Here is a 72,089-nt window from a genome sequence, read left to right on the forward strand (position 1 = left end):
AACTGTAGCAATTTGTAATATTGGGACTCAAATCCAATATCTCAGCTCACGTACTTACTAAACCTTGGTTTCAAATTTTAATTGCCCTTAAGTCCATGCGTTGCAGAAGGGCCAGTTTACAGCTCATAATGGCAGGATTCAAATCCTATATCCCAACTGGCATATTTGCCAAGACCCCGTTTCAAATTTTAATAGAAATCCCATCGCCGTTGTTATTAGTGGGAGTGGGATTCAGTTTCTATTAAAATGTTGTTAATCCCACTAGCTTCAAAAAGGGTTCAGAGAGACGCAATTTACCGAAAGATGGAGAGTTCAAAACTCAGCCAGTCGAAAAGAAATTTGAAGTTAACAAGAATAGCAAAATCAACAAATTCCAACCTCCTCCTTCCCACTCTCTCCTCCCACTTTAAGAACATATTGTTTGTTCGTAATATTCAGATCAAAATCGAACAAATCACATCACATATTTACCAAAACTCGGTTCTAAATTTTAATTGCCCACTGACCCATGCGATCGGCTGCATTGAAAATCCGATTTCAATCGTTACTGATTCCATTTAAATTCACCTTTCATGGAGCCTTTCTCCTAACGTAAGCAATTATCAGGAAAAAATAATCAATTCGGACTTTTTTCATACAATGACTGCTCAAAATAAACATTCCCACCTCTCCCCTTTCACTTTGAGAACACATGGTTAGGTCAAACAGGGGATATCTTGTTTATTACACTTCAATCATTTACAAACAGTATATTGTCAAAACAAAGGTTCTCTTCTTTGCGCAAGTTTGAGCTGTGTATTTATAAAAAATTAATTTTTTTGGAGCTGCCGATGTAAAATTAAAGAAAGACATGATCCTTGCAGGTAAGCTGCAATTTTACCAATTGCAGGAAAGGAAGACTAAGAAAAATTCAGGCTCGGACGAACTGAGCTACGGAAGTAAATGTCAACTCTTCCGCCCTTATGCCTATTTACTTTTATAGGACGCTTCATAGCCCTTTAATATTTGCCTCAGTTATATTCTGGTCATTGTCCTTCAAATGTTTTTTCTTAAGTGCGTATAACAAAACATTTAGAAACATTTTATTGTCGAAACGAAGGCTCATTTTACTGCGCGACTTTTCGATATGATGTATTTGCGATGAAATGAGTTTCTTTTGACTTGCGGATTAAAATCAAATAAATACACGATCCTCGCAGGTGAGCTGCAATTTTACCAATTGCAGAAAAGTTGACTAAAAAAAATTCAGGCTCGGACGGGATTCGAGATACTAATTGGGCGATGCTGCAAACTGAGCTACAAAGCCACACGTTATGAGTGAGGTAAATTTTGGAAGATACATCTTTTCTTGGAGAAAACTTATGCTCTTTGCAAAGAGGTAAATCAAATAGCGCCATGACAAACGCAGGTGAGCTGAAATTTTAGCAATTACAGAACAGTCCGGAAAAAAGGAGAAAAAGGCTCGTTCTTTGACTTTAGGGGTTACCTCGCTCCAACTTGGAAGGAGTAGAAGAATCTAGAAACAATTTTGCTTTAATTTTTTATTTTGTTTTTTCAACACTTTAGGTGTATTGAAAATTGTTTGAGTTTAATTATTTGCTCCATTTTTTTCGGTTTGGTATACACAATAATTTTTAAATATTGTTGAGACTCCTTCCCAATTTTAGTTTATCCAACTAAATTAAAAAAAACAACAAAACAAAACAAAAGTAAAAAAACAACAACAACAAAAAGGTGAAATGAACGACGTGAAATTATGTGTTGTTTAGAATGCTCATAAAAAGTATTGGAAAAATTTGGCTTAAGATACTCCCTGAAATCTTTCTCATTAGAGCCTGTTGATTTCCGAGGGTAAAGGTCAGAATTCAGATTTCGAGATTTTGAAAACGACCAAAAAGTGTAAGCCAGCATCTTGAGTAGGATTTGATTTCAAAATTTGTAGAAATCAACTACAGCGTTGCGTGAACATTGTGAAAACGTGAATGAAAGCGATCTTCAAATTTAGGCCTGTACGGAATTTGAACCCGTGACCTCTGCGATACCGGTGTAGTGCTCTACCAACTGAGCTAACAAGCCAACTGGGAGCTGGTTCAAATATATGACTTCCATATATTCACAACCGTTTATTCACCACTTCACTGGTTTATTTGGGACCAACACATTGACCGGCTCCCAGTTGGCTTGTTAGCTCAGTTGGTAGAGCACTGCACCGGTATCGCAGAAGTCATGGGTTCAAATTCCGTAGAGGCCTGAATTTTTTTCAGGCCTTCTTTTCACTACTACTTAAGTAGTGTTCAATACTGCTAAGATCGCTTTCATTCATGTCATTAACCGCAGTACAAATATATGACTTCCATATATTCACAACCGTTTCTTGTGAAAACGCCAAGGAAAGAAAAGCCCATGTTGATAAAATTGCCCTATGGAGCTATGATCTGCGTTCTCAGTTTTACTTTTTATCTGCCGAAGTCGCTTGGTTATTTTGGAAACCAATAAAGCAAAAAAGTGAGAGATCAGAGATGTCTTTAACGTACTGTACGACAACTATACGTATCCTTTAGAACTTTTAATAATGAAAAGCCGATTGAGGTAGCCATATCTCGAGTAAGAACTTTGCGCCTTTTATGCCACCTCGTCTCTGGTGATATGATGTACGTTTTCTTTGCGGAGACCGATTTTTAGCTTTTATCACGAAAAGTATTAACGTGCGGTGTAAAATAATTCTATCCTTTAAAATAAAAAAATAAAATAAAATTAAAAAAAAAACAGCTTGGTTTAAAAAGAGTTAGTAGTCACCTCTTGTAAATCTGGTTTATATTTGGTGGTAATTCCATATTCGAGTAAAACACGATGAAAGATTGACACGTTCAGCGTGCTCTACTAGCTCCACGACAAAATAATTAGTTGAAAATGCATGCAGATGAAAGACTGCATGCGCACAACACGCAAACTGCGTGTCCTACACGCAGTTGCAAGTCTGACTGTGAGAAGCGTGTAAATTAAACGATTAGTGTAGCCAAGTTGGGTGAGAACTTTACATATCATTCTATCTTGTCTCCAAATTTGTCCCTTTTTTGGTTTGTTTCATTCTCATGCATTCGTTTTAGTCGTTAGTGATGTGACGTGCGTTCTCTCAGGGTAGACCGATATTTGAGCGTTTAGCGCAAAAACCAGTTGTCTAATAATTTGTTTGCTGACTTATTCAACCTGCAACCCTGTGACCTATTAACTTTACACAGAAATATGAAGTACAGTATACGGAAAATATGCCTCGTTCTTAAAGCCCTGAAGCAAAACAGCCCATTTTAAGCGTGGATGACTTGATTTATGTTGTGTTCTTCCAGCCATTTAGTCAAAACGGCGCTTAACGCAGAAACATTGGATGCAGCTTACGTAAAATATGCCTCGTTTTTAAAGCCATGAAGCAAAACGACTCATTTCAGGGACGGATCAGGTGAAACATATCGTGTTCTTCGACCCATTAAGGGAAACCGCGTTTTGCGCTGGCATTTGCAGTGACACACTCGACTAATTAATAGATCCACGAATAACTTTTATGGCAATCGAAAATAGTTTATAACCCAAGAATCTTTTCAAAATCTAGAAAATTTTCGCAAAATTGCATCAGTAGTCAGCCTAAAGCGTTAGAAACTGGCAAACGTGAAGATAAAGAATCTTGCACATTCCCGTCCTTAGCCACTTCACCAGTCCAGCGGCCATGACGCTTAAAAAAGATGGTCTGGCAAACCAGTATTTGCGGCAGGAGTAATGAGCCCCGCCAATCCTAAGACTACTCCTAAGTCTGTCTTCTGTTTTCCAACACTCTGCAATTTGAACTTGATAAAGTGAAACATGAACGGAACAGCCATTTCACAAGACAGTCCAGGCATTGTAAAGTGCCTGGTATTCCAGATGAACTTTACTGCTTGCCCCACATTCATGGATTTGATCATTGTGGATTAACTTTATCAGCAAACGACAAAGAGAATGTGCTTGATCAGAGAGACATTTATAACGAAGCAGAAATTGCTAAGAAGATTGATGATGAGCCCCACGATTTCGCCTCATATAAGGTAATCCGGATTCCAGAATCCAGGAAATTTTTTCTTGTGGAATCCGGTCTACCGGGCATTGGAATCCAGATTTTGATATGCAGAATCCCGCTAAATAATGAATCAAGTCATTCATTCACATCTGTAATTAAATTTTGGGTATCAAAGGCCATAGCAAGTCAGAAAGGGGTAGGAGAGCCTTGTTGGGTTAAGGCACACTTGATATTTCCTCATCTGATATATCTGGAATTTCAATGGCTAGAGAGGTTTTCATAAGCCCCAAAAATGAAAACCTCTGAACATTTTCAGTGCATAAATCAGCATGTACTGCAATTTCATCAACAAAGAAGAGGCCATAGCAGGTTGGACACTGTTTTCTTGGTATATTGTTGACCATGCGTTCATCTAGTTTTGTGGTAGTATTAATAGTATTGGATGTAACTTGCGGCTTGGTAATCGATGGACCGGTTTCAGAAGGAGAAAAGTGAAAGTCACCTGCATGTGAAGGGTGTGCAATATCAAACATTGATTGATCAAATATGCTGTCATCGTCTGAGGGTACTTCGATTAAAGGCTTTTCCTGTACGAAGTCCGCGATCATTCGTTTCCCCGTCTGCCTTGAAGTCTTCTTCTTTATAAATTTACAGATCAACATTAGAGTGCGGTTTTGCTGGTTCCTGCTTGTATCTAGCGAGTGCGAAGTTCTCTTGACTGCCTGGTATTTTGTCTACCACCTTCTGATCTGGGAATAATAGAATATAATTCTCCTCTACATGGAAAATTGATCGTGAGCGGAGTGCTTCTTAACAGCATCCTTGCATACTTTTGCAGCTACCTCGTCTTTTCAAAATTTTAAAGCCTCTTTGCTTCCCCTCTTTACAACCAGTTTGCAGTCTTCATCTTCGATCATCATGCCTACATTTATCACAACCCTATTTTCTGCAGTCTTTTTTGAATTCGCTGTTGTGTTCTTGCCTTTCCATTTTAATCCATTGTGCGGCTTACCAAAGCCTCTTCGTTCTTCGCCTTTACTTGCAGTGAACCGCGATAATGACATCGTTGGCGAAGCCTTTTCTCACTCTTCTCCTCCTCTTTCATGTAATGATGGTAATGTTATTTTTGAGCCACATCTTAAACAAAACCTGTCGCCAGGATTGAGCCTATGACCTCACGCTGCGTAGAAATCCGCCATGTCTGACCAAAGCCTTCCACGGCCGGGCACAAATGTTACGTGACAAAACATTTTTCTCAATTTGGGAAATTTTTGGACTTAGGAAAGATTATTGGATTGTAGACTATTTTCGACTTTCGTGAAATTTATCAGTGGATCTATGAATTAAACCAGGATTTGAAATTGCTTTTTCGATTTGACAAACTTTTAAAAGCGATTTTTCTGTAAGATATTGATTCTAAATATTTTTTTTTAGATTTGCACAATATTATTTTTTGGATTGTCCCTTTTCGGCTTCCGTAATAAACTGTTTATAATATTTCGTTTTCACGCTTCATCAGTTTGAATGAAAACGCTAATTTTCCTTCTGGGATACCTTAAGGTTGCCGTATCTTGTTCTTTAGATGTGCTTATTTATTAAAATGACAATTAGTCAAAGTTCTTTAAAACACTTATTTTGTAGATGGCTTGGCAGAAATAAGATTAAGAAGTTGCGTGGTGATTTGTTTACTCCATTGGTGAAGCTACAGTCCCTGTAAGTCAGGAAGCTCACTTTTATATCGATCTACTTTAACTTGACAGGATTTTAACTTTTGCTTTAAATTTTTCCAAGCAAGCTTTTTTTTGTTTTGTTTCATATCTTTGGTCCCTGGGGAGTTAAGTGCTCTACAGGAAATATGTTCACATATATCAAAATTAATTACATCCATTTTGAAATCCATTTTTATCCTTGCAATCTGGTTGGCTCTTATCGGTGCGATTTATTTACGAATCGCACCATTTTTTGCTCTAAGTCGCAACTTTTTCCCAGTTCACGGGAAATTTTCTAAAAAAAATAATTATCAATTCTATTTCAAGGCTTGATTTAAGAATTGAATTAGAAGAAAATGAAAGACAAAAAAAAAAAAAAAGAAAAAAGGGCTGAAACGAAAGTATTGAAGAGTACAAACCGAGGCCCTGAAAATAAAAATCGCGACAGTTCATAAGATCAGTTCAGAAGATTACGAGCGTGACAGCCTTCGTGTACTGGTTACTGCAATTAAGCGATACTTAACCGAGAAAGTAAGTAAACGCTCGATTGTCACAACAGAAAGTTAATCAGCTGCTTAGTCTTTAAGGAACTCTTTGCCTTTAAGGACCACTACTGCTTCAAGATGTTTGAACAAATTTAAACGGAACCTGGAAACCCATTTATTTAGGACAGCTTTTTGCTAACTTCGATTGTTCCCATTTTTTTACAAGAGTTTTTGTTTCTAACTTTTTAACTGTAGAGATGTATAAAATGTGTCTTATGTACAGAGTAGGTCAAATATTTCTCTCTTTCATATTTTATAGCGCTTAGAGGCGTTCAATAACTGCTACATGTATTGTATATATTATTAACCAGCAAGCCATAACACGAAATAAACACGACTTAGAGGAAACAGAGTCAAATTTTGCATGTATATTAATAGCAAGTAAATTAATGATTTTTCGCATAATTCGCAAATTCTCGTAAATTTTTGTAAGACATTAAATGGTACTCACCCTACAGGCTAGTGCAATTTGGCTAGCCTTCGAAACATTTACTCGGGTTGATTTATCCCAAATTTCACTTGGAATCATGTAATAAGCTAATCCACTCATTTAGATTTATAGAATATGTAAATCCAAGAGAGGAATACATCAAATTGCTTAACAGCAACAGATCACAAGACAAAAAAATTTAAATTCAAATCCAGAGAAAATCATCTCATAGGGACTTGGGTAACAACCAGATAGAGGAGCTACCGCCAGGAGTCTTCAATAAAAACACAGAGTTGACTGAGCTGTAAGTAACACATTTAAAGGTCCATATTCGATACCATCGATTCTTATTTATTCTAATTAATAGTAACTATCATTACGCGTTTCGACATATTCATAAGCAGCTAGCTTTATAATTGGCTGCGTGAATCAGAGAATAGTAAACTGCAATAGTATATTGAGAGAGAAACCTCTCCCTGCTAGGGTTATGCGTCAAACCTTAAGATGATTGAGACAAAAAAAATTAAATTAAACAAAAAAATATATTTAACCCGTAAGACAGTGCTCGAGCTAATAAAGGGCGAAGTCAACCATGAAAAGGAATTGTTTGTGGATGGACAGAGTTAAACAAACAAAAGTAAATATACTCATTAAAGAATGCTTTCAGTTTCATTGTCAGTGCTCCTCGTTCTGTAAATCCCATTTCTGCCCCCCCCCCCCTCCCCCCTTCCTCTGATAGACGTGTTTTATTTTAATGCGCGTAGCCAGTATGCAGCCCTTTGCAAGTGTAGGGAAGGGTTCTTGGTTCTCGTAAGCTGGTTCCCTCTTAGACCAGTGCCTCAGTCAAAGGGAACGGGATTTAAATACCTCCCCATTTAATGACAAAATTTTCAACACGCATAGGTTTTTAGAAGGTAACAAGATCAAGAAGTTCCCTGACGATTTGTTTTCCCAATCAGTCAAGCTGCAGGAGCTGTAAGTGAAAGTGGTCCTCCATATCAACTATTGACAAGTGGCACAACACACATTTTAATGCAAATAATGCATATTCCATTTTCATCAAACAGATCCCTGAACCTCTAAATATCTGCGTAGCACATAAACCGATTGAAAACGCCCACAATCAGTGACTGATTGAAAAGATGAATGACTAAATCTTAGGGGAGACAAGAAGTGGTTTACAACATCAGATGCTCCAAAGACCAAGCCAAATGTGTTATGCAGTAAAATTTAAACAAGGGTCGCATTGAAGTCCAATGAACTGAATTAGAAGTACTTTCGAGGTCACTGAGTACTTGTTAATTCCTAAATTATAAGCTTTAGACAGACAATCGGTTCAAACGATTTTGTTCCAACCGATTCAAATTAGAGTAATTGTAACACTTTTTTTTTAACTCTTCTGTTCATACAGCCTACTTAACAACAACAACCTGGAAAAGATACAGAAGGGTTTGTTTGACAGTTTAACAGCATTGACGCGCCTGTGAGTTTAGGAAGGAAACTTTCAATACAAAAAAAAATAGTAGCTAAAATTATTTTTTGAAATAAGCAGAACCTTTGCAATGAAGGTGGAAAATTATGTGTTTTTGAGTAAAGAGGGAAAGCATGAAAACATATCGCTAAAGATGGCCATACGCTATGGTGTAGGCCTCTTTCATAATGGCGGGCGTGATTGTAATTCATTTGAGTTATGCAAATAAGCCATCCCGGCTCCACTTTGGATAAAAGCTTTTATTGATAGTGAACTTGTGGCGAAGGCCAGAAAAGCTCATTTACATTTATGCGTATTCTTATAGGATGAATGAGCGAGTTAATGCGCAGGGTGGTTGTTCCAAACACTAAAACAATTAATAAAAGCAGTGTTGCACAAACAAAACACAGTAGGAAAACGAGGTTGCCAGCCTCAAACTTATCGAAAGCTATCAGAAATCAACTTAAAAAAAAGTCAGGATGTTGATTAGTATTATACAATACTAAAGTAAGTATTGGAAGCACACCAAAACCAGACGATGCAATGACAATTAAACTAAATAAAATGGATTGTCGCACATCATTCCAACTTTTATTCAGATGGCTGCAAGACAACAGAATTGAAACGCCACACAAGCAAGTTTTCAAAGATTTGACTAATTTGACCGAGCTGTGAGTTTAGTAGATACAATACAATGTGTTTATAAAAGTGTTGGCTCTTTATCACTTTTTTGTAACTTATATCAGAGATGATAAAAGAGGCCAAGTGACCATGTCACAATCAAGTGCAACATAGCAATCCTAGGACGACTGTACATAATAAAAGGCAGGTTTACCGAAAGCTTATAGCATCGAAATTCACTGGTCTCGGGTTCTGACCTGTAGGCGTTCCTCGGTAGTCTTGGGTTGCACTACTTTCCACCATTTCCCTCCCATCAGTTGGTGTTACTTGAGTAAAGAGCATGAAAACTATCCACAGTAGCTTAGTGCACTTTCATCATAATTGTAATGTAACAGCAACATAGCATGTTACAAGTGCCTGTGAAACGCAGCGAAATAATTCAGAGTGTTTTCGCATACTGTTTCACTTTTTATGGGATTTACATTTCGGCTGGCATTATTTTTTCTGAAAGACTAATGCATTTAACCTTGAAACTTTCAGGGATCTGTCTAATAATGAAGTTGAGGATCTCCCTCAAGAAATCTTCAGCAATCTGGCAAAACTCAAAATACTGTAAGTCAACAAGAAAAACAAATAAAAGAAAATTAAAAGCACGACGAGAAAGGGAATTTTCTCTCTAAAATTTTATCGAGTTGCAAAACTTTCCCCATTTCTGTCTGAATTTCAACACACACATACACAAAAATAGAAGTTTTGAACTTAAAATCGAGTTTTCATCAAATGTTATCACTCCATATGTCTTTCGAATTGATCTTATTAAACCTGTTCATTAAAACGTGTCTCACCGAATGAATGCAAAACACCTATATTTATACTACACAGATATGTAAGCATATCGTTATTGGGATCTTATCGGTTGCCATCATTATATACGGGAAACCAGTTCTGCTTTGCAGTTAAAGGTGGTGTGTGTTTAACTGTTTTAATGTCGCAGGCTTTTATCCAACAACCAACTAAGAGATTTACGGCCAACGATATTTGCTAACCTAACCAAGCTAAAGACAATGTGAGTAGCGATGGATAGTTTAAAGGACTGAATAATTGTAAAGGAGGATTATCCTCTCTTGTTAATTAGTAGTCGATTGATAGATTGATGGAATGATGAATTTTTGGAGGAAAAAAAAGGAAACGAAAACATTTACAGCACCTTTCAGAAGATACCCAATGTAAAGTACGAATATGTAGTTGTCTAGGGGGACATTCTAAGAATTGCTTTTGAATTCGATAATTCTCGAATTTTCCGGCGCGTGAGGCTTTGTGCTTGAATTGTTTGTAATTTTAATGTAGACTGGCTCCTTAGCCTCCCTTTGCTTTGACTGGTTATTGTATTACTCCGGCTCTTGCTTTTGGACTCTCATTTAAAAGGTACTCTGAGTACCGACCACTGATATAACATCCAACGCTTAAATTAAAAGAAAACTGGATAAGAACATATCCATGATTTGCAATTCAACAGAAAAATTGAAAATAATGAGATAAAGGAGCTGCATCCTCAACAGTTTCGGGGACTGGTAAAGCTGTATGACCTGTGAGTAGTTCATTAACATTTATGTATTCCACAAGTTTTGAATCCAGACATCTATCAATAGTGAATATATACTATCTACTATATACTATATTTATTAATGCAAGCGGAATAATGCCTACTCCGATCCACACTTTCATGTTTTTTAAGAAATCCTTTCATTTCCTGGAATTTCTGATTTTAAGTCATGATGAGGGTCTATGTAGGACCTTTTTCTTGGCGCTAACGGTTCTTGTATAGGATGGGCCTGTTTGGACATCACGCACGTGGCTTTTCAGTACCAAGTTTATTTTGTCATACATCCTTGGAAATTTTGCAGTTCATGCGCTGACGATACTCCATAAAAGAAATCTCCTGATTCCCAAACTTTCTCCAAAAATTTCTCGTTATAATATTGCAAAACGTTAGTGAGCATTCTCATGATCCCTTTGATTCCTTTGAAAACGATTACAAATGCCCCGTTCTTTTATCCATTATGTCCGACTTTCGTTTCATTTTCTTCCTTTCTTCACTAGCTATCTATCGGGAAACAAACTTAGATACTTCCCACAAGGAATTTTTAAAGGCTTAAAGCGGCTATTGATTATGTAAGTAGACTTTGAAATTTCGTTTCGTGAGTAACATAACCACAAATCCCATACAAGATGGCTGCTAAATGGCCGCGAGCATGCGCTAAGCGCGAAAGTGCAGATTAAATATCGATGCAAAGTATAAAGGAAATAAGGGGGATATAAAAATATATTGCATTTTGTGCATTTTTGGTTTAAGGCGGTGCGTTTTTATTTTAATAACCTCATACAATAGCCGTACTTTCCTCTTTCTCTCATCCCTTAAAGTAGGGCTTACCTCCATGGTTTCTTTAGTCTGCTACGAGGAAACGGTAACACCGATTTGGTTCCCTGTCATCATATCCGAAAGATAAGAAGTTTAACTCGCAAAGAAAACGTTTTTTTTTTTTTTATCCAAAAACTTCGCTTAACAGGGTGCCTTTTCAATTTGTAAAGTGGCGTTTTCCAGAAATGCGAGGTGCGAGGAAATGAACTCATTACTCAGGCAAAAATGCTCCTTCGAGCGGTTTGCTTTCTTTTCACTTTGCCTACCATTTTGTTTTAACACATTTTAAGAGCTAATGTCAGCATGCATCAAACAAACAGCGGCAAGTCACCCAAATTTGTTTTCTCTCCTACTTTAATATTTTGTAGCCCAATATGTTCTAATAATTATGGTAGAGTTTTTTTGCAAAAATTTATTTTAGTTTTCGAGAAATAATTTTAGACTTTTTTACAAACTGTAGTGATTTCTGCCAATTATCGGTGGCGACAAGTAGGCGCACCATGTACATTTCATAGTCGCTATAAAGTAAATTTTGCCGGACTTTGAGTTCGTCTCAAGATAGAATAACTCAAATATACAAAGAAATTTTTACAGTATCTTTATAACCATTCTTTGCTCTTTTAAAAGCTTGAAGCTCAGTAGATTCTGTCATATCGGTCATTGTTAAACTGTCTTTGTTTTGATGCTACTTTTCAACATAGGAAAACTATGTCGGACAAAAATATTCACCAAAAAATTAATATTTCTTTTCCAGCTTCAATAACGACAAGGGATTAAGTTTAGATGATAAAACAAAGGGTTATGTTCACAGAAATACCGTAGGTCTAGTACATTCGTTACATGAGGCCACACAACTCGTGTAATATTCACAAAAAACTACACCACAATTATTAGAACATATTGGGCTACAAAATATGATAGTAGGAGAGAAAACGAATTTTGGGCGACTTGCCACAATATTTCAAATTTGTTCGATGGATGCTGGCATCCTCTCTTAATTACCATTTATGAGGTACCTAAAGATAAAAAAGTCGCCATGCAAAATAATCGGCTAAAGATCGTAAAAAAAGCGAGAATTTTGAAGGAAAATATAGCTAATATTAAATGCTATGTCTGATATTCCCCAAGAACTTCCTTTCAACCTAATAAAAATATTTTAGTGGACACATCATGGAAATATGTTAGAGATTACTTAAAGTAGCAAATGTGGCCTAAACCATCTACAAGAATTGAAAACAGACAATGGTTTCTAAGAGAAAGAGAAAGAACGAACCCAAAGGAGAAGGAGCACGAAGGAGCACGATCGAGACATTCGACTCGCCTGTACCGAGACCTCCGCCGTTTCAGAGTATGCCCACAACACCGGACACAAGCCGCTCTGGAACGAAGCAAAGTTTATTGATCGTGACCCTTATTACTACACCCGCAGGGTCAGAAAGGCAATTCATATATAAGACTTCATCCTAACAACATCAACAGGTATAGTGGAATAGAAATTCCAGAAGCGTGGATACCCACGATCAAAAATCACAACAACAGGAGACAGGATGCTTTATGAGATCACGCATGCCCAGTCGACCTCATCGCCTGAAGAAGACTAGCAGTATGCAGTCGAAACGTCGCGATATACATTACACTTGACTACATCGTGAGACAAACGAAAAACGTAGCTTTTATTGTTGTTCACCACGATGAATAACCTCAACCTTTTCTACGAAACGAGCTCAAAGTACACCAAACATAATTGTCAATACTGGGAGCAAGAAATCAGTGTCAAGCGTGCTGGTAAAAAGAGACAATCTGAAGCAAATGTAAAATGAATAAAGGGGTAAGTTTCTAAAGAAACTGTGGCGCTGCGTTGGTGGGAAAGTATAGCAGGTAATTCAGTGTTAACAACTGGGTTGAAAACGTAAATTAGCCACTGTAAAGAGTAAAAAAGCTGACGTTTCGAGCGTTAGCCCTTCGTCAGAGCGATTGGAGGAATTGTGGGTTGTGTGTGGGTTTATATGCAGAAAGTGGAGCTACGCCATTGGTGGGAATATGGTGACGTCGCGAAGGTGTTCTCGGAATGGGTCACTTAGTCGTCTTCCTGTTTCGCCGATGTATAACTTATTGCAATAAGTGCAAGTTATGCAGTAAATAACATTGGCGGAGGTACACGTAAAGTGATCAATGATCTAATGGATCTCTTGGGTCCCGATATTTTCTCTACGTTATGAATGAAAGGACAAGTTTTGCATCGTGAGCGAGCGCATTTAAAAGTTCCAGATTGGTCATTGGTTTGAAATGAACTCATGACTAAAAAGTTGCCTATGTTTTTGTCACGTTTGAATGAAATAAGTGGGGGTTGCGAAAAGATAGTGCCAGTCTCTGAATCGTTTTGGAGTAATTTAAAATTTTTAAGAATGATAGATTTAACTGCGCGGTTGTGAGGGTGAAATGTGAGAGTAAATGGAATGCGGTCAGTGTTTTCCTTCTCAGCCGTTTGTAGTGCTGACTGTCGATCGATTTGTTGGGCACGGTGGTGGCCCGCTTGAACGACAGAAACAGGATAGCCACGTTTATCGAAAAACTGGCACATTGTCTCTGATTTTTCGGAAAAATCAGAGTCGTCACTACATAAACGACGAAGTCTGAGAAACTGTGAAAAAGGTATGGAGTTCTTGACGTGTGATGGATGTGAAGATGAATACAACAAGTAATTATGTGAATCTGTAGGTTTGTAGTAAACACTAGTACATAAACCGTTGCCTTCAATTGAAATTTTGATGTCTAGAAAAGCCAAAGAAGTGTCGGAAATTTCCCAGGTATATTTAATAGCCGGATGAAAGGAATTGACGGCGGTTATAAATTGAGTGAGGTCCTCTTTGGTAGAGGAGGTAGGACCGATGCAATCGTCAATGTAGCGGCCGTAGAGTTCAGGTTTTGGGCCGTGGTATTGCCTAAAAAATTGATGTTCGATAAAACTTACAAAAAGATTGGCGTAGCTGGGTCCCATTTTAGTACCCATGGCCACGCCATTAGTTTGTTTGTAGTAGTTACCACCGAATGAAAAGCAATTGAGTGTGAGTACTAGTTCGGCCAGACGGAGTAGTGTTTCAGTGCTAGGTTCCTTAACAGTGCGTTGATCGAAAAAATGTTTGAGGGCCCGGAGACCTTCGTCATTGGGAATGACAGTGTAAAGAGATGTTATATCCATGGTGAAAATAAGTTTGTTTTGGTCGAGGAAACTAAAGTCACGAAAAATTTCAATTGCGTGTTGGCTGTCCTTAATGTAAGACGGTAAAGTTTTGACGATAGGTGCCATAATTTTGTCTAATTAGCTGGAAATAAGTTCGGTGGGACAACTGCAGGCAGAAACGATGGGTCGACCTGAGTTGTTAGGTTTGTGGATTTTAGGTAAAAAGTAAATACACGAAGTTCTAGGAGTGGCAATGATGAGATTTTTAGCAGTGGCCGGCAGTTCTTGTTTAGCTATAAGATCGTTAATCGTATTTTTGACGCATCCAAACCAGTCGTATTTAGCCGTTAGGTTTGTGGATTTTAGATAAAAAGTAAATACACGAAGTTTTAGGAGTGGTAATGATGAGATTTTTAGCGGTGGCCGGCAATTCTTGTTTAGCTATGAGGTCGTTAATCGTATTTTTGGACGCATCCAAACCAGTAGCTAGACACTTTAATCTTCCTAATCATTCTAAACAGCATATGGCAGTTTGCGGCCTTTCCTTACATCTAGGCAGTTCGGAAAGCTGTAAAACACTAGAACAAAAATTTATCTTCCAAATCGGCAATGAATAGCAGTTTTTGGTTGAGTAGTGAAAGTAATTTCATAATTTATTGGTCTTGCATTGCCACGCTATGTTATTGGCTAAAAAAATACGTGCCACTTTTTCACCACGGGTTACATGTATTTGCCTCGAACTCTGATTGGTTCATTGGATTGTTTACGACTGTCGTGATTAGTCAGAGTAATTACTTTGGTTTTACTCAAGTGCAAACTGCTCTAAAAGCATGTATTGACATTCTGTAATTCAATTACAATATTGTAATTAAAAACTTGTTAAAACTTAAACTTACTTTTTCAAGATGTTATCTAGTCTTAGCTACAAGTTTTCCCTCTACATGTTTATGTGTCCGTGGTCCCAAGCTCACAAAACGTTTAGCTCTAATAGGAAATACAACCTGTGTACTATCTTCAAGGTTGTCTACACAAGTGTCCTAATCGGAACATTCTTTGAAAAATGAACAACGGTTGTAGTCATTCTTCTCTAACAAGATGCAGCCAGACTTAGTGCTGGGTTGCTCTATTTCTCTGAAAATATGATTAAAGACATAGTGTCTCATTTCTATCACAGTTGTGGCTGAGGCTGTCTGATGTTTACTCTTGAGATGCTGGATAATAGCAATTGCCAGTAAATCAGATCCCTTTTTGATTCTTTCTTCTGTGGTTATGGATGTTCTGAATGCCCTGAGGAAAATAGTTAGGATCCATTACTGTCTAACATACATACGATGTCGCCAATAAAGCAGAAAATTGCCTTAAACGTGTATGATGTCTTAAAATTGCTGTCTTCACTTCTAGCCTCTCAAACTATTTTGTTTTAGATCGAGTAGTAAAAAAAAAACATTAAGTTCTTATTTAACTCTATGACTGAGTGGAGACATGCTAAAAGAAGAGGTACCTTTAAGTGGTTTCATTGAGGTTCTCTTCGACCTCCCAGGTGTCGCAAAGGGAGCTGTACCCCTTCCAACGAATAAGGTACTCATTCTTGAGGACAAAATATACACAGTACTTCTTGGTGTACGGTTGAAATCTTACGTATGCTACTCACTTCAAACAAGCGTCATATTTACCTTTCCTTTATTTTGTCTGCAACTCAACACTCTTTCAACTTGAAAATAAGGGCTTTTCCTTCCTTTCGATCCATTCTCCATGAAATTTGCAGAACTAAGAGTATTTAAGCTGCGGTAAAAGCTCTTCCAACGATTTTTCCTTCGTCCGTCCGCCATATTGAATACCGAAATTTACGCGCCCGCCGTTCAAGCCGCTGACTGTATACGATTTCTGGTTATGTGTTTTTGAAATATCATATTACGCATTTCACCTATAAATGATCATTTACGCATCAATGTCGAAACATTGTACCTTCCCTGTTACTCTGTATGATTTTGTTGCACTTTATTTTTGTTAGAGAAATTCTTAAAAACGAAATGACTCAGGTAACCATAGACAACTTCAAAGAAATCAAACAGCTGAAAATTCTGTGAGTTTTATAATTAATCAAGTGATGATGACCGAGTTGTGAAACAAGCCTTGTTACCTTGAGGCGTCCAATCAATTGAAATACAATGAAAACACTCCAAATCGATGCTTTTATTGTGAAAGCTTCTTACTTTATCTACAACTTACCGGAAAGTACTTTCCTGCCAGCAGATTGATTACTTGCTTAGTGGGAGAAAGTTTGTAAAGAAACTTTGGTGGTGCGTCAGTGTGGGGTATTTCAAGAAATTTGAAGTCATTCAAAATTAAAACTCTGATTGGTTGAGAGCATACAGTCAATATAAAAAAGCGTGTGAAGTTGACATAATAACCGATATCGGCATCAGGTATTGGGTTATCATGTGGAGTTCAAAGTCTGACTAGTTGCCAAGCCCCTCGTCAGTGTAACGTCCTGAAACTTTTCCAAACTCAGAGAGAAATGTCTTCTTTTGCAGAGTGTTTTTAAAATATTCAATAAAACCGTCGTTGAATTCGGTTTTCTCATGATGTCATGGATTCTAAAACCTTGTGTCTGCTTCATATGCCTTAGTCTTCGGCTTCGGCAGTAACTCAGATCTCAGCATTCTGATAATATCATGGTCAGTCTCATCCAATATTCAATCATTATCAATTGAGTTGGTGATGTAAATTGGCCACCCTAAAGAGCCTCAAAACTGACCTCTTGAGCATTAGCCCTTCGTCCGGGAACACAGGAATTGTAAGTTTTAAATGGTTTATATACAGGAAAAAGGCGTTTCGCGATTAGAAGTAACCTGGTAACGAGAAAAACAAGAAAAAATTCGTTAAATGAAAAGACTTCGTTGACACTGTGGGGATTAAGAGAGCCTATTTTAAATATTAATTTTTATGGTGGAGTCTTGCGGCTTTTGATCATAACATTTTTATCTACTAATTTCTAATTTCCAGGTATATGCAGTACAACAAGATGAGGGAGATTCCATATGGTTTTTTCGATATGTTGAAGGATATACAGTGAGTGTAAGATTTTGATAAAATTCATTCGCAAATTTTTCGTTTTTGAGCTAAGCTATATATTCTGAGTAGACACATCGTAGAGAAATTCAAGCTAAGTTTTTGCAAAAATAATCGAAGACTTGGATTCTTAAAAAATTATTTTGTATAAGTCAATGGATAATTCCAGCCATCAGTTTCTGATATATTCTTAAAAGCAAGTTCTTGTCGACAAGGTCTGTGAAGTTTTAATGAAATAACTTGCCTGAGTGGACGATATTTTACAATTTTAGGAGTCTCGACACAAATCTGATGTGTTGTCACATGCACAAGGAGGACGCTGACTGTGCTTTCACTTACAACGACGACTTTGCCAACTGTGAGAGCATGTTTAAGAATTCTGCCCCAAGAAAGAGTATCTGGGTGATAGGAGTATTTTCTCTGGTTGGTGCAGCGTTTGTTATCACTTGGCGAGTGATCTTTAAAGAGAAGAACGTGGTTCAGACCATCATGTTGCTTCACTTGGCAGTGTCCGATGGTTTGATGGGTATTTACCTGATCTCTCTTGGCACTAAAGATCTGTTGTGGAGAGGAGAATATTACTTGCATGACTTCCAGTGGAGGTCTGGTTTGTCTTGTCAAATAATTGGAGCGATCTCCCTTCTGTCAAGTGAGGTTTCGGTTATGATGATGACACTGATATCTGCTGATCGGCTTAAAAATATTGTGTTTCCTTACCGAGGTGCTTCTCTGAAACCAAAGGCAACACATATCCTGTGCATCATCATATGGGCAATTGGCTTCCTTATGGCCTTTTTGCCTATGTTTGGTATTCAGTATTTTGAAGACCCATTCAGGTACCATAGTTACTATGGTAGAAGTGTGGTATGTCTGCCCTTGCAGCTTACTTCTGATAAGCCGGCAGGTTGGGAGTATTCTGTTGGTATCTTTCACGCATTGAATTTTGCTTTTTTCTTGTTCATAATGGGTGCTTATCTCATGATACTAGTCAAGTCTTGCTTGTCTAGCCGGCGACTGGCCCGTCAGGGTACTGAAAGAGAGATCCAGGCCAGAAGAGCAAACTTTAGGAGGGAAACGGCTCTTGCAAGGCGGGTTTTTCTCATCATCCTGAGTGATTGTGTGTGCTGGATGCCGGTGATAGTGATTGGTATGAGGACCATCATCGAGAAGTCTTACAAAGCGCAAGGAGACCTCGCTGTCTGGATTGCTGTGTTTGCCCTTCCGATCAACTCGACCTTGAATCCTATCCTGTACACCTTGTCAACAGAACAGGTAAGTTATGCGCTTTTAATCTATTATAAGTAATCAAGATAATAAAATCCGTAGGTAGATTTATGATGGCTGGTTGCAGGAAGGGTAATGGTTTTAAGCTGACCATAATTAGTGCATAATATTGCTCAAGGTTACTCTGTTCACCTGCAATTGTCATTATTGACATTGACAAAGTTTTAAAAGTATTGCACAGCAGAAATTCTTTAGTTTCTATTTTGTCATCGGAGCCCAGTTCAAGGCAGTGAGCGAAATCTCGATTACGTTTGGCTATTGCCTATCCAGGTCAGAGGCATTCTGAGGAACAAAATGGAAAAAGTTTGGAACTACTGGAAGACCATTTTCGCCTGCTGTGGTCGGGATCAGGAAGGTGCGATGTAATTATTACATATTTGAAGGAGTAAAAATGCAGCCAACAGATCCTGATAAGAAATAAACCGAACAAAAATGTAAACTAACAGATTACTGTCTCACTCAGTCATAAATCAATTCACTCATGCATTTATGGAGGCATTCACTTTATCATTTACTCACTCGTTCGCTCCTTCGTTCTTTTATTGGTTGGTTCATTTGTTGTATGAATTAAGCATATCCTGGCTCGATCATTGGCTTTTCTTCGTTGTTTTCTCTAAAAGGCCAAGGAGATGGGGAACAACCGAACCAACCGGGAGTAGAAGACAATGAACAACATGGCGGCGAGGGAGGTAAATCCTAACTCGAAATTTTGGAAATATCGTGAAAACTGTAAACGAGGGAAGTAAAGGACAATCTGTGACTAAATATAATTTTTTAATTTCCTCTTCATTTTAAGGAGAAGGTGGGGGCGAAGTAATCGAACTGGTACATGTTGGTGAGCATCATCCCTTATTAGGGAATACTGCAAATTCTAGAACCTGTTCCTTCGTTCGTTTGTCAGTACTTCCGTTCTTTCTGTTAATTACGTTTCCTTTTTTTTTCTTTTTTTTTTCTTTTTTTTTTTTTTTTTTTCATAAGCCTCTTTTCATTTTTTTTCTTTGAAAAGGCCAAGGAGAGGGCGAGCAAGTAAACCAGCACGAAATTGAAGACAATGAAGAACATGGAGGCGATGGAGGTAAAAACCTTTCAGGTGTCACTAAACATTTCATTGAAATTTCAACCGAGGTTATAGGGTTGTAAATTTTTTATCTACTCTCTTTTTCAAGGAGAAATTGAGGGTGAAGCTGGCAAGTGTTGGTGTGCATCATCCACAACAGGGTAAGGCTAAGGTTTTCATTTGAATGTCACGTTTTCAATGCTATTCTGTTAGTATATATTTTACCTCTAGTGATTTTGTAGTGTGTCCTCTTTAACTGAAGGATCTGTGACTTTATTATTATCATTTTAACTACCCAACCTTCCTTGTTCCTTTCGTTTTATAGTTTGAAATTATAAATCTCGTTCTTCATTCGTTAGAAAATGTCTTTGTTCTATCACTCATTTGTCTCCTGGCTCAACCACGATTTTCTTTTTCTTTGCTTTCTTTAAAAAGGCCAAGGAGATGGAGAACAACTGAACCAGCAGGGCATGGGAGATATTGAACAACATGGTGTCTTGGGAGGTAAGACATTTCTTTCCTTCTAGTGAACACAGTACGGACATCATGAAAACTGTGAATGACAACATAGTGGCAATCTCTGACTATATTTTGATTTTTACTTTTTTCAAGGGGAAACTGAGGGTGTAGTGATCGAACTGGCTCATATTGATGTGAGTCATCCACAACAGGGTAGGCCAAAGTTTCTCCTCTAATGTCGTCTTTATATATAGAAAAGTTCCGTACTGAAGTTTTCATTGCTGTTCTGTTAATTTATATTGCCAAGACTCTACAATATATTTTTTATTAATGGTAGTTTTTATTTTGTTCTATAGTTAAGCTTCTAAAGGGATCTGGAACAGATGGATATTTTTCATACACACAAATCAATAAAGTTAATTTACATCATTATAAAAACCTTTCAGTTGTCAGTTAACATATCATCGAGGGCACAGGGTTAGTCTGTGTACATTTTTTATTTACTTTCTCTTTTCAAGGGGAAATTGAGGGTGAAGAAATCGAATTGGCAAGTGTTAGTGTGCATCATCCACAACAGGGTAAGGCGAGAGTTTCTAATTCAATGTCAAGTTTTCAATGCTATTCTGTTAGTTTATATTCTACCTCTGGTCCACTATAACTGAGGGATCTATGACTTTAGGATATTTTCATACACACAATTAAATTTTATTATTATCATTTTAATTACCCAACCTTTCTTGTCTATTACGTTTTAATAGTTTGAAATTTTAGATCTCGTTCTGCGTTCGGCACAAAAAATCCTTCGCTCTATCACTTATTTGTTTCCTAGCTCGTTCAAATTTTTTTTTCTTTGCTTTCTTTAAAAAGGCCAAGGAGATGGAGAACAACTGAACCAGCAGGGCATGGGAGATATTGAACAACATGGTGTCTTGGGAGGTAAGACATTTCTTTCCTTCTAGTGAACACAGAACGGACATCATGAAAACTGTGAATGACAACATAGTGGCAATCTCTGACTATATTTTTTATGTTTATTTTTTTCAAGGGGAAGCTGAGGTTGCAGTTATCGAACTGGCTCATATTGATGTGAGTCATCCACAACAGGGTAGGCCAAAGTTTCTCCTCTAATGTCATCTTTATATAAAGAAAAGTTCCGTACTGAAGTTTTCATTGCTGTTCTGTTAGTTTATGTTGCCAAGACTCTACAATATGTTGTATTAATGGTAGTTTTTATTTTGTTCTATAGTTAAGCTTCTAAAGGGATCTGGGACAGATGGATACACAGAAATCAATGTTAATTTACATCATTATAGTTATCCAACCTTCATCCTTCATTACGTTAATTCTAAATTCTACAAATCTCGTGTTCCAACACAATTTCGTTAGGTTTAAAAGTTTGAAAAGTTTCTTTGTTACTTTGTCTCCAGTCATTGTCGTTATTTGAAATAAAGGAAAACAAAATAGTCTAACTAGATTCCGAAACAATCACCAGTACTAAGATACAAGGAAATTTTGTTCATCAGTCTAAAACACAAAAGAATAACAGTATTTACCATTTTGTTTCAAGGAGGACTCGATGAAGCCGAAAGAATCGAACCAGCACCTATTGAGTATTATGATCCAAATCAAGGTAACTTGTCTTACCATCTTTTTTAAAAATGTATAGCCTATCATTTCCTTCAGAAAATTGGTCGCTATTCTTTGTTTGTTTGACAAATCATTCTGTTATACTGTATTTGAAATGGACAAACCTTCTTAGGACTGTTAAGCTCTCCTGCGTATCGATCAGTTCAGAATCTCATTAGCTCCCTCTCGCATTGACAAGCTCTAAGTCTAGTAACTTTTAATTTCTCAGCTGGCTTTCTTACCACTAAAAGTGGTGGTCAAATCAAAGAACAGCAGTTATCCTCAAACAGAACTATGGGGTGAAATTTTTAATGCAAATGAGCGAAATTTGGGCGTAATAAGTTGAGATTTTGCATAACAAGTTGCGGCCAAAATGAACGGCAATAAGTATGAAAACGTCAAGTTGAGTTTAGATTCATGTTATTCTTATTTGGGAGCCTTAAAATTCTTTAGCAGTTTTTTCAAGAAAACGTCAAACAAAAGATAAAAAAAAAAAACACTCAAAACACTGAAGAAATCCCTAAGGTTGACATGTCAAACTCAGGGGTTTACAAGTGTTTGATACCTGGTATATGAATTTATCCAGAACCGATGTCACAACGACGAAAGCAGTTGTATGGAAACTTTTGCGTACTTCGGGTTTTTTATCCGTTTTTAATTAGTCTTTGGGTTTGTTTCGAAAAAAGTGCAATGTTCTGTTGCGAATGTTGATGAGTTTCGATAGAAAAGAGGAGGTCATAAATTATACCCGATGCAAATTACTTTGACAAAAAACAGTTCTTCCTCTTTATCATTCTATCCCCTTCGCTTCGCTGAGATTTTTTTTTTTTTTTTTTTAGTCTTTTTTCGTTTTTATTTTATTCATTTTCCTCTATTTGCTGTTTTATAAAATAAAATGTAAATTTTGTTGCGAATTTATTTGAATATCTCGGTAAAAAAAAAAGGCAACAAATAAAGCAAAACAGAAATGAGCTAATTCGGTTTTTTCCTCCAGCGTTACCCCACGGATTACCCTACAGCTCTTTGTTTATTTGTGTGTGTGTGTGGTTTTTTGTTGTTGTTTTTTTTGTTGTTTTTTTTCAACACAGAGCAAGAAGGGCAAGAGCTTGAACTTTCTGTGTCTCATAAACGACGTAAGTTTCCCTCGGGCTTACAGTGCCATCGATCATAAACTTAAACTTAGGATTACAGCAACTGGAGGAAGTCTCCTAACAAACACAAAGAGATTTCGTTTCACGTATCTGAATCATATGGAAGGTGGAGTTCACATAAACAGAAGGAACCAGTTGCACCACTCAATTAGATGCATTATAGTGCACAGAAAAATTTTAAAAAATCATGTTCAAATCAAAGCTAATAAATATTTTTAGCCATTCTCCTGAATGCTGTACATGAAATACCACAATCACTTTACAGTCCAGTAAATAGAAGTTCCTCTCCAAGTTGATCCTATTACATAGATTCTAATTTTCAAGATAATTACACTTGGAATGTCGTTAACCAGTATCATCAAGTTAAGGAGTTGCCACCGCGCATTAACTACCTCATCAAAATATGTGATTTTATTCACTTTCTTATTTTCATGTAAGGAAAACGGAGCCAGAGTTTGAAAAAGGAGACGGTAAATTCAGGAATTACACCGAAAAGAAGTAAGTAGTAAGCAGTGGGATATACACAGGTTCAAATTCCTTGAGAGATACAAACTGTTCGTACAAAGTTTTGTATTAAAAAGATTGACGGACGTTTTCACCGACAAACTAACCGCTGAATTATTTGAATTACTGGCTTATTTTAACACTAGCTAGCTCCTTAACCTACTGGCTAAACGGTTTAAAGAGTGACTGTCGCTTGCGGACTTACCTCACTGACCGAATCACTCACTAACTTCCCTACTTACTGATTAACCAGTCGACTGACTGACTGACTGACCAAAATGACTGAGTAACCTATCAACCGACTACCTGACAACTTGACCGACCGACTGAGCGAATGCTGATCAATCGCCAGAACAACCGATTGACTGTTTCACTGATTGGCTAACTGTGCGCCCAGCTGAGCAGCCAACCGAAAGATTAATTGATAGTTTGTTTTACTGACTGATTGCCTAACTGATTAAATGACAGAAAGGGGCCTTTTACATAAATGATTGTTTTGCAAGATAATAGCGATTGGGTAATTCTTTTCTTTTTCATTGTTTTGCTTTTTGTTTTGCTTTGTTTTTTTAATAGACAAGGGAAAAAAAGCAAGAGTGTCAACGCGTCGAAAGTCACCTTCGGCTACCGAAAGTTTCCTTGAAGAACACACTTTTGAGGAGGACAAGAAACTGTAGGCAGTTAAATTCGAGGAAATTGTTATAAATTCTAGGTAATTTAAGAAGAAATGACAACTACGAATCCATAGTCTCGTCATCTTTTTTAGTAAGCTTATAAGATAGTTGAGATAGAAAAAAAGAACTGTTTTATTAATTTTGTGTCTAGTTAGATGTAAAGGAGGACTTAGTCAGTTACATTGAGCCAATCAGTGTGCGTTGCTCAGTCAAATCAAATTTCACTCGATCTCTGGCTGTCTTAAAAGCATCCCAAACAAACCGATTTTTTTTTCTAACGATGTGATATAAATTTTCAGATCTAGACAACTTAATTGATGTCTTAGTGATTTATGTGTTAAAAACAGGGTTGCGGTTAATCAGGATCCTTTAAGACACCTGCCACGAGGAGTCTTTTGGAGGAAGATTAAGACAGCTGGGGATGGGAAGCACATTTAAGGCTTAATTAACTAATTGAATTATGTCAATTGGCTTATAACGAGAGAATGTAATACGAAGAATTAAAATGCGAAGTAATTATAAAATAGTAGTTTCCGGAAATTTCTAGGACGCCTTTTCACGGTGACTTGGAGGTTATGTAATTATGATGTTCTAAAATACGTTTCAAGAATTCAGTAATCTAGGAGTAGTTATGCATTTCAAGCTAAACTGACAGAGAGAGCTACTGTGATGTACTTCAAAGATTGTGCATTCAAAAGAGCTTGAGAAGAAACTGTGAGTTTGTGTCGATGGAGAACTAAGGTACAGTCTGTAGTGGTGTGTAGAGGATAGTCACTGTATTGCTTAGGGAGTCGCCTCTTAGTAAGCATTTTTACGCATTGTTTAACAACGTAGTTCGGTTTTTAGTAGTGTAGGATTCTTTCTCTCTGTTAGAATATACAGTGACGAAAGATTCAAAAGTGGTTTTCAAGAGCTTTGATTTAATGCTTACTCATTTTTCCTGCTTGATTATGTGCTTCAATATTAGAACAATACCAGGTTTTTCTTTATATCTGCTGCAGAGTACAGAAAATGCATGCTTTCTGTCTCATTGGATTATCTAACATGTTGACCCTCATTTAAAAATAAAAAATAGTAACCTGTGCGCTTACATGAGATAAGAAAACTTTAATTAGTGAAGTTTTAGCAAATTGATCCATTGGCATATCAAAGAAGGTGCAAGTTATAATAGCACCATTCAGCTCATAAAGGTTGATGAAAAATTTTCGTTCTTAGTAATTAGATAATACTATAAATGCTGTATTCAATTGGATTATTACTGTCATTATTATGATAAAAATAAAAATAACGAGAGGGATCAGTAACACCATGGATATTTGAAGTTGTGTTTATTTTTTATACTTGGATATTTGCAGATGAGGCGAGTGTTTACAAACAGAAAATCAGTATGCAACAACGATGAAGTTATTTCTATTTCAGAAGGATAGCGCTTGGAGCTAATACAGTATAGTTTTAACTCGGCTTTGAACTTTGGCTATCGTCTGACAAGAGTTGAATAAGAACGCTAATTTACTTTATTATCACGTGATCCTCAAAGACAAAAGTAAATGGGCAGTCCGAGTTTTGAAGGTTTTCATGTACGAAAACAAGAATCAAACACATTTAACACTCGTATAGTATGTATAGTTTCGTGTTCAAATAAAAAAATAACAGAACAAAACAAAACAGGAAAGATGAAAAACATAGCCAAATTAGCATAAATATAAAAATTCATACTAATTACGATGGTGTCAGAGCGACTGCGATCATGCTTAGGTCCCTCGTTGCGAGCTCCCCTCATCGCAAGGGAGAAAGGCTCAGAAGTTACATCGGCCGCCCTTTGAGTGAAAAACGAAGAGCTTGCTCTCAAACCCTTTCCAAATTCTAAAGGAAATTTTGTATTCTATTACCAAAAATGTATCATTGTGCGTGACTAGATTTTATTCGAAAATGGCCGTACGAAGAATATCAATTAATCTTTCTTAAGCATTTCAACTAGCTACGAAGCTTACCAAGAATCTCGATTTTAAAAATTCAATCACGTTTAACCAAGTTTGTTTTCTTTTGCTTTTTTACTTTTGCTGGTAGCGTTCTCAAAACAAAGAAACTGTGTTTCAGATGTAGTTAGAAAACACTGCAAGAAAAAAATTAAAAGTCTATTGTAATTGATAAAAGCATGGTGAAGCTTTGCGATGTAAAATTTTACTTACAAAAATATGACGGATTTCATATTAAATAATGAAACTGTAACAAAATTCTTGAACGTGATTGGTTATCACCAGTCCGATTTGAGCTAATAGGACAGAGTAGGCGTCATGCTTGTAAATGTACAATGCAATAGGACAGTTAAAGGGACAGTCGACACGTCATGTCCGTGTAAGTTAACAGAACGGGTCGTGCGCGCGCGCTGTTGTCTCGCATTTCGCCAAGTTAACTGTTGTTTCTTTTAAAAAACGTATAACCGATGTTTAGTTTCCTTCTAAAAGTTTGTAATTGTTTTTATTGATGGGTAACGGGACTGCATGTCGTCCAATTATGTCTGTAATCATACTCTTTAGTAACACATTGCTTCGCGGTCGTCCGATTTTGTTAATCACTCGTATGATTACAGACCGAATTGGACTCCACTCGGTGCTATTACTAGTATCAATCAGGACTGTCAAAATTTCCTTGAATGTGATTGCTGGATGAATTGCCCTTTTTTAACTAATTTTTTGCAATGAATCCGATTTCATTTTCCGGCAAGTGACCCAATTGGACAAGAGATAAAGTTAAAAATTCAACCTTTACAGAGTAACACTGAAGGCAGCCATTCTAATCTCCACAGATTTCTAAGTGAAAGCTGTGGTATAATGTGGATGCGAAAAGGATACTGAAAGGAAAAAAAGTAAATTGCAAAATTAAAAATACATTATGTATTCTCTTCCATAACAGAAAATCTCTCCCTGTTTATAAATTGTCCTCCTAAAGATCCTGAAAATCGTCACGACGGGCGTTCGCTTTAATTAACTTTGACTTCTATAAAACTCAGGAAAATGAAGAGATCAATCGGATCGTGGTTTTGGTATAAGTACCTTAATGTCTCACAATGACAAGCAGTCAACGGCTTTCTCATCAGAATTTAAAGATGTCTAAATGTTTAAAATAAGAGAAGAAATCCTTAAAGTAGGTGTGATTTAACAAAAAGTGTTGGTTACGTATTGATCAACCCTTATCGTATCGATAGCGAAATTTGTTATTAATTAGTCTTGAAGTTCGCACGAAACAAAGTATGCATGCATCAAGATTATTTAGTGATGAGATGCCTGAGCTTGACATCTGTAATCCAACATTTTAATCATAGGTTACAGAGCAAACATGCGTGTCTGCATATACAAAGGCCGTCCGAGTATTTTGCTATAATTGAGCCAGCTTATTCTGAATAATTCTAACTTTAACGTGTCCAGAGCCAAGGTTTCGAACACAAATCGCCAAAGCATGATCATAGTTCCTTTTCGCCTCCTCATCGTGACCCTGATCATTGTGTGCGTCACCAATATTTTCATAAGTTTCTCCAACTTTAAGATGATTACGTCCGAACTGTTTTAGGCAAATGTCCAAGGCAAGTACATGGTAGTCCATTGCTTGCTGGAAATCACTTACATTTCTGTATAGAGTACCCAGGTTATTGAAAGAATCTGCGACATCTACATGCTCAGGTCCGAGCTGTTTCAGACGAATGTCTAGTGCACGTGTATGGTAGTACTTTGCTTGCTGGAAATCAACTAGATCACTGTACACAGTACCCAGGTTATTGTAGGAAGATGCGACATTTCCATGCTCGGATCCAAGCTGTTTCAGACAGTGCACGTGCATAGTTGTCCTTTGCTTTCTGGAAACAGCCGAAATCACTGTACACAGTACCCAGGTTATTGTAAGAAGCTGCCACACCTACATGCTCAGGTCCGAGTTGTTTCACACGAATGTCCAGTGCACGTACATGGTTGTGCTTTGCTTTCTGAAGATCACTTAGATTTCTGTACACAGTACCCAGGTTATTGTAAGAAGCTGCGACATCTATATACTTAGGTCCGAGCTGTTTCACTCGAATGTCCAGTGCACGTGCGTGGTAATCCTTTTCTTTCTGAAAATCACCAAGATCACTGAATACAGTACCCAGGTTATTGTAGGAGGCTGCCACATCTACATGCTCAGGTCCGAGCTGTTTGGGATAAATTTCTAGTGCACGTGCATGGTTATCCTTTGCTCTCTGGAAATAACCTAGATCACTGTATACAGTACCCAGGTTATTGCAAGAGGCTGCCACATCTACATGCTCAGGTCCGAGCTGTTTCAGACGAATGTCCAGTGCACGTACATAGTTGTCCTTTGCTTGCTGGAAATAACCTAGATCACTGTATACAGTACCCAGATTATTGTAGGAATCTGCGACAACTACATGCTCAGGTCCGAGCTGTTTCAGACGAATGTCCAGTGCACGCACAAGGTAGTACTTTGCTTGCTGGAAATCACCTAGATCACTGTATAGAACCCAGGCTTTTGCAAGAAGTTGCAAAATCTACATGATTAGGTCCGAGCTCTTTCAGATTAATGTGCAATCCACGTACAAAGTAGTCCTTTGCTTGCTGGAAGTCACCTAGATTTCTGTATACAGTACCCAGATTATTGTATGAAGTTGCGACAGCTACATGCTCAGGTCCGAGCTGTTTTAGACGAATTTCCAGTGCACGTACATGGTAGTCCTTGGCCCGGTGGAAATCACGGAGATTACTGTATATAGTACCCAGGTTATTTTAAGAAGCTGCGACACGAGTTTGCTCAGGTCCAAGCTGTTTAAGACGAATGTCCAGTGCACGTGTATGGTTGTCCTTTGCTTTCTGGTAATCACCTAGATCACTATATACAATACCCAGGTTATTGTAAGAGGCTGCCACATCTACATGTTCAGGTTCGAGCTGTTTCAGGTAAATGTCTGGTGCACGAGCATGGTTTTCTTTTGCTTTCTGGAAATTACCTAGGTCACTGTATACAGTACCCAGGTTATTGTAAGAAGCTGCGACATATACATGCTCAGGTCCAAGCTGTTTCAGATGAATGTCCAGTGCATGCGTATGATAGTTCTTCGCTTGCTCGAAGTTACCCTTACATTTGTGTGTGGTTCCCACAAGGAAATAGAGTTTTGCTTTTCCGAGAGCGTCGTTTGCATCACCTGAGTGTATAATTTTCAAGGCCACTTCGAAGTAGGTCATAGCAACTTCGTATTCACAATGGTTGAGGCACATATTTCCTAGGATCAGAAGGTCATTACGGTAATCTTGCAAGGGAATAACACCCATTTTGCTGACTTGAGATTATTCTTGCATAGAAAACAGAGATGGCTGGATTTTAGTCTCCGGTTACTAAGAACTCAGCTAGTATCCAGCCATCTTAACAGAACAAGCTTGGTCAATAACTCCAATTTATCGACTAGTAGCACGGAGCTTGCGTACTAATTTTGCCGCTGTGTTATGGTTCATAAAAAAACGAACAGTATATGCACAGAAGTTAGGGCATGACATATATATTATTTTCTCGTAAGGCAACCCTTATACACTCATTTAGGACTTGTTTCGAAACTGCTTTCCAGACCACTAGATTTTGGCAAAGATTCTAACATGTATTGTCCAGGCGTGTTATCTATCAGCCCTTCAGTTCAACTTGTCTACTGGAAATTTGTTTCGTATGGCACATTTAGGCTTCAAAACGTTTTTATCATACTGCATTGAAGATTACAGCGTTAACGTATTAAGTTTGAGTGCAACTATATTTGATGGCCTTTCGCGCCTTTACGTAAAATCCTACAGGCTTACTCTGGCCATTCCTCCAGTTTTTCGGAACAGCTTCATTAACGAGTCGAAACGCAAGTTTCTCTGATGATTTTTTATTGTGTTCTTCGCATTATTCACCCGCTGATGAGTGAATAATGTTCATTAGCAGGGGAGGGCGCACCAATCAGTTACTGACATCAATAAAATAGCTAATTTTGTATCTACTGATTCAATTCAATCACCTTTTTTTTTTCTTAGTTGTCATGTTATTAGCAGTTTATAAACTAAATATTGCTGTTTTAAAGGGGGCCTTGTTTTGGCGTTGATCATTTCTATCCGGTTTGGGTCGAGCAATAATCCACAATGTCAAAGTTTCTTGTTTTGCTCCAGTTCTTCAAAATTCTAACAGCTTTTACTATAATTACTACTAGTGAACAATATCGCAGATCTGATGAAAAGAATAATGTTTATTTTGTCGAGCATTTGAATAGAATGCTAAACATTGATCAACTGGCATCTTACAAAGTCTACGATTCAATGGCCTGTGGCCTTCACTGCATCCGACACGAACTTTGCATCTCTGTCAACTTTGCAGTTGAAGCGGATCTAACGGGACACTCCTGTGCGCTGCTGAAAGCGGACAGATTTCGATATCCCAACAAACTTAACTGGAACAACTCTTATCATCACTACAGTTTAGCGGTAAGGAAAAAGTTTATTAACGCTAAAATGATACCTAAAAACTCATAACAACTTCTCGCATAAACAATGTATGGCCTGCATGCAAAGAAGCAATGCCGATTTCATTTCCTCTTTGTTTATTTTCATTCCATACCTCTTTATCATCGATTGTATAATTTTCTTTTCTTTTCCCGGTGAACCTTCTATCAAGGTCTTCAAATACAGTACTTTACTTATCGAACTACTTCAATCATGCTAGTTCAATTTCTTGTGGAATAATCACGGCAGCCGATCAGAACAGAGGGCGATTTTACGGAAAGCCTCATCATTTACTTAACAACTATTCACGGAAGCATAGTTGGCTAATGAGTGATATTTACATAGGCGCACGACGGCGAAGTAAATATCCACTGCTCACCACCAATACCGAGATGTAATAGTATTAGTATATACTAAAACAGAGAGATAATATAGCACAAAAATATGATTTCAAAAGTGATTAGCAAAGGATAATCGGAATTTGAGTAGCCAATGAGAGCGCGCCTTCGACGCTATCCAGTGTTTCAATATATAATAAATAGAGAATAATACATGGGCGCGCATAGTGAAGAGAAATTCTACATGTTCAAGCAGCCATGTATTAATTAGTTTTGCATAGGCCATAAAGATAAAAACTCAATGGGAGACTTTTTGGTGGCTTCTGAAATCAGTCAGTTGAATATATCTTGTCAGTTTTAATAAATCTCTGAAAACCGATGTTTGTTACAAATTCCTTTCCATCCATCGCAAAAAAGGAGACAAATACATGCCAGCTAAGCGATTCTGACCTGTTTTCTGGTCATGTAAATTTTTCAACAGAAGATGGAGCATTATATAAAGGAATAAAGGTTATGACACAACTCGATTTTAATGATATGGGACTCTCGGGCGGGGAGCCTATAGAAATTCATGTTTTATTTGACTCAATGTCAACCATTGTACGGCTCATTACTCAATATTTTATTTTAAAATAGATTGCAGCCTTTTTTCTTAAACGGAGAGTACACTTCTCACCCAGTTGTCAGGTGCTCAAATATTCATTTGGTAAATAGCTTTTTAGAAGTTAAAGCATTTAAGACCAAATCACTTTCGAAAGGATATTCGTTTATTTTTATTTTTTCCATAATTTTAGAGCCCTTGCATGGAGGAAGATCCGTGCAAAGAGAATGAAAGGTGTCTTGTTGACTACAAATCAAACACTCAGTTCTGTAAGTGTATAGGAGGTAACTGGAGACCCGGTGGTCCTTCGTATCTCGATACTCAAACTTTTGCAGACTTAGAGATTAGTGTCCTCTTTAACAGATTGAACAAAATGTGTACAATAAAACAATTATTTAATTTGGTTTTTGGGTGATATCATGAGTTATCAAACCTAGAGTCTGTGTTATCTGCCTCAGCCTTCGATCACGGCATTGATAATTCATAATACCGTGCTCAACCTAATCCAATAACGGCTTATTGTTATCTGACTTCGAATATGGGACAGCAATGGTGTGCATATGCGAGTTACTTAAGTCGTCGGAATGGTATACAATCTGGGTAATATATTCATATTTTGAAGGATTGCTTGAAACTTTGAGGCCACTTTATTACAAATGATAATTTGATATTGTCAAGGAGCCATATCCTCAGCGATATTATCATAGAAGTTTCTAATTGCTAATTTCATGATACCTCGCTCATCGTATAATCGCCTTCGAGTTAATTTTACCGAAGAAGATGGGGCACTGTTTAAAGGAATACAGGTTATAATACTGGTTGGTGTTAGTATTAGAGAGCTATGAGGCGTTGAATTGAGTTTAATGGAGTGGGAGGGCTGGAGAGTGAAAATATTTAACTCGGGGTCATAATGTAACGACTAAGTGCCACGAGCTCCCTGAGTCTTCGCCACGAGCCGAATATATTCCAGTATGGCCCTGTCACTCAATAAGCTATTTAACACATGACCACTACTTCTCGAAACTTTCGAAAATTTTTGTTTCAGCTTAAATAGGACCCGAAAGACGAGTGCACGCGGTACAACCACAAGAAAGATACTACTTTAAAAACTGTTCTCTTTATTTTTTCGAGTCAGAACAAGAAAATCAGAATTCATCGAAAAACGGGTCTTACTTTCTCACTTCTTTATTTCCACCGAGTACAAGTCCACAGTTAGAAGCTTTCTTTGTGATTGCGCACGGGGTGTCAGGCGAGTCATATAACGTTATATGTTTTCGTTCTTTTGAGAGTGCAGGCCTAAAGGTTATGACGCCATTAATTTTTATTTTCATTACAGACAATAACGTTGATACTCTCAGTGAGTTATATCCTCAGATGTTTAATTCATAGATTGCCCCAAAAACACTATTATCAAGATGATTCCTCAACTGACGGTGAGTACTGGGTTTACCCTGATGAAGAAGAACCATTTCAAGTGCTGTGTGACATGAAAACTGATGTTGGAGGATGCACCACCTTTCAAAGGCGCATGGATGGCTCTGTAGACTTTTATGTCGGCTGGGATTCATACAAAAAGGCTTTTTGTACTTTTGGAACAGAATTTCGGATCAGCTTCTTAGTGTCACTATTACTGGACTCAACAAAAAGAGTTCTTTTTCTTCCATGTAAAGTGATGAAGATTAAAAATTGAAATTCTTGACATAATTTTTTCCGCTGGCTTTGTTTCTTTCCGATGGAAATAATTGGGGGACAAATGCAGACGTAGACGGGGGTTATTGTGTGATAACTGTCCGGTGAGTTTACAACACATGACTAACTATAAAGTAGCTAATTTAATTGCGCAGAAAATGGAAAGGTGGGTTATAGAAGTCGGTAACTTTATACTATCAAAGGATTACACCTTTGGGTTTCTATTCTAAAGATTGTCCTAGGAACTGTCTTGACCATTATCAAAATGGCTCCACTTCCGACGGAGTGTATTTGATTTACCCTGATGAAGAACAACCCTTCCAAGTACTGTGTGACATGACAACTAATGGTGGAGGATGGACCACCTTTCAAATGCGCATGGATGGCTCTGTAGACTTTTATGTCGACTGGGAATCTTACTAAAAAGGCTTTGGAAATCTGGATAGAGTTTTGGCTTGGGAATGACTACCTTCACCGTCTCACTGCATCTGCCAACATGGTGTTTCGAATTGATATGGAGGATTACGAAGGCGACCGAAGATTTGCCGAGTACACGACCTTCTTTGTGGCCGAAGAAAGCAATGATTACCGGGTAACGATCGATACATACCGAGGCACCGCAGGCGATGCATTACTATCTCTCAGTAGGCCTATCAGGTTTGTTTCAGACATTTCAGTTTTTCGTATAATGCTTAGCGAATAGTTATATAAAGCTAACCCTGAGAGCTCTGCGCAAGAACCGAGAAAAGTATTCATTACCCGCTGAAGATGAAGATCTCTACACTTATTCAAGTTAAACATCTCTTTTTGAGAATGTACTGCTACAGGCAACATTGCTGATCAAAAGATCCAACTTATATCTGACGCATATTGCTGACAATTACAGCTCCTTTTGAATTGGTGCTAGTACATTCCTCTACGCTACATTATTAACCATAAAATGCGTTTTGTTGATTCCTAACGTTACCATTTGTCTTTCACGTGCCTGATGGGGGAATATTCTCTTTCTACACTTTGCTGATAATGCAGCCTTATTGCTGACCATACAATGTTATCAGTAGCATTGTTGTTCAGCTCTTCCTCAGTTTCTTAAAAAAATTCTTTTTTCATATCAGAAATATGAAGTTTACAACCAAGGACAGAGACAACGACGTCGCTAACAGTAAGAATTTTGCCTTGTACTATAAAGGCGCCTGGCGGTACAACTATTGCCATAACGCAAATCCAAATGGTTTGTACCAAGGTGGAGGTAACGCACAAGGAATTACATGGGAACCATTTCGGGGACAAGATTATTCGTTAAAGCACATCGAGATCAAACTTCGACCAGCATAATTTGTATCTTAGAAATTGCGTGTTGAAGCCTTCAGCAAACTACTAGTGATAATAATAATGAAAATACAGTGTAATAACAACAACAATGATAATGATAATAAGAATTACTATAATAATTATAATAATTATAACAATTATAATAATTATAATAATTCTAAAAAATTCATTATAATGAAAATGCACATCAAGATGTTTCATTGCAAATAAATAGAAGGTCTGAAAATGAGAAAAAAATATGAGAAAACGAAGACTTCATATTAATGACGAAATCATAATTAAAAGTGAATTTATTAAAACAGCTTTGGTCCTAAACAGGATCTGCTTCTGAGATGAACCTATCTTTTTATTATCTTTATTATTATTATTATTATTATTATTATTAATATTTCTTTTTAAATAAAGCGCACAGATGATTCTTTCACAACTGCGATAGAAAACAATTAAGTAAATAATCCTCATGTTTTAATCAACTAAGATTAATCTTAAGGTTCGTGAATAACATAATCAACTGATATGTAGCTTTTATTGCAAAACTTTTTTATACACTTTGCATGGTTTGGTAAGGTCACAAATACTAGCTGCATAAACTGAAAGGCCAAGAAACATTTTTGAAAGCACAATCGCACGAAAAGATTACCTATTTACTTTTAGGGGACTCTTCTTTGCGCAGGCTTTTGACTATAATCAAAATATTTTGGCCTCATATAACTTCACCTTGACATGTAAACTAAACTTGCAATTAATTTCTATCGTAACTCCTTATAAACGGAGGCTGCCATACTGCTTGATATTATATTATATGAAGAAAGGTACTAGTACTTGATTTACCTCGATTTCTTATGTAGGAATAGGGATCAACTCCCTGCAGTTACTGTTGTTGCAGAGCAAGTCGTTTGCATCACTCTAGTCCAATATAGACAAAGAAATGTCAGACAAATCTAGTGAAAATCTTCACCTATCAAGAGATGGATATATCTTCCATGTGATTAATAAGTTTGTAACAGTTATAATAAAGCTTTTAGGTTAATAAAAATTCCCTCATACTTTTCCCATCAAACCCTTGCTGCTATTTGATAGAATTATATCGATCTAGCTTGTTTTGTTGCCAATTTCTAGCAGTTGTTTTGTCTCATTTTTTGTCCGAGCACGTTCCAGCATTTTGCTGCTCTAAGGTTCATTGTCATTAAGCACGACTAGCGGAGGGCTGTAATATCTGAACAAATCGTTTGATTGGACGTGTCAACGGACAGTTTCGTCTTAATTTTATGACCCAAACTGTTCTGTTTGCTTGCTTCTGAGAAAAGTTTATTAGCTTTCCGTCTAAATCTTTCTGATTGGCGGGTAAAACAGTTTGTTCGCCCCCGATAATTGTTTGATCGAAAGCCAAGAAAACACCCAAACAATGCTGACATTACACCTACTGATTGACGGTTTTAAGAACGGTCGCGTGATAATTCAACGGCGTACTCTATTTTCATTCTGGCACTTTCCTTGTACCTGTTAGCCTAGTTTGGCAAAAAAAAAATTAAGCATTCAATCACTTTTCCTCGTCATAAACTTTCTGAAGGTGAAGAAAAACATGCATATTAGCATAATATTTCTTTTTTGTGTGTGTGTACGGCATAAGCCGTATTTTAGAAGCAGACCTCAAAGCTGTTAACCTCACTTAAAAGGTAACAGGGCAAAAACTGAATGGAAGAATGATAAAAAAAAAATGGATTCGGAAAGTTCCTCTCAGTTTGAGTGAGTGGATGGAGAGCGATGTCAATCTTACAACTTTGGAACCGTTAATGGCTACCAAGAGATATTCAAATGCAAACTATGCGACTCTGATCGATTTGCTGAATTTGCTAACTTACCAGAGGATAAAAATCTCATTCACAGAGGAATGATGGTAAGCTAAATCTGTCTTAGTGCATAAAAAGTTACTAGTGGCGCAAAGTTTAAATCTTATTATCTAAAATTGTAGCTGGATCTCTTAAAATGTTTTCTAACTGTGATAGATCAACCTTACTCTACCTAACATAAATTATGTCGGTAAAGTTAATAAGAATCTAGAGTACTATCTAAGGATTCTGCGACAATCTGTAGAGAAAGTTGCTGATGTTTTCCATAAGGAAAAAAGCCCGGAAGAGCGCTAATAAACAACAACAATAACAACTTCAAAACAGGTGGGCCACAAGAAAGAAAAAAATTTAAAACCACTTTAAGGACATCATTTTTGCAATGAAAAGTTAGTAATCAGGAAAATAAACCATGCCCCATTTATGACATATATCCTGATATAAAAATTCCGGCGTTATCCTATCCGTGCATCAGTCGATGTATAGTTTTGAATGAGAATTTAAGGTCCTGCATATAGCATAGATAATGTAATTAAAATTAAGATATATGGCGGTTGTATTTTTTCCCCTATAATTTCAATTAAGTGAATTAGTATTTCAGGGTATTGTCAAAGTCAAGCAACATTTTCACCAAACCAAATGTTGTCTGCATAAATTCGACTTTATGAACCTGTTTTCATCACAATTTTTTTTCTTTCAAGACGAAAAAGACAAAATCGTTGGAAAACGTACAATGAGTGTCGCTGGCACTGCTCGCAATGCTTCCCAAGAGGCCTTGGAATGGTGTAATGGTAAAGTTTGGCTATCACTGGTGATTGGTTTGGTCGCTTCTGAAGTCACAGTATCCATATTTTAAAATCAGGTGAGTTTGAGATAAAGCGAATAAATGACTTGATAAAAAATGATAATAATCGTAAAATGATAATGTGACCTTGAAAAGAAAAAATAGAAGCGCTAGCTTTTCCCTTCATAGCGGCATCATTTTATTTCGGTCAAATTTTAATGTAATATCAGGTGGCTTGTAAATATTTCTTTTCAAGCTAGAATTGGAATCTCAATTCCCGAGATAATACACGTGCATGCTATAAACACCAAACAAATAGAGGATCTTTTCTTTCTTCATTCCTTTTCCTATTCCTTGGAGCGTTGTTATATAGAAGCGGTCAACAGCGTTCGCGGGTCTTGATTACCTTACCGAGGATTAGGGTCTAACTTATCTTTTATTCAAAAACGATCTTGATCACTATAATTTTCTCTCTAAAAAGAATTAGTCGCGGAGGCGACAACCTAGCCAGGAAATATTTCGCGGCTTCTCTTGGAAATGGTAACATTTAGCTTTAGCGGAAGCGGTTACATCGCTCTTCATGCATTCAGGTAAAAGACGTGGTGGCTGACTTTACTGGATCGATCCAAACGGTGGTTCAACAGATGACTCTTTTCAGGCTTTTTCCGACATGCAGATTGATGGTGGAGGCTAGACACTCTTTTCTACGAAAGTGTCTTCGTCAAAGTAGCGTTCCGGGAATAGCAGCAAAAACAACAGACGCAGACGCTGTAAGTTACATTCACCCTAACATGGGGGACTGGGAAGAAGTTATGTTCCGGCTAAGTGACGTCAATACCATCCGAGTTAATAAAACCAGGAAGGCAGATGCTCCAAACAAGGACAAAACAGACCTCGACAAGTTCTTGATGGGAACAACATACAATATAATGTGATGTAATGCAATCCAAGGTTTTTACAAGTACACGCGGTAGATCGCAATGAGAGGAGTCCCCCTTCTGGTTTGTCACATTATCAAATTTCCAATTCGATTCAAACGGAGGGATATCTGAATTCCATTTCGACACGGACAAGTGGCTTAAAATGTGGTATAGCGCTAACAGCTCAAACAGCTACGTCGTTTCCGACGGGTTACAGGTCGCGGGTTACTGTTATTTAAACATTCGCATCTTGGTGATGGTACGATACAGGCAAACTGAAGTTCAAAACTGAGATTTTTTTATTAGGATTTTACTCTCACTATTGGAATAAAAATAAAAATAAAAATAACGAGAGGGATCATTAACACCTTGGCTGTTTAAAACTATGTTTGATTGGTACACTGATATATTTGCAGATAAAACAAGTGTATCCGTGCGATGTCTCAAATCAACTAAAGCAATAAAAACAAGCATGCAAAAGAAAAAAAAATAAAACTGTTCACATAGAATAAAAGAGAACCAGTGAAAAGGATATCCCTTTGGCGGTCAAACAGATCCGGAAAAACTAATAAATGCCTAAGAATATCACATGAGAAATTATGATCATCTCCTCAGCTCTGTGTTAGTAAAGCTAGAGCTAGAGCAAAAAATACGTTCAACTTGAACAGCAGTAAAGTTTTGTGACTTCACTTAGGACTTCAGTGAAAAAAAAAACAAAAAAGAAAAAGGAAAGTAATTTGAGAAAGTTATGCAAAAGTTTCCGATTGCTTTTAAAAAGCATTCAAGTTCTTTCCGTAACACGAGATATGAAGGAATATAGCGTTTATTTACTTCTTGATTAATATAGATTTTCTGAATACATGATCTGAAAGGTAGCTTTTCCTAATAGCCAATCAGGCGTTGATAGTTTCAGTCTTTCATAAGAATTTTCATTTTAAGATAATGATCTGAAAAAGCTGTATGCAGCCGGCTTTCTTTATATGACTTCATCCCTGTTTTAAGGCATTCGATCTGAATGAAAGTGAGGGAACAGCGAAAATATATTTCAGGTATTTACTCCTTTTTGTCACTAGAAAGGTCGATACAAGAAAAGATAAGATTAGACGTCAGTGAAATTTGACAGAAAAAGAACCCAGTGAAGGGCAGATCTTTCGACTCTAAAGGAAGAAACTGGTATTTTTGCAATAATTACATAAGCGTTCTTCAAGAGCCGATGAAAAATTCATAATTACTCAGGTCTGCCATCAAACACTGCGCAGCCTTAAAAAGGGAATTAAGAATAGAAATTTTTTCACTGATTCCTGATATATTCCGTATTACTTGTTAATATTTATTTAGACATTCTCCGCTGCGATTATAACAATAACAACATTTTCATGTTTTTATATCCGGTGAACTGTTTACAGCGACACGTTGTCTCTGGCTCCTACTCAGAAGCGGAAATAAAAGAGAGAAAAACTGAAGAAAAAAACCTTCATAAGAATTACGTCATTGAGGAAAATGTGATTGCAAAGGTAGGAGAGAAGTAAACATAAAAATAATTTATTTACAACCCTTCTTTTCTAGCATAAGGGTAATTTCATAATATTATGATAATTCAAATTGTTCTTATTGTCAAATGTGTAGAATGTAGCTCAGAGAAGTTTCAATGAAAGTGTCAGTCAAACATAGCAGTTTCAAAAAAAATAGTATTTGTCATGATAATTGTGATATAAATGGATCTTGTCGTTTTCTGAACAGCCTTGGAATCTGAGGTATGTAACGAGATTCCGATACAAGATACAAGGGGATTTTCCCCGATAAATTAAATGCATTCTTGATCATTTTACTTTATTTGAGTATATTATTTAAACTCAACTCAATCTTCAAACTTCCCCTTAGCCCATCAGCTGAAAACAGGACGATGGTGTCCAGAAGGACTTTCTGGGGTTTCATTATTGCTTTCTGTAAGCACTGTTGTCTTTATTTCATAGAGTGTCATTTTAAGCGACTAAATATTTTATTTAAACCTATTTTAAAAGATTGGAAATAGCTACTTTTAGACTGAAAGTATGGTTCTTATGAGAGTACCTTATGTTTTCCTCAAATATTCTCGCCCAAATATTATCAACTTGGGAGAAAGTAAGTGACACGCGCACGGGAGAGACACACTGTGGAGGAATTTTGCTAGAGGAAAGTGCGAAAATAGAGTTACTGCTCCCTGGGAAATTATGAGACAATATGGCACCGAAGTTTATTTTCGCCTCTCTCTCGAGTCCGATTGGTTAAGTTCGCTGCAAACCATGTTCGTGACTTAATTTATGCAGGGCATATGGTCGACAAAACAAAATACGTTATTGCTGTTCTTCGTTCAATTTCCAATTTCATTGTACTACAAAACGATCGTCTCTTCAATTATATAAAAAAAAAGATAGAAAAGAAAACAGAAAAAACGAACCTTATCCACGGTACTCAGAATCTTTTACTTTTCGTTGTTCGGCACTGAATGCGCTCTCGCGTAATTATGACACTTGCATTTCCCATGGAAAAAACCTGTCCAAACGGCGCTTGGTTAGAAAATTTCAGCCGACAAATTTTGAAAGCAAACCGAAAACCGAAAGAAAAGATCAATTATATATCTAACGGAAAAAATATCTTAATAACGATGTAAATTTATCGTGCGCTGGTTAATTTCAATCGACATGCGATATTTTTTTTACCAACTCCGTTTTTCGATCATTGCGCGATGCATGATGCTGAAATCGGCATATTAAATTCGATTGCTAAAAATTCTAATAATATACATGGAAAAATTACTCAGTTCTGATTGGTTAAGATAAATGCAGTTTGTAGGTAATTCAGTGCAGAAGAGAGTTAATTCAGTGCAGAAGAGGGTTAATCCAGTGCAAAGAGAGTAACAAATCAGACATTCTGATTGGTCAATAATCAAAGAAACTCACGGATAGCCAATCAAATGCGAGCCTTGGATGTCGCAACAAAATTTGAAAATTTACAATTTGCGAGCGAAACAATGGCCGGCTTTTTTAGTAGGTTTTCTTTCGCCACCACAACTGAAAAACATCTCAAACAACGAAAACACTGTAAGAAGCACTGATTTTTGGTGCTCGGTTTGGAAAAAGTGGTGTTTAGAGAAGGGAAAGGAAATCGAAAATTACGAGCCGACTCAGCTAAAGACTTTGCTCGAGCGATCCGACGCCGAAATTAAAAACAAACATGGTTAAACCTCGGAAACGACGATTCCATTTCATCGAAAGTGATTTGGACACAGACTGAACAATTCCTTGAACTGTTTAGCGGGACTTTGAACTTTTTTGCGCCTTATAGATGTGAAGATATCATTGCATATTATTGTTTTGATCGCACGCGGTTGTTTTGACAGAACGCACGGTTAGAATAAATTATTTTTGCACTTGATGCGCGCGCTTTGCTTATGCTTAATTATGATAAGCCATCGCGTATTTTTCCATGTATATTATTAACACGTAATCACATGATTTTTCTCGTGCAATTTGGGATAAACAAGCAGTTGTTAATTTTTTCAAAGACCACAAAAGTGCACGAGCCCTATGGGCTCGTACAATTTTGTTAGTCTATAAAAAAATTTACTCGTGCTTATTTATTCCAAATTGCACTCGAAATCATGTGATTACCTATACAAAACAAGGAAGTTAATGACGTCTGTGCCGTCTAGATATCTCTGAATATCTACAGATCATGTCAGGTTTCAAAGCATCAGCGAGTAACCCGCTTAAGTTACGAACGTTATCCTTTCTTGGCCAATTTTCAATCGCTATAAGATGTAATAATCTCGAAATATTGACCTTAAACTTCTACAAAACCATTTGGAATTTTAATATAGACCACATGTGGTCTATATTAGAGCAAGATGTATGTATACACGGAAAGGGTTAAGTCTAAAGCTTCATTAATTCTTTGGAATGTGTGATACTGATGATACAGTTTCCTCTATTGTTCCTCTTTTGCTCCTCATCAGTACTATTGTTATATCTTTCTAGTTATATATTTCCACATAGTTTTCATATAACCAGTCTCCGCGTTGTCTAACGTATATAGCTTTTCATAAAAACGTTATTTCAAGTTTAGCGTTTCCTTAAACGTCTCTGAAAACAAGCTTCCCTTCAAGATGCTCTGTTTCAATAGCTTTGGTGAAGTGTACTCTCATTTTCTTTTGTTTTTACAAGCCGTTGCACTAATAGTGGAAGTACGCCTTCAACGAGTTGTCCCATCGTTTCACTCAACTCAGCTCTTGCAAACTCCAAAAGGACATTACGTGGAACTGAATTTCACCTTGAAGATTTCACATCCAACACCATGCATTGATGACATGTACCTTGAGGTTCGCGATGGAAACAACGAGTCTTCCAATCTTCTTGGCGTATTTTGTGGGAGTAATATTTCTGGTATTGTGCGATCCAGTGGACAGAACTTGTGGTTGAGAAAATCAGATAAATTCAATCACTGGTTGTTCCATAACAATTTCAGCGGTTCATACAGTAACAAAACAGCTAATACAACAGGCAAGCATTGACTAACTGAATTTTTAATAAGCCACTGAAAAACAGTGCGTATTTTGAGAGTTTTACACTTCTGATGAAAGGAAAATAGCCATAGCTAATGCTTCTTGTACTCAACTGCTTTTGTAATTGCTAAGAATTCTTTTTTTTTATTTTTCAGTCAAACCCAACCTTGATAAAGTGGTCGAGACTCAGTTCGTTCTTTTCAATCATTCCTCATCTCTTTGGTGTCCGGCACAAGGTGCACCGGCACCAGTCATTGTTTGGAGAAAGAACGGCATTCTGATACAGAACAGTACAAGTGTACTATATCAGCTGAACATTACTGGAGAAAACAATGACAATTACAGCTGTGGGGTGAACACACAGGATGGTTTTGACAAGAAACGAATCCATCTTGTCATCGAGAGTGAGTTTTAGTTACAAAAATGTGATTCTTAACCCAATCAGACTAAGAGGGAAATATATCGGAAATTGCAGAGTTTCTATACATTGCTGGTAAAATTAACAAATCTTAACGCTTTTTAACCTGGCTTCGCACCTAAGAGGCTGACAAAATACTTTTGTTGGTCCAGCACTAAATTCTCTTTCCTTACACTGGATTGTTATCGACTGTTACAGGGCAATTCAGTATTATCAACTGAGTTGATAGCGTAAACTGTCCACTGTAAAGAGTTTGAAAGCTGACGTCTCGAGCGTTGGCCCTTCGTTAGAGCGAAAGACACAGCGCCACAGTTTCTTTAGAAACTAACCCCCTTTAGTATTGAGTGTTCATGAGACACCTTGAGGCTTTTTCAGAGGACTCAAATGCATTCTTGCAGCAATTCCGACAAAAAAGACTTACAGGTATTCACTAACTTACATCAACGATACGATCTTACCAGCATATCTTCTTTTTCTAGGGTGTCCAGTTCCCTGCCGGTGTACCACGGCAGATGGAATAATGCGCGCAGTTACCCGCATTGAATGTAAAGGAAAACATTTACAGTCTGTTTCACGTCGCTTGCCCTGTTCTACAGAGAAATTGTAAGCATATCAGCTCTTCTTTTTTTTTGGAAGGGTGGGTGGGAGGGGGGGAGGGGAGGGGGGAGGAATGCACAACTAGAAAAGGCTTGAAACATTCAACTTTAATCAAGGATATTGATCCCCTATTCAGGGATTTGCAAGACAACCAGATAGAGGAGCTCCCACCTGGAGTCTTCGATAACAACACCGAGTTGGTCACCTTGTAAGTAGACGATATATTTGCTTACGTTGATATTAAAGCGCGATGATTTACGTCTTGCTAAATGTCTGACACTTAGTGAGATAAAATGAGGCAGGGAGAATACGAAAGGTGACCTTCCTTCCAGATCTTCTCTCTATAGTTGTATGACTTCACCCACCCCTCCCGCCTCTTCCCTCTCTTTACCAATACAGCAGTGATACTCTCCTGTGTGATGGCTTAACAAAGTTTCAACTCTTCCAGATGGCTATATTCCAACAAGATCAAGAAGTTGCGAGATGATTCATTTTCTCAGTTAGTCAAGCTGCGGGACCTGTAAGTGCCAAGTTGCCATCATTAGCTTTAAAAGCCCAGAATAGATTCAGGAACCTGGTCTTTACTAACTCGGAATAGAAGTTATATGCAGTGTATATTCTTTCCGTAGTCTCTTGGGTGACAACCCAATAGAAGAGCTACCACCGAGAATCTTCACTTACAACACCGAGTTAACAGTATTGTGAGTAACACATTTATTCGATCATATTTGAATACTTAATACAACTGGATAAAGAGACGCATTTTACCGACTAATGAGGAGTTCAAACCTCAGCCATTCGAAAGGAATATTTGAGAAAAAAATAAAAAAAATAGATAGATAAAATAGATAAACTACCACTACCCCTATGGACCATAAAATATCAGCGTGCCACTCAGACCGACGAAGCCGTCACAAAAATTCATTACTTGAACCTTTAAGGCAACTACTAACCTAGCCGCAGACAAAACTGCTATAAAATACCTGTATATGGCCAGTGTCCTCCTCTAGGAAGACAAGCTGGAACTAGTGGGACTGGTACGACTGAACACAACTAGGCAAGAATCAAAGTAGTAATGGTGCTGTAAAAGATCAAATTTGTGCTTAACATAGAATGGCTCTCGAAATGTAACGGGTGTCCCAAACATTTTACGGAAAATTATCACGAAATTTTAAATTTCTCTTGGCCAGATAGAAAAGGCACAACAAAAATACACGAGAGGTGAGATTTTTAACCATAACCAGGATGTATCCTCGATCAACAGACTCGATACGACCTGATAGAAGAACTACCACCTGAAGTCTTCCAAAACACAGGGATTATCAGTTATTTTTCATAAGAAATGAGCCATAGCTTCCATTTGACCCGAGGAAATTCTCCGTTATTTGTCCATTGTGTTCAAGGACAAGTATCCAGGCATATTGTTAAGTCAAACAGTTACACTCTGTTTATTGTACTTTATATTATTTTTTTAACTACCATTTTATGGTCGAAAACGAAGGTTCATCTGAACAACTTTTCGACGTGAATTTGTAATGAAATAAATTTCTTTTGACTTGCGGATTAAAATCAGATAATGATCCTAGCGGGTGAGTTGCAATTTTACCAATTGGAGAAAAGTTGATTGAAAAAGATTCAGCCTTGGATGGGATTCGAACCCATGCCTCCCAGATACTCACTGGGCGCTGCTACTAACTGAGCTAGAAAGCCATACGTTAGGAGTGAGGAAAATTTGCGAGGATTCATCTCTTTCGTGGAGAAAACTTATGCTCTTTGGAATGAAATAAATCAAATAGAGCCATGATGGACGCAGGTGAGCTGAAATTTCAGCAATTATCGAATAGGCCGGAAAAAAAGAAAGGAAAAAAAAACTCGTTATTTGACCTGCTAGGATTTGCCTTGCTCAAAATGTGAGAGGAGTAGAGAAGTCTGGAAACAAGTTTGTTTGTTTTTCTTTTTCCTATTTCGAAAGATCGATGTTTTATCAACACTTTGAGTGTACTAAAAAATTGTTTGAGGTCACTAATTTGCTAAATTTAGTTTAGTAAGGGACGTCACAATAGTTTTTAAATCTTGTTTAGACTTATTATTCAGTTTAATTTATCCAACCAAATTAAAAAAAAAAAAAAAAAAAAAAAAAAAAAGAAAAAGATCGCAAATGAAAAACTCGAAATCATGTGTTGTTTAGAATTACAAGATTGACTTATTATCCTAAAGTCACGGTTCTGAAGTTTACCAGAGATACGATCTCAATTGTCCTATATGCCAAGACAGGTCAGAGGAATACAATCTACCTTTTTTTGCTTTTTAGATTCCGAGTTTAAGTTATGCTTCGAGTTAGACTTTGAATTGAACTTCTTCTTAACGTAAAAAAAGAAAATAATAATAATGATAAAAAATATATATGGGCCTACGTGGAATTGTAGAAGTAATTATTTCTCCAAGACGAGTTTCAAAAAACCTCAGACGTTGAAAACTCACTTCTCACAAAATTTAATTGCAAATTTCTTTAAGCTGAAAAGTTACCTTGTTATTAAGAGAGGAAGAAAAGAGAGGTCAGGAATAATTTGAAAATGACAGTTTTGAACATAAAGAAACCGTAGGACTCTTTTAACTTTACTATTTTTGAGCGTAGATCTTTACAGCAATAACCAGGCTTGATGGCTTGAATAACTTATAAAATTCAATGGCAAGGAGTACTATTTGGATTAACACAATGAAAATGCTTTTCAGTAGCAAAATGTACTGCATAATAGTTAATTAGAGCTACAAATCGCACATTTTTGTGAGTCGCCGGATTTCCCGTTTCAGTGGTATGTACCATCTGCAGTTACTTAGCATTTTCCAAAATCAGGTACTCGAGATTAAATGCGCTAGACCATTATTCTCTAAATGTACTTGCACCAAGCGTCCAAATATCTTCCAAAGTTTGGAAAAAAAACACTCACGCAGACATTTTCAGCACAGAAAGAGATCAGCCTTATAAGGGGGGAAAACAGACCCCCTCGCGTCTCCTGAGGGAACGCAACAACAAATCAACTTTCATAACTGGAGTAAAAACAGCAATCATGTTGAATATCACCCATACTACTTCCGGGGTCTCTACTTAATTCAGAACCTCAACAGGAATTTTTATTTATAGAAAAATGAACAAAGAGCAAAAATTAAATTAAAAAGAAGAAAAAAAAACAGAAAAAAGATTTACGGTAGCGTAAACGGTGAACATTTTAAAAATCACTAAGGTTGTCACCTTTTCTAATTCGTAGCCAAATAAATGTTTTAGTCGCCCGTCGAATACACTAAAATTCTCCGGGGTCACTACTTAACTCAGAACCTCGACACGATTTATTTACTATGGAAAAATAAAAGTAAAAATTAGAGATTAAAAAAAAAAAAAAAAAAAAAAAAAAGAAAGAAAAGATTTTCACACAACCACAACACCAAACGAACTGAATATCGAACTGAGCTGATGTATCGAGCAAAGGAATGGATTCGCATTGCTGCAGCAAGAGTTTAAACGTGTGATGCTAGAAATATCGTTAAATTAATTTTAAAGTTTATTTAAGGTAGCCTAAAGGGTGAGCATTTTAAAAAAATCACCTTTCTTTTTATAACCGTCTCTAATTCGCACTCAAATAAGCGTTTTAGTTGTCCGTCGGATACACCATAAGAATTGTTTCATGCTCAACCTCAATGATATTTGCTACATTTTTATTTTCATGGGATTTGGGACACAACCAGCCAGAGAATCTACTACATGGAGTCTACAATAGCAATACTGAATTGGCCGTTTTATATAAAAAAAATCAAAGCATAAGTTTATGTTTGATATTTAAAGAATGTATTCGACTCTATTTGTGTTGAAACACCACTTGCACATAATTTTGTCAATTACTGAATGTGAGTGAAATTATACTCACACCGGTTGTCGTCAGCCTTGAGGCTAATTAATTGCCGGAATATTTAAGGTTAAGGCTGCCGTATTTTTTTCTTAAGATGTATATATGTTATTTGCCGGCTGGGAGGTCCGTATGGTGAAAAACTGTGACCACGGTCTTGAAAATGGTGCCCTCGGCCTACGGCCGTATTTCGGTCTATTTCAAGACCGTGGTCAAAGTATTTCGCCATACGGACCGACCCTTAGCCGGTAAATAACATTTTTTTTTTTTTTTAACTCGACGAAATTCTTTCCGAAAGAACCCGAATGATTTAGGGCTGTAAATACGGCAAGATCTTCCATGAACTGAACAATTTTCGAGCGAGTAAATGGTGGTTAAAATAGAGGTGATGCAAATTCAAGAGAGATGCCTCAGCGAAACATTTTCATTTCCGTAACGATAAAGGTGATTTAAAAGGCTTCCAAACAAACTTTGAAACATTATTTCTACAAGTATCTATCACAATCTGACACCTGTCAATTAGAGAGCGCGTAACAAAAAAATGCGTAAGAGTAGTTTGGCAAGGACTGTCTCGACAATGTTTTCTTCAAAAACAGTCAATGATCTAATGGAAAGTATTATTCACTCTCATCGACGATTCATTCATATACGAACGAAGATTTACCTTTGTTCATTGAGTAAACGGCGAGGAAAGTAATTGTGAGTAAATTCAAATTTTTTATTTTGAAGTTGTGAGAGTTTGCTCGTTTGTTTGCTGCAATGGCGTGTGTAAATCTGGTCTTTCCTTCACAAAAACTAAATTTGAATGGTACACTCCAACGAGACACAAGGGGATTTAATGCAGCCTTTTCTCAAAAATTTCCTTCAGTTTCTTTGTGCAATTTACTGTACAAACGTCCAAATTGAACGGACTTGGAAAGACTCACCGAGAGCGTATATTTGTTGTAGAACTTAAATTAAAACTTCGCTCGCTCTTTCACTACGAATAAATCGCTTGAGAAAATTCAGTTTAACTGTAACGAAATACCTCACGTTTTAACTTTCTAGGTACTTTTTGTGGACGATTAAGATTAACTGCAGACGGTTTTTAGGCCGCTTGTCAATCAACGTAATGACACTATTGTTTATACAAATTCATTCTGAAACCAATATTTTTCTGTCAACCAAAGTGGTTTGAAAGAGAGAAAAGAGAGGATTCATAAGTTATTTATCGGTTTGAGATAGTGACTGACTTGTTTGCTTAAAAATACTGCCCAGCCGGAAAAACGAGATATATTTATGAAAAATGGCAACGACTTGGGATGTAATGGAAAGCGTTACCGTGGCCCGTGGGCAGAGATAGGAAAATACTGACCGGGTAAAGAACCAATTAGATTGCAGGATTCGTTACCGTGCCCTCTTAAAAAAAAAAAAAAAAAAAAAAAAAAATATATATATATATATATATATATATTTATTAAATCAGTAATGGACCGGTTTCTCAAAAAACACTTATTTTGCAGGGGGGTTTGGAGCAGCAAGATTAAGAAGTTGCGTGGGGATTTATTTACTCCATTAGTGAAGCTACAGATTCTGTAAGTTAGGAAGCTCACTTTTATATCGATCCAATTTAACTTGAAAGGATATTAGCTTTTGCTTTAGATTTTCCCACGCAAGTGACAAAAGGAATGACTTGCACTTCGCGCCCAACTCGCGCTTGCTTCTGTGCGCCTAAAAACCCAAAAAATCACGCCGGTTCTGCAGGCTAAATGGTCATCTAAATATCGCTTTATTCTTGTTATCGGGATTTGGATTGCATCTAGAACCTAGAGCCTGATGATTTCCGAGGGTAAAGATCAGAGTTCAGATTCCGACGACCGATACACCAAAGAATGTAAGCCAGCACCTTGAGTAGGATTCGATTTCAGAAGTTGTAGAAATTAACTAACTCTGGTTTACACTTTTCTGGTTATTCCATATTGAAATAGAGTGCGATCGCAAATTTACATGTTTAGCGTGATTTACGAGCTCCATGACGAAAAAATAAGTTTAAAATGCATGCAGTTATGAGGCTGCACTGGCGCAACAAGCAAACTGCGTGTCACTATACGCACTTGCAAGTGTGAGTGTGAAATACGTGTAAATTACACGAGATCAGTCAATTACAACTCATTAAATGTGTTTACTGAGACTAGTGGATTTACATTTATTCGTAAATATTTAACGAGCATCGGCTAGTTACTGGACTTTGTTGGGTTCCTTATTAATCAAAACTGCGATAGCCAAGACTTGGAAGATTTACTTGCACTGCGTCCGCTTTCCTTCAAATGGTTTCTTCCGATTGCCAGGAGATCACTTAAAGTTTTGATGATTATGGAATGGATATTTCAATTCTAAACACCCCAAAATTGTGGAGTACTCCTCCGATCACAATCATTAAAAAGAAATCGCATGTTGTGAGTCGCCGGGCTTCCCGTTTCATTGGTATCCACCACTTACAGCTAATTGGCACATTCTTAATGTCCAGTACTCGAGACTAAGAGCCTCTTCAAATGAGCCCGGTTTACCGGGATGGCTGCCTTACGGGGACGAATTTCGCCTTGGGTTCATATAAGAAAATTCAGCCCGGTTTCTGAGATGAGAAAAGGCCGAAGATCCTGGGGACGAGTTTTGGCGCGAAATTAGAAAAACGAAACAAAGATGGCGAAACGCAACCGAGTTATTACTTTTGTGCCTATCATTGCTTTGGCAACCCTTTTAGCTGTATCACTGCAGTTAAACGGGTTGCTAATGATGTGGAAAATTCATCAGGCAAAGAAAACGATGCCATTCGGACCGCCTTGTTGCGGAAACGAAATTATTCGTTGTGTGATGAAACTGCGCTGCTACGTCATCGACCATTTAACGCATGCACTATTGCGAAGAATTCATCCCGCTAACCGGGATGAAGTGTTCCTATGGCAAAATTTCTAGTTTGCAGATTTCTAGGATCGCCACGGGGAAAACATTGCAACTCACTAAAAAGAGAGAGATTATCGCTTATTTTTTTTTTTAATCCGAATCCGTTTACTACTTGTCACGTGGAGAGGTGAAAAACGCACCTTGAGCTGTTGTGTTAGCGAAAAAATTTTCAAAAAACGCTATGACACTTTTTATAGGATCTTTAACTGCTAACTAAAAGATCCAACTTTACATTAGAAATCTGTTGTAGATCCTGACTTGTCGTCCAAGACGTGTAATGGCTCCTAATAGGAAAGTGGACCGTCTGTTAAGTTCAAGAATGCTTGAATCTCCATCTTCTGGTTCCTCGTCTTTGTTTGTACTTGAGTCGTACTCTGGGACCTCCTCCCCATTCTCGGGGTCACTCTCAGCTGTTTCAACTTCCTCTTCATTCTCGTTTACCACAGAAGAATCCGAACCTTCAAACAAGGCCAAGTCGACCCTGTCTTCCGATATATGAAGCTTTCTCTGATAAAACATTTCCGACGTCGTTCCACGTCTAGCCATGGTTGTTTCCTAACGGTTTGTTCTTTGCCGAACGGCAGCTCCATACGTTGAGGTGTAATTACGCATTTCTTCTACTGCCTTTTCTGAGAGTTTTGCTTCTGGAAGCCGTGGAATAAAGGGAAGTGTAGCTAAATGAATTTCATGTTCTGTGTCGGGGTACCAGGAGCTCTTTTCACCTTGTTGTAATACACTGTCGAAGACGAGAGCCGTTGAGCACTCTCTTTTATTGTATTTCGAAGGTCTCTGCTGTATTCCGTTTTTGATAGTAGCCGATGTTTGATGTGGCTGGTAGAGCGCAGGCGTTCAACGTCGAGGGTCATGCAGCTTAGGTTAGTGGCATCAAAAGAAAGCGAGGAAAATTTTGAAGACACTTACTTCTTCTTGATCTGTTGAAAGGATTCCTCTCTGAACTGGCGCAACGTTACATCGTGCGTTTTGTGATTTGTAATCGACTTGGCTTTTACATGAAGTGAGTTTTAATAGAGTTATGCCTTGATTGTGTGAAACAAACAACTTGTTGTTGTTCACACAAAGGCTGACAACAGAATTCCAATCGTCCCCATAGCCAATGATGCGTTGGACATTTATCGCATATAACCCAATACCCGTCATACTTGAGCTGTGCATTATGTATTCTCTTGGAACAAGATAATACACACTAAAAGCTCTCGGTCAACTAATGCAGTCGCCTGAATGTGCGCTTCGATAGCCTTGTCCAAGAAGTTTACTTGGTGTTTGTCGTGTCCAAGTGATACATATTCTTCCTCTTTCCTCTTGCTGGCCACAGTGCGTAACTATTTCACTGATGCGTGACATGACGAAAGTCTCGTCTGTGACAAAAAAATATATAGTCATACTCAGAAACAACCTATTTCTGACGATCGGCCAGATCCACGATCCTAACTTCCTCACGAGCAAAATAAAAAAATCCGGACCCAAAAAAGGCATGAAACTGCGAACCGCTGCAATTTTAGGATCTGCAAATCCGTTAAAATTTCGCTCTGAATCCTAAATCTGGGCAAAATGATTTTCAGAATCCGCCGATCCGTTGGCCTATTCACCCCTCTCCTTGAAGTGTTATAGGCAACCGAGGATTAAAATGCTACATAACGGGGCCCTGGGCAATGAGCTTCTTAGACTCAACAAAAGCTTTGTCATGTGAGTCAGTCCGCTGGATGGGGACGTCTTTGTTGGTTAATTCTCTTAAATCCTTGACCACATCACTCAAATTTAGACAAAACCTTACAAGGGAATTCAGAATTCGGCATACTTAGAATTGCTTCTATCATGGTTGGGCTGGGCTGACCCCGTAAGGGTTGAGCTGGAATCCCGTAAAAAATCACTTTTGGGGTTTTAAACCTCTTCTCTGCCGGGTTCAGCTTGAGTAACACTTGTTGCATTCGCAGCAGAAAATTGTGAAGATTGTCATCATGATCTTCCTCGACCTCCTCATGTGCTATTACACATCCATGTTTAAGAACACGATCAGCAATGTTTAGTTCCAGACACTTTTCATTACTACCAGGGCTTCCTGCTGCCTCGTTGGATATTTCTCGTTTCCGCTGGAGACTCGCTAGGGCAGACGTAGCCACCAGTACCTGCCAAAAGGAGTATGAGAGATTGTGGCTAAGCTTCATTAGTGATCTGAAGTATTTTGGTGAAACCAGATATCGCTTCAGCTACCACAAAATAATTTGCACTATTCAGTTGTGGCAAAATTTCCTCAAAACGGGGAATTTACCTTTTCGGCGTTCGATTTCATGTGTAATATCACGTGACTTTTGTTGTAAGCAAACCGCGAAAGTTCGGACATTGGGTCAACTACCCACGACCCGTGTAGGGACTTCGGCATTTTTTTGTAGATAATTTCCATTGTCGTGAAGCTTATCTATACTCAAAATTGATTTCTTTGAAGTGCAATATGTTTGATTATTAATCAAGCAAGATGTTATTCCGCTACCGCAGTTGAAAAATTGGTTCTGCCAATGAATTTAAATTTCGAAAAAGACGACACCACCTCCTCAAACCATTCAATAAATTGGGAGATGCAAATTCCCAAATCATCTTTCCTAAAGACTGTCAACAATTTGAACGCGTCGCTGCCGTTTAGATTGTGCGACATTTTTAATCATTTGAGTACCCCTCAACTGATCCGAAAGGGACTCGCCGCTTACATATCATTTTAAGATAAATGCCTATTCATTGATGGTTATGTGGAATTTTTGTTAACAACTCCGTTCAAACAAGAGGGTGTTCATGTAGCTTAAATGCAGCCTTAAAAGAAAGTCAACGGACAAGGTAGAGGAACACTAAGATCTCTCTTTTATTCTGTCCTTCGTGTACACAAACGACACACCTCGATAACATGACCCTTTCCACCTTTGGCTTCTCAGCTTTTGTCTAACTGCTCCAGGAAAATGGAAACACTTGAACGAACCACTGTTTGCGTTTATTAGACAGAATTGCGATATTGGTAATCGTTTTTGCAAGCATCATAGGCGCCTCTCTTTGTCGTAACCATTCTGATAGTATACTTGGGGAACTGAAATCGTACTCGTTCATCGCGTATGAATTGGTTTTAATTTAGGGAATCAAGACTTGCTCGCGTTTCAAAGCGATTCGAGAGCACTAATTTCCCATCACACATACCTCTTACTAATCGAGTTCGAGGGCCGAACTTTTTCCGCTCGGCACAAGCGCGAAGTGCGAGGGAAAAACGAGGTTCCATAATTTACGGTACGGACCGAGAAAAACAAGGTTAGTAGGATATTTATAATATCTCTTGATTCAAATAAGAGCGAAAAAGATTTCAATTCAAGCGGAATGGCTATCGATGATTAACGCGCGTCAAATCTTAAGCACGAGAACATTTTATTGGCTTCCATTAATAAAAACTGGTCTATGAGGCGTCAAAAGTTCAAAATATTCATTTAATACCCATACTTTAGAATAATGCAAGATTACACGGAAGTAACGGTTTAAGTATGCCATGGTTTTCTGTAAGGAAGTGAGAGAGAACGTTCTATAACCAACACTTTTGTCGAGAGTTTTTTTGCTTGTCCCACTCAAAAACTCGAAGAATCCGCCTCGAAAGTTTGGGATATCGCCTTCTGAGTTTTGCTCGTTTTCTTCGTTGGCGTACTTTTCCTTAAGTCTGTTCGAATTTTTGTTGAAGAGATATTTTGGCGATCAAAAAAAACTTTTGAATTTAGCGGGCCGTACAGTGAAATACGGCACGCTAAATGGACTAATCATAACGCACGTTCTACCCGAGAGATGTAACGAGGGGTTTTATTTGGTAATCTAAGAGCTTAACGCCCAGATAATACCTGATCAGATACATCACTGTTTGCACGCACAACTAGTTTGATTATTCCACTCCAAAGCGCTTCCTGCTACATTCTTCGTATCTACTTTAGCAGTAGCGAAATATCAACTTGCTCGATAAATAATAAAACATATAATACAACGAAAAAATCAATTTCGAACAAAGAAAAGCTTGACCACGGTGAAAACTATCTACAACAAAATATCGAAGCCAAAATTTGGGTCGTGGGTAGCTGAGCCAATGTCTGAACTTTCGGAGTTAATTTACATCAAAAGTCACATGACACTTCACGTGAAACCTAACGCCGAAAATGTGGATTGGATGCTTGGGGCCTCTCACTGCTTTGTTAATGGTGTTTGATGGGTCTAAACAGATTCTAAATATTTTCTTGCTTCTCTAATAGTCATGTCATTGCACCAAGATGTTGGCTTATATTGTCAGCATGTCTTTCCTTCGCTTTCCATCTTCTCAAACTGCTCTTTGATTTTGGCATGTCTTGCTAGCGGCTGCCCCTAGTCATGGACTAGGGTAACTAACGTGTTTAAATTAAAAGAAAAAGGCTTCCCAAACTGTCCCAACCCGGTATACACATCAGGAAATAAACCCACACAAAAGAAAGAACCCACACTAGAGTAATCGTAGCAGGGCGGGATGGAAACAGTGTGTTTGGATGCGAAATAATCAAACGTGTGGTGCAAGTATTGGTTCTTGTAGCATAGGGATGTCTCGGGAGTGCGAGGTCTCGGCTGTTGGCAGCTTTACTGAGGCTTCAGGATGGAGGTTTGAGAGTGTTTCGGAATGAAATCTGAATGAACTTTTCACAATTTCTTCGTGGATCTCCCGTAAACGAAAACCGCGGGAGTTGACCGCAACCCCTTGTCCTGGCAAGGACACCATCGTCAGTTGTATTTTGATTTCTGAACTCCAGGAAGCGTGTTATTTGGCTGGAATCTCACTTTTGACACCATGTTGGGGAAGAGAAAACACTACGAAAACAGACGCCACTTCTTTTCAACACCCCACATGCTGGGCCAATCTATAACAACTTGAGGACATAATACATTATCTATTCCAAAACATTAACTGAGAGCGGGGCACTAGCTGAGAAAAACCCTGAGTTTCAAGGAACAAATTATGTTCAAGGGCAAATATACAAGCGTTTTGTTAGTTACCTAAGACAATTTTTGAAGTGCGTCCAATAAATCATTTAAAAGCAATTTATTGTCGAAAACGAATGAAATAATTTTTTTTTGGACCTGCAGACTGAAAAATGAAACAAAATTATGGTCCTTGCAACTGTGCTGCAATACAGCCAATTGAAAAAAAGAAGCCTTAAAAAAGTTAAAGCCTCAGACGGGATTCAAACCCGCGCCTTCCAGATATTTATTAAATGTGACCATACGACCATATCCACTACCAGTGCAGATCATATTAATCTCAAAATACTTTTAAAAATATGTTTTTTTCAAGGACAATTCTACCTTTATCTTCAAATCACTGTTTTTCAATTTACCAGAAATCTGATTTCAATCGTTAAGAATTTCATTTAAATTCACCTTTCATGGAGTTTTTCTCCTTACACAAGACCACATTTTTTGTAGCGACTCATACAGGGGATCAGTTAAATTTTATCGTGACACAACCCAAATCCTCTGACTCCTCCCCTCCGCCCACTCCATAAATCGGATGACTGGTAAATAAGGTCTCGAGGTACTTTACAACTTTACACCTTCGCGACGTGGAAAGAAATTACAAGGACGCATCCAAAACAGTCGCTAGATACTTTAATCTTCCTCATCATTCATGACAACATATGGCAGTTTGTGGCCTTTTCTTACATCTTGGCAGTTCAGGAAGCCGCAAAACACTAGAACAAAAATTTATCTTCCAAATCGGCACTCTTAATCCCCATGGTATCAACGAGCGCTTTTCATTCAACTAATTTACTCTTGTTTTCTTGTCACCATATTCCCACCAATAACGTAGCTCCTCTTTCTGGATATAAACCCACATACAACCCACAATTCCTCCAATCGCTCTGACGAAGGACTTACGCTCGGAACGTCACCTTTTTTACCCTTTACGGTGGCCAATTAACGTTTTTAACTCAGTTGTTAACACTAAATTATCTGCTATACTCTCCCACCGAAGCAGCACCACAGTTTCTTTAGAAACTTACCCCCTAAATCTTACTAAATCTAAATTGAACTAAATTACTAAATCTTGGTTTCAAATTTTAATTGCCCTGAAGTCCACGCGTTGCAGAGGGGCCAATTTACAGCTCATAATGGCAGGATCCAAATCCTACACCCCAGCTGGTATATTTGCCAAGGCCCGGTTCCAAATTTTAAGAGAAATCCCATGGCCATTGTTACTAGTGGGGATGGGATTTGTATTAAAATTTTATTAATCCTGCTAGCTTCAAAAAAGGTTCAGAGGTTCCCACTTCCCCCCAAGATTTTTGACGCGCACGAGCATATATAACTGCACTTTGATGGATTTCTTACGAATTAGAAATGCGAGTATCAAGTCGACTTAAAAGATTAACTTGCACTGCCTCTGCTTTTCTTCGAACAGTTTCTTCCGATTGCCACGAGTTCACTCAAAGATTTGAAGTTAATGATCATAAAATGGAATTTTTTAATTTAAAACAAACCAAAATTTTGGAGCACTCCCCCCGATCAAAATCATTAAACAAATCGCACAATATTGTGAGTCGCCGGGCTTCTCGTTTCATTGGTATGCACCACTTACAGCTACTCAGCATATTTTTAATGTCAGATTAAGTACGTCAGACCACAATTCTCTAATTGTACCAAGTGTTTAAATATCGAGTAGAACGCGATCGCAAATTGACACGTTTAGCGTGCTTCACTAGCTCCATTATCCGGCTTGATGATTGGTTTAAAATGGGTGCAGTTAAAAGGCTGCACGCGCGCAACAAGAAAACTGCGTGTGAGTACACGCACTTGCAAGTGTGAGTGGGAGATGCGTGTAAATTACACACATCATTCTACTACAACTCATTAAATGTGTGTACTGAGACAATTGGATTTACATTTATTCGTAAGATTATTGAATAGCATGAGCTAGTAAATGCACTTTGTTGGGTTTTTTATGAATGAGAAATGCGAGTGTCGGGACTTTGAAGATTAACTTGCACCTCTTCCGCTTTCCCTAAAGGTTTCTTCCGATTGGATGAGTTGACTTGAAATCTGAATATACTGATTTTGGAATGAAAAAGAAAAAAAATTGTGAAGCGCTTCTCCAATCACAATTATTAATGCTTCGATGAAAGTTTTGATGTGCTTTCTAAAATTCGTTGCCAGGCGCGTTACCAAATTTTTCTTGATGTCTGTTTTCTAAATCTCAAATTCAGAACGCACAAAATTTATTTGTTTGCGTGTGTGCTGCGGGCTAAATGCTCACCCAAAGTATCGTTTTTGCTTCTTATTGGGATTTGGGTCGCATTAGTTACCTCAGCCTCCTGTAACTATTCGATCACGTATGTTATCCTGTCTAATCTTTGACCAAATTTTCATACACATCCACAGATCGTTAAGCATAAACGATATTAAGAAGTTGTCTAATAATTTGTTTGCTGAATTATTCAACCTGCAAACCCATTAGCTTTACTTTAACTGCTCCAGGATTTTACTAAAACACATGTTCCTACATGAATAATGAATATCACACAGTTTTTAGAACTCTAAGCTATTGACATAGCAGGTGGCGTAATACACAAAACGATCGCAATGCAACATCGATCATTTAACAACTCAACTTCGAGATAAAGACAAATGTAACATAGTGTTCTTAACAATATCAAGTAATCGGCAAATAGAGACACTTGCATTTTAAAGAGCATTAAAGAAACGTCTGAACAACCCGTACTGGATAATGATGGATTGAAAAAATCATAATATGATCCCCTCGCCTCTGTAGAGAGAAAAACAACAACAATAAGGACAACAAGGACAAAAACAGCAAAAAAAACATTAAATGCTCATTTAAATGATCTTTGTATTCTTCTTATTAGGATTTGAATTCTATCCAGTTCTTTAACCTGCTGTAACTATTTAATCACGCTTCTTCATATGCCTAATCTTTGTAGTTACTTCCCTGGCAACCAAATAGAAAATCTACCGCCTGGAGTCTTCGCTAACAACACCGAGTTGACTTACCTGTAAGTAAAACACTTGTAGCTTCATATTTGATACTATCGATAATATTTTATTTCAAACTTTAAAAATTGTGTTTTGTACAACACTTATTGTTATATTTTGTAAGCAACTAATGTTGATTCCATTCCACCTATAATACAACACGCGTTAAACTGTGAAGATCTAAATTCAGATTATTCAGAACATATTTTTACCCAGTCCAGGGTAGTAACATCAAGAATAGCATTTCCAAAGCTATCCCTGCCATTACTAAGTATATTTTCGAGAAGGACATGATTTATCTATTATCTTTAAATCACGTTTCTAAACTTCACCAGAGATCATATCTCCATTGTTCCTTATCTCGTTACATTAATTTTACTTAATTTTCTGTTCTGTTTTTCTTTGACCTAAGTAGTTAAAAAAAAGGAAAAAAAGGTAGATATCGACTTTTTGACGTACATTACCAATATACACCAATGGGCAACGTAGTCTTCCGATGGAATTGGCAAAATTCTATTCTTAACACCTTCCAAGGGAAGTAAGATACGTTTGACGCGAAAAAGGTACCGGAAATCAGATGAAAATCAGAGACGGCACATAATGTTGTCCGATGGTATCCTTCGATACCTATTTGTCGAATGGAATCCGATGGGGTTTATGGGAATCCAACGGTGTCCATCCACGTTCACCGAAATTACTGCTCTTGTGGTTAACCTAACCTCAGACAAGTGTAGTATAAACGAAATACGCCTAGTTCTTAAAGCCATAGGGCGAAACAGCTCTTTTCAAGCGCGAATGACTTGAATTTATACCTTGTTTTTTCAGGCCTTTTAAGCAAACAGCGCTTTACGTTAACAAATGCAGTATGCGTGAAATATGGCCCGTTTTTTAAGCCATGAAGCTAAACAGCTCATATCATGCCTCATTCTTAGAGCCCTAAAGCAAAACCAGCCCATTTCAAGCTCGGAAGACTTGATATATATTGTGTTCTTCCAGCCATTTAGACAGAACGGTACTTAACGCAGAAAAATTGGATGCACCTTACGTAAAATATGCCTGGTTCATAAAGTCATGAAGCAAAACGACTCATTTCAAGGGCGAATCACGTGAAGCATATCGTGTTCTTCAACCCATTAAGCGAGACCGCGTTTTGCACCGGCATGTGCAGTATGCGTGAAATATGCCTTTTTCGCCAGACCGTGAAACGAGATTGGTAGATATTGAATTCGATAGAAGTAAAATCTGCTCTATTATCTTCTATTCGAGGTCAAAGAAGCTGGCATAATGTCAGTCACAACGGATCACTCTCTCAAATTATGTCGGCATTTTCCTGCATTCCTTTTATTTTTATGACAATCGATATGTCGAGTAGTTCGAAAATTGAAAAGTTGCCATCGAGTTACTCCTCCGAGTCAGCTGAGTGGAAGGTATTGCATGAAAAAAAAAATGGCAAACGTTCATTTTCTTCATTTGGTTAATTTCACAGAATTCTGTCCGTTTTACATACGCTACTACTTTGTTTCAAGTGCGGGAATTTGTCAAAATCGGATTCCAGGTATTGGCCTTTTTAACCTATCGTGATCGCGTCCCTTTTTGTCCTGGCTTTGTCTCGCTTATTTATCTTCTCTGGATGTTTCATGATAAGAAATTAACCCCTTTTATAGTTACATTCCTGGACCAAAGTACAAATGCGTTTGATAAGAGAGATTAGTTGAAATAGGGTTTGGTTGTGAAGCGTCTTTAGCCGTCTTTCAGCCAAGGTTCAGTCAAGTAACCATTTAATCAGGAATTTTTTTTCGGTTCATCGAATTCTCGATAGTGTCAAATTGTCACTATCGAGAATTCTTTATCACTCAAGGGGACCATTTCATACGGTCCAGAAGCCCAGCGCTTTCGAGGTTGCCTTCATCTATCTTTTTCTGAAAAGACTTTTTATTTCCGTGCAGATCAGTTTTGCACACTGGAGTAAATTAGTAAGTTAAAGGGAAGGATAGACTTCAAAAATTCAGAATACTCATAAAAAGCATTGAAAAAAATTGTTGTAAGGTAGGTCCTGAAAATGTTTCTCATTAGAGCCCGATGATCTCCAAGGGTAAAGATCAGAATTCAGATTCCAATAATTCTGAAAACGATCGCCGGATACACCAAAAAATGTAAGCCAGCGCCCTGAGCTAGATTTGATTTCAAAAGTTGTAGTAATTAATCACAGTGATGCATGAACATTGGGAAAACGCTAAGAAAAGAAAAGCCCAGGTTAATAAAATTGCCCTACGGAAATGTGATGTGCGTTCTCAGTTTTTGTTTTAATTTTTTTTAATTTTTTTTTTAGCCAAAGTTGTTAGGTTATTTTGGAAAACTAATGAAGCTGAATAGAAAGAGATCAGAGATTTCTATAACGTACTGTATAGGAATTATTATTATGTATCCTTTAGAACTTTTAATAATGAAAAGGTCGATTGAGGTAGCCTCCTTCTCTCTCACACTTATGCATTCGTTTTAGTCGTTAGTAATGTGATGTGCGTTTTCTTTGCAGGGACCCATTTTTTAGCTTTTAGCACAAAAACCGCATTGAATTGCGGTGTGCGGTGTAAAATAATTCTATCCTTGAAAAAAAAAAAAAAAAAAAAAAAAAAAGCTTGGCTTAAACAGAGTTAGTAATCACCTCTCCTAACTCTGGTTTATACTTTTGTGGTAATTCCATAGTCGAGTAGAACACGATCGCAAATTGACACGTTTAGCGTGCTCTACTAGCTCCACGAATAAATTAGTAAACTGTAACGCTTCTTTTGATGTTTTCTTCACGGACGACGAGATGGTGAGGTGCTACACGTCAGGAACTAAAGGTTTCCAGTAATTGGATAGCGGAAAATTAGGCTTTCTTGTGTCCGTTTTACAAAGAAAGTTTGACTCGCCACGTTTTAGTGAACAGTGGGATCAGATAGCCGCTCGCATTAATACGAAATGCAGAGGAAAGAGGAGGACTCTTATTCACAGACTTAAGAAAACTAGATTGTTTCCAAAACACCGAGATGGCACAATTAGTCCATCATTTCAAATAGGAAAAAAGTATAGGTCGGTTAATTGAACAGATTTTAGCTATTGTTTAACAAAACCGCGTTCTAAATTATTTTGATTTTGGCTATTCCTAGCATATGAACATTGCTAGTTATCAAGAGAATAAAAAAGGCATAAAACGCAGACTAGAAAATCATTCATCTGCCCAAAATAAGGCATTTACAAATAGGTTAGGTGAAGTCAGTCATAACGCCTAAAGTTTGGCAAATAGATTGTCAGTTAATAAAAGATGACGCTACTGTTGCACCATAAGGACTGTCGTACTTGTCGTAATGCCTCGGAGACTAGCACAACAGACAAACACGGTAAGAACACAGTTTACCCTCAACGAAGTAGCCATTTGCTTTGAGTTATACAGGTTTTTTTAATTATTTTAAAGAGCTTGTCCTTGCTGCCTTTAAAAGTTCATGCGTGATTTCAAGAGCAGAGGACTTTGCTCGTTCGGCCCGTGTTTTAAAAGCTGTTTTAAGAAAATGAGGAATTCGAAAATGAAGGAAAAATCTCAAACACAGTTTTAAATGATGGACAATAAGTCGAAATATTCCTTTACGTTTGGCGAATTAGTTGCATTGGATATTGAGTATCGTCTGCTCACTTTAATAATTTACTTGAACTTGAACTTTCCCTAAATATCTCCGCAAATGAGATACGTCACTGGGCTGACTCAAACAAACTCCCAATCAAGGAGTCAAAGGCTAAAGTCTTAACGATCACCAGAAAGTACCTGGCGTCTAACATCAATAATGCACTTGTTGTCCACTCCAACTTGTTGTCCGCAACACGCAAACTGCGTTCGTTTCCTACACGCAATTGCAAGTCTGACTGTGAGATGCGTGTAATTTTGCACGAAATCTGGCAATTACAATTCATTAAATGTTTTAACTGAGACAATTAGAAGGAAAATTGTTTGTAACATTTTTGACGAGCATCAGCCAGTAATATAACTGCACTTTGTTGCGTTTCTTATTAATGAAAATGCGAGTGTAAAGGTGGCTGGTACCAGTTTCCTCACAGGGGAGTTGGTCACTCTCATGCGTCACGCGCGAGAGAAGCGCGCGAAGGAAGCGCGAGATTTAAAAGGCGAAAAATTCACAACAAACATGGCGGCGCGAGGCTTTCTACGGTCTACGCATTTTCGTCTTATTTTGTAAGAAGTTTGCCCACCAGAGTGTATTTGATGTATTCAACGGCCACTGCGTATGCAGGAGACAGAAACGAAAGTAAAGAAGGCGATTCTCGGCGACATAAAGGCTGTTTCGCATCGATACGAAAAATCCAATCGATACGAAATCTCGTGACAGCGAAAAAAAGAGAGAACTCAAGTGAAAGAAAATCTGCCAGAAGAAGAGAAAGACTGCTAACCTCCAAGGAAAATAAAAAGAGGTCACCACAGGTAAGTTATGTGTTACATCGCTGTTGCATTTTGGCTGGTTCGACTGAGATTTGTTACGTTTTCTTCTTTCCTTTTCTTCTTTTGATTCTTGATAATTAAATACCCGAAATCAAATAGCTAAGCAAAAATTTTATCATTACAGCACACTAAATATGAGGTTGATATTTGTGGTACAAGACTGATTGAACTTCCAGTTCTTCGAAATGAGTTGAAATCTTGCTCAAGCTGCAAAAGAGGTAAGTTCCTGTAGGAGCCTTAAGAAATATTTTTCTCAAAAAGAAAAAAAAAGAGAGACACACAAAACAAAATAAGTCGGTAAAAATAATAGATCTTTTTATAAATCTCATATGAGTATATTAAAATGTTTGTCTCTGGTATTGTTGTGTAAGGTGGGTAAAATAATTTTTAGGTAAAATAAAATATTTTAAAATATTACTAGCATTGTTTAACACAGTGCAGGAAACTTTTTTTAGCTATTGAGTATGAGCATTTAGAGAGGCTCAAATATGACTTTTCTTGCTGGTCAAATTTCAGAGTACAATATCTTACCTCCTGTCATCTTGAACTTCCACTTTCTTAAATTGTTTGCTTTCCTCAAATTATTTGCTTCTATGCATGAATAAATGACTTTGATCACTAGGCCATTTATTGCACCCACAGGTCCATTATCCCTTACAAACATTATGGAAGAAAAACAAAGTGGTCTCAGTAGTATCTTCAGCATTAAATGCAGCTTCTGTAGTCATGTGAATGAAGTAAAATCCTCTGCTGAACACAGAGCTGGAAGCCGTGGTCCTCTTGTTAACGATATCAACACAAGGGCAGTATTGGGATCCCTCCATGCTGGCATGGGGAATACCCACCTATTTACTCTCTAGAATGTACCAACAAGGAATATTAACCTGTTTAAAAGAAGGGAAAGAGAAGCTGGAAATGCCCTAGAGAAGGTTCCTACAGACAGCTGTAAATTTAAATTAAATTTAGAAAAAAAAATTGCCGAGAAATCTTCTGGTCTATCTGCAGACCATCTCCCTGGAGCAGCTGTCTCCTATGATATGGGTTGGCAAAAAAAGGGGAAGGGGACACAACTCTGCAACTGGTCATGGGGCTGCCATGGGTCTCGCTGCTGGAAAAGTTGTGAGTTATTCCACAAGATGCAAGATGTGTCGAGTATGTAGCCATAACAAATTAACTGGGAAAGAAAAAAAGCATGATTGTTGAAATAATGACTATGGTCATCAAAATTAATGGAAAGAGATGTTGCCTGTGAACTGTGGAAAAAAGCTCCTCAACCTGGAGTCAAATTTTTTATTTATGTAGAGGATGATTACTCAACAACTCTTGCAGACATAAAGAACAAAGTCCCTTATGGTGTTGAGAATGGTCCGATGTTGGTCATGCCAAGAAATCCCTCAATACCAGATTATACAATCTTAAGAGACTGCTTCAAAGGATTGAATTGCTCAATTCTCAGTTCAAAGGTTATAAATTACATCACTGAGTGCTTCAGTTTTTGTGTCAGCCAAATGTGGGAGATCCTGAATCTTTAAAGCAAGGTCTCAAAAACATTATTCCCCATGCCTTTGGGGAGCATACTTGTTGTAATGTTTCATGGTGTGGTTTCAAGCAAAATCCTGTTGCCTACAAACATACAGACTTGCCAAATGGCAAAAATCTCTTTGGAGATTCCCTAAAAATAGCCTTAAGTGACATTCTGGACGAATATTCTACTGACATTGTAGTGAACAAACTGACCCCACGTGCTAATTCAAAGAGAAATGAAAGTCTTAATAGCACCATTGGTTCTTAGAACTCCAAAACTCGTTTTTATGGATGGACAATGGACAAGAAGGTTTTTTATAACAAACAACAAAAAGAAAAAAAGAAATTCAAGAGAAGGCGTAACCAGTTATCTTAACAAAAAACCTTGTAAACACTCTGGAGGGAAGTCAGTGAAGGGGTCACCTATGAGTCTTCAGCAGGTCTAAATTTGGACCCAACAAATCATCAAACAGTGTCACAAAATGTATTTGAAATGCCTACAGAAATATCAATCACTGAGCTAAAACGATAAATGAAGAAATAACACCACCCTGCACTATAAGGCCAAAGATTGTGCACTTACAATATGATTCAAAACAGGAATATCAATTCGTTATATTTGACACATAAACGACTTGCACAGGGAAGCTAGCTGAGATGTGCAAACTATCTGCTGTAAGTGGAAATGGGAAACATGAATTCTCCACTTACATTCTCCCAAAAGCAACATAAGTTACAGTGCCTACCTTGTCAATGGCCTGACCATAAAGACCATAAAAGGAGTAAGGACATTGTGCCAAGGAAACATTCCTGTCGAAAGTATAACCATAGAGGAAGCACTTGGTGACTTCCTGACTCTCATAACTAAAGTCAAGTCTTCTGAGCGACATGAAAATCAAATAACTGTTTTAATTGGTCATAATTCGGCAACGTTCGAGGTCCCTACTCTCCTAAGAAATAGCGATGAAAACTTCAAGGATTGCATTACTGACATGAATGTCTACTTTGCCGATAGTCTACATCTGATGAAAAAACTGATTAAAAACAAACATAAAGCACTTGAGCTCGATTCTAGTGGATACTGCAAACCAAACCAAAGCAACTTTTACAACCATTTGTTCAAGGAACAATTTGACGCCCATGATGCTTTAGAAAATGTCAGGGCGCTGAGAAAAATTCTTTTTGGATCGTCATTAAGCCTCTCCAGGAAAAACATCGTTGAGAATTCCAGTATCATCAGTTCTCCCCACGCAGTGGCAAGCATGCTCTACCTAGATCAACGCCACGAACTTCTTCTAACATCCAGTGACAACTTGTTCAACGTAACCGACACCGGACCAATTAAAAGATCAATGGCACAAAACATCGCTGACAGTGATCTCTCTTACGATGACCTTCACAAACTGTTCACAAGGTTTGGTAGAAGAGGACTAGCCGCCATATTGTCTAAGCCACCAACAACTTCATCGGCGAAGACAACACGAGTCACACAGACGAAGGGGATATTGGCCGCCATAGTTAGACACTTCGAAGAAATCGGCAACGAAGAATAAGGAGAGATGCCCGAAAAAATCTCAGGCATAATGTTTTACCTATTAGAAGACTCACAATCTCTAAACGAACATTCCGATCGAAGCGCCAACCAACACGTGTTTTCCATTTCAAACTTTCGCTCGTTGTTTTTCAATAAAAATATGGCTAATATAGTCAGGAACTGGAAGTATATCTTTCAAGGTGGGCCTGGAAGGCTGTCTTTAACGGCTGCTGAATGACTTTCTGAGCAGTAAACGTTTCTGAACATCAGATCGGATGCAGTAGGAGCTCGCGCGAGCACTCAATTGTCAGCGGTAGCCGTAACAGATCATGAACAACTGTCGATATAATGGCATCTGGATTTTTAAATGCGCGAGAACGTGCGTGGGAATTGCTAGACTCACGAAAGCTTTTGCATGAAAAAAATGTCCGGTGACCCCTTCTTTTTAATGTTCCAATATAATAATAACATTGAAAGGAATCATCAGAAAATGGCCACACGCAACTTCAGCAACACGGGTGTGGCCATCACGTCCAGGATGTACTTCGGCAATTCGTCCTAACGGCCAACGGAGTATCGGGCTGAATCACAAGAACTACATCTCCAACTTTTGGGTCTCGGAATTCTGAAGTCCATTTCGGTCGGCTGTTAAGGGCGGGAATACATTCCTTGAGCCATCTCTTCCACACTCGTGAAATATTGTCCTGGACCTTTCGCCATCGTTGACACGGATGCAAAGGAGTGCTTTCAACGGACTCAGGTGCGAACTGTCCCCTCATTTGGCCATGCAAGAAATGGTTCGGGGTCAATGGAACATCGTCTCGTGGATCTGAACTCTGATAAGTCAACGGACGGGAATTAAGAAGGGATTCCATCCCAGCGAACTCAGTGATTAGCTCCTCATCGTTTACATGTTTACAACAGTTTCTTCCGATTGCCACGAGTTCAGTTGAAGTTTTGAATTTGATGATCATAGAATCAAGTTTTTGAAGTAAAAAGAAACCAAAATTGTAAAGTGCTCTCCCCATCACAAATATTAAACAAATCGCACAATACTACGAGTCCCCAGGCTTCCCGTTTCATTGGTATGCACCACTTGCAGTTACTCAGTATACTTTTAATATCAGACTAAGTGCGCTAAACCAAAATTCTCTAATTGTGCCAAGCGTTTAAATATCTTTTTCGAAATTTGCAATCGAAAAACTCTGACAGACATCTCCAGGACAGAAAAAGATCAGCCACACAAGGAGGAAAACAGAATCCTCTCGCCTCTCCAATGGGAAAACAACGAGAAAACTATTTCCATAACAACAGCATAAACAGCAGATAAGATGTCGAATGATCACCTAAATTATCGCTTTATTCTTCTATTTGGGTTCGTTCAGTGCCTCAGCATGTTGCAGTCATCTAATCTTTCATAAATTTTTCTCGAAATCATGTGTTTTTCAGAATCACAAAAATCAACTTATTATCCTAAAGTCGCGGTTCTGATGTTTACCTGAAATCCGATCTCAATTGTCGTATATGTCAAGACTGGTTAGAGGAATACAATCTACCTCCTTTTGTTGTTTGGTTTTCGAGACCGATTTATAATTTGAGTTTGACTTCGAGTTGAACTTTTCAACGTTAAAAAAGAAAATGATATAATGATAAAAAATTACCGATGGGCTTACGTGAAAATGAAGAAATAGTTATTTCTCCATGACAAGGGTGTCAAAAAAACCTCTGACCACAAACTCTATACGCATTTGCGAGTGTGAGTTTGAAATGCGTGTAAATTACACGAAATCAGTCAACTACAACTCATTAAATGCGTTTGCTGAGACGATTGGATTTACATTTATTCGTAAATATTTAACGAGTATCAGCAAGTTACTGGACTTTGTTGGGTTTCTTAATTCTTAGTTGCTGAAACCTTTGTTTCTATTGCGGAATCGTTACGGCTGACACGTGCTTGCGTAAAGAAAATCATGATGTCTTCTTCTGTTTCCGTCGCCGTCGACACATCGTAACCGGTTCACTTTTCTACATGTTTCCGCCAGTATTCAGTTGAAAGCAACATGTGTTTCCGGTGACGTAATCTCTTGATGACGTCAGGGGAAACAAAAGGAAACTTCTCCGAAACCCCTTTGTTGCATGTTTCCATCGCGCATCTACACTCATGTAATATTTACTTGGAATGAGCTTTGGCAAATTTTCTTTAATACAAAGACACATTGCTCTGTTGTCTTTTGCCTGGGAAAGTTTTTCTTCCGCCCATTTTCTTTTCGGTTCATATAATCATGTACTGTACCCGACCTAAGCAGTACAAAATATAGTAGAGAGACTTAAAATATTAGCTTGCACCACTTCCGCTTTTCATCAGACAGTTTTTTTCCTATTCCGACGAGTTCACATTTTTCCAGAACCCTCCACCAACGCCAACACTAGACACCTCCACTTGAAGTAGTATAGGCAACTGAGGACTGAAATGACACAAATCAGGGCCCTGAGCGATAAGCTTCTTGGACTCAACAAAAGCTTTGCCATGTGAGTCAGTCCACTGGAAGGGAACGTCTTTGTAGGTGAATTTTCTTAAAGCCTTGACCCCATCACTCAAGTTTGGACAAAACTTTGCCAGAAAATTCAGCATTCGGCATACTGACAATTGCTTCTGCTATTGCTAGGGCTGGGCTGACGCCTTGAAGTTGAGCTGGAATCCCGTAAAAATCACTTTTGGGGTTTTAAACTTCTACCTGGCTGGGTTGAGCTCGAGTTCCACTTGTTGCATTCGCAGCAGGAAATTGCGAAGATTCTCATCATGATCTTTCTCCGCCTCCTCCTGTGTTACTCCACATTCATATTTAAGAACACGATCCGCAATGTTACAGAGACCTTTTATTCCTGCCAGGGCTTACTGCTGTCTCGTTTGACAGTCCTCGTTTCGCTAGAGACTCGCTAGGGCAGACGTCGCCACCAGTACCAGCCAAAAGGAGTATGAGAGATTGTGGCTAAGCTTCATTAGTGATCTAAAGAATGTTGGTGAAACCAGATATCGCATCAGCTACCACAAAATAATTTGCACCATTCAGTTGTGGCAAAATGTCCTCAAAACGGGGAATTTACCTTTTCGGCGTTCGATATAGTGTAATGTCACGTCGCTTTTGTTGTAAACAAACCGCGAAAGCTCGGAAATTGGGTCAGCTACCCACGACCCGTGTAAGGACTTCGACATTTTGTTGTAGATAATTTCCACCGTCGTGAAGCTTCTCTATACACAAAATTGATTTCTTTGTTGTGTAATATGTTTGATTATTTATCAAGCAAGTTGTTATTTATCTACCGCCAAAGTAGATGCGAAGAATGTAGCAAAAAGCGTAAACAAAATAAGAACCGATTTTAACGCAGTCAATGTGGCAGAACTTTAAAAATATTTCGAAGAATCGGGGGATTTTAGCGAGCAGATAGTTGAAAACTTCGATCGTGGAAATCGCCTCCGCAGTTGAAAAATTGGTTCTGCCAATGGATTCAAATTTCGAATAAGACGACACCACCTCTTCAAACCATTCAGTAAATCAGGAGATACAAATTCCCAAATCATCTTTTGTAAAGACTGTGTACAATGTGGACGCGTCGTTGCCGTTTGGATTGTAAGACATTTTTATTCATTTGAGTACCACTCCACCGATTTGTCAGGGACTCGCCGCTCATATATCATTTAAAGATAAATTCCTATTCATCGATGGTTGTGTGGAATCTTTGGTAACAACTCAGTTCAAACAAGAGGGTGTTCATGTATATGTGGCTTAAGTGCAGCCTTTGAAGAAAGTCAAAACGGACGAGGTAAAGGAATACCAAGATCTCTCTTTTATTCTTGTTTATTCTTGTACACATAGCTGTCTTTCTTCTACACGAACGACGCACTTCGATGACATAACCCTTTCCACCTTTGCCTTCTCAGCTTTTGTCTAACTGCTCCAGGAAAATGGAAAAAAATTGAACGAATCGCCGATTAGACAGGATTGCGATGTTGGTAATCGTTTTCGCAAGCATCATAAGTGCCTCTCTTTGTCGCAACCATTCTTTTGGTATACTTGGGGAACTGAAATCGTACTCGTTCATCGTGTATGAATCGGTTTTAATTTAGGGAATCAAGGCTTGCTCGCGTTCAAAGCAATTCGAGAGTACTAATTTCCATCATGCATACCTTTTACTAATCGAGTTCGAGGGCCGTACTGTAAGATACAGACCTAGTTTTTTCCGCTGGGTTTATGGCACAAGCGCGAAGTGCACGGGAAAAACGAGGTTCTTTAACTTGCACTACGGACCGCGAAAAACAAAGTTAGTACGATATTTACTATATCTCTTGATTCAAATAGAAGGGAAAAAGATTTAAGTTCAAGCGGAACAGCCAGTGATGATTAACGAGCGTCAAATCCTAAGCACGAGAATATTTTATAAGCTTCCAATAAAAACTGGACTTTGGGTCAAAAGTTCAAAATATTCGTTTATTACCCATGCATAGTTTAGAATAATGCAAAATTACACGAAAGCAGCAGTTTAAGTATACCAAGGTTTACTGTAAGGAAGTGAGATAAAACGTTCTATAAGTAACACTCTTGTCGAGAGTTTTTTTTCAATTCCTGAAATCTGCAAAGCACAACGCGTTTCTGTGTAGAGAGTGCGAACTAACGGCTAACTTTGTTCAATGTCAGTGTCAACGTCAAACGAATGAATGAATTTTATCAATTCGATTAGTTTCCGATTTTTGGTGATTTGTGGCGTTTTCATATAAGTTGCAGGGTGGATTACTCGGTGCAGACTGAACAAAAAGATTAAAGACGGGTTTACATTGAGTCGGTGTTTGTTGACGCGATGAAAGAAAGGCATGGACTCGCTTGAGAGCTGAACCTACTTTTTAGAGCTTTAGGAGCAATAAAAACGAGACGATTTAGACGAAGATAACTCCAATATGCAATTTGAAAGCTCAAAATACTGTCATTTTGCTTGTCGACACCTTTAAAGAACTTGCCTAGGAGCTTATCGAGAGCAGCAGCAGGTATGCTTATTACATTAGAATTTCCATCAAACTGCTGTTCGCAAAACCCTACAAACTTTTTGTACTCGTATTTTGACTTTTCAAAGTATTCGACGACCTTTCGGCTGCAATGGAATAATCTGCTTTACGACCCGAATTATGTTCGTCGTAGATAGTCGTATTTCTCTTCTTGCCGCTTGTCCTACCGAGAAAAACTCGAAGAATCCGACTCGAAAGATTGGGATATCTGCTTCTAAGTTTTGCTCTATTTCCTCGTTGGCGAACTTTTCCTTAAGCCGGTTCAAATTTATCTTGAAGCGATATTTTGGCGATCAAAACAAATTTTTGAATTTAGCGGACCATGCAATGAAATACGGCGCGCTAAATGGACTAATCATAGCGCACGTTCTACCCGAGAGATGTAACGAGTGGTTTTATTTGATAATCTACGAGCTTAATGCCCTGAAAATATCTTATCAGATACATCACTGTACGCACGCACAACTTGTTTGATTATTCCATACCAAAGCGCTTTCTGCTACTGACTGAGAAGCAACGTCGTACTAGTGCACGTGTCAACCGGACTGAGGATGAATCACCACGCCCTCACCCAACTAACGGCCCTCGTTGGGCTGTCCGCAGCGACCAATTCTATACATTTTCAGAACATTTGACATTTCATAAATACCAGCTGTATGTTTTTCCTGATGTTCATTTGTTAAGTAAGGAATTTCAGGTATGTTATGTTCAAATGACAAGGACGACGAGCGAATATATACGTACTTTTCATATAATAAAAATTGTCACCGGTCGATCGATTGAAGAAAAGAAG

At 37.9% G+C, this 72,089-nt stretch overlaps 2 protein-coding genes and 4 pseudogenes across 2 annotated transcripts; 3 read left to right on the forward strand and 3 right to left on the reverse strand.

Annotated features, from left to right (window-relative positions):
* Nucleotides 1-1,395: 1,395 nt before the first annotated feature.
* On the forward strand, nucleotides 1,396-24,248 carry LOC131774194 (relaxin receptor 2-like; annotated as a pseudogene).
* On the reverse strand, nucleotides 15,276-16,250 carry LOC131774193 (uncharacterized; annotated as a pseudogene).
* A 3,372-nt stretch (nucleotides 24,249-27,620) lies between the features above and the next one.
* LOC136280350 (nephrocystin-3-like) lies at nucleotides 27,621-29,560 on the reverse strand. The gene is made up of 3 exons (XM_066165377.1): nucleotides 29,134-29,560; nucleotides 28,159-28,760; nucleotides 27,621-28,055 (listed from the first exon to the last, which is right to left on the reverse strand). Exons 1-3 carry the CDS (start codon nucleotides 29,558-29,560, stop codon nucleotides 27,621-27,623), a joined length of 1,464 nt encoding a protein of 487 aa, XP_066021474.1.
* Nucleotides 29,561-31,390: 1,830 nt separating this feature from the next.
* Nucleotides 31,391-34,714, forward strand: LOC131792900 (ryncolin-2-like; annotated as a pseudogene).
* A 1,604-nt stretch (nucleotides 34,715-36,318) lies between these two features.
* Nucleotides 36,319-38,554, forward strand: LOC136280421 (uncharacterized; annotated as a pseudogene).
* Nucleotides 38,555-66,767: 28,213 nt separating this feature from the next.
* Nucleotides 66,768-67,268, reverse strand: LOC136280425 (uncharacterized). Its single transcript, XM_066165499.1, has one exon. The coding sequence runs from the start codon at nucleotides 67,266-67,268 to the stop codon at nucleotides 66,768-66,770; it is 501 nt and encodes a 166-aa protein (XP_066021596.1).
* Between the last annotated feature and the right edge of the window lie 4,821 nt (nucleotides 67,269-72,089).

This window comes from Pocillopora verrucosa, chromosome 1 (assembly GCF_036669915.1).
Source record: "Pocillopora verrucosa isolate sample1 chromosome 1, ASM3666991v2, whole genome shotgun sequence".
Classification (NCBI taxonomy): domain Eukaryota; kingdom Metazoa; phylum Cnidaria; class Anthozoa; order Scleractinia; family Pocilloporidae; genus Pocillopora; species Pocillopora verrucosa.

Bases quoted from the DNA above. Each gene is read 5' to 3' on its own strand.
- LOC136280350 (XM_066165377.1), bottom strand. From the start codon at position 29,560: ATGGGTGTTATTCCCTTGCAAGATTACCGTAATGACCTTCTGATCCTA. The intron at 28,761-29,133 runs GTATTGTATATA...TTCTTGCAAAAG, and splicing joins AGCCTCTTACAATAACCTGG to CCTGGGTTCTATACAGTGAT. The intron at 28,056-28,158 runs GTAGGTGTGGCA...TGTCTGAAACAG, and splicing joins AACAACTCGGACCTGAGCAT to CTTGGATCCGAGCATGGAAA.
- LOC136280425 (XM_066165499.1), bottom strand. From the start codon at position 67,268: ATGGGGAGAGCACTTTACAATTTTGGTTTCTTTTTACTTCAAAAACTT.